Source organism: Seriola dumerili, unplaced genomic scaffold, assembly GCF_002260705.1.
Source record: "Seriola dumerili isolate Sdu_G_001 unplaced genomic scaffold, Sdu_1.0 BDQW01000219.1, whole genome shotgun sequence".
NCBI classification, from domain to species: Eukaryota; Metazoa; Chordata; class Actinopteri; order Carangiformes; family Carangidae; genus Seriola; species Seriola dumerili.
Window position 1 is genome coordinate 3876867 of NW_019174474.1, and position 70360 is coordinate 3947226.

General features: G+C 40.7%; 6 protein-coding genes across 11 annotated transcripts; 2 read left to right on the forward strand and 4 right to left on the reverse strand.

Moving 5' to 3' along the window:
- Positions 1-12206: 12206 nt before the first annotated feature.
- On the forward strand, positions 12207-14202 carry LOC111228524 (leptin-like). 2 transcript variants are annotated; one of them, XM_022754462.1, is made up of 3 exons: positions 12207-12292; positions 12917-13106; positions 13203-14202. In XM_022754462.1, exons 1-3 carry the CDS (start codon positions 12252-12254, stop codon positions 13536-13538), a joined length of 567 nt encoding a protein of 188 aa, XP_022610183.1. In that variant the 5' UTR covers positions 12207-12251; the 3' UTR covers positions 13539-14202. The 2 variants fall into 2 exon arrangements, with proteins under 2 accessions (XP_022610183.1, XP_022610184.1); XM_022754463.1 differs by lacking the exon at positions 12207-12292 and adding an exon at positions 12793-12818.
- A 247-nt stretch (positions 14203-14449) lies between these two features.
- Positions 14450-22163, reverse strand: rbm28 (RNA binding motif protein 28). 2 transcript variants are annotated; one of them, XM_022754460.1, is made up of 20 exons: positions 21840-22163; positions 21442-21588; positions 21245-21348; positions 21037-21112; positions 20815-20907; positions 20611-20682; positions 20347-20449; positions 19985-20247; positions 19810-19876; positions 19580-19689; positions 19423-19496; positions 19142-19277; positions 18767-18831; positions 18502-18660; positions 18171-18320; positions 17965-18039; positions 17734-17860; positions 17210-17348; positions 16387-16501; positions 14450-14997 (listed from the first exon to the last, which is right to left on the reverse strand). In XM_022754460.1, exons 1-20 carry the CDS (start codon positions 21955-21957, stop codon positions 14857-14859), a joined length of 2334 nt encoding a protein of 777 aa, XP_022610181.1. In that variant the 5' UTR covers positions 21958-22163; the 3' UTR covers positions 14450-14856. The 2 variants fall into 2 exon arrangements, with proteins under 2 accessions (XP_022610181.1, XP_022610180.1); XM_022754459.1 differs by having other exon boundaries at positions 17734-17863.
- A 1042-nt stretch (positions 22164-23205) lies between these two features.
- Positions 23206-26622, reverse strand: LOC111228581. 3 transcript variants are annotated; one of them, XM_022754557.1, is made up of 4 exons: positions 26534-26622; positions 26160-26412; positions 24980-25226; positions 23206-24824 (listed from the first exon to the last, which is right to left on the reverse strand). In XM_022754557.1, the coding sequence occupies exons 2-4, from the start codon at positions 26394-26396 to the stop codon at positions 24463-24465; spliced, it is 846 nt and encodes a 281-aa protein (XP_022610278.1). In that variant the 5' UTR covers positions 26397-26412; positions 26534-26622; the 3' UTR covers positions 23206-24462. The 3 variants fall into 3 exon arrangements, with proteins under 3 accessions (XP_022610278.1, XP_022610277.1, XP_022610279.1); XM_022754556.1 differs by having other exon boundaries at positions 26160-26440; positions 26534-26620; XM_022754558.1 differs by having other exon boundaries at positions 26564-26573.
- A 5612-nt stretch (positions 26623-32234) lies between these two features.
- Positions 32235-34277, forward strand: LOC111228638 (proline-rich transmembrane protein 4-like). Its single transcript, XM_022754632.1, has one exon. It carries the CDS (start codon positions 32235-32237, stop codon positions 34275-34277), a length of 2043 nt encoding a protein of 680 aa, XP_022610353.1.
- A 964-nt stretch (positions 34278-35241) lies between these two features.
- Positions 35242-43289, reverse strand: LOC111228586 (inosine-5'-monophosphate dehydrogenase 1b-like). 2 transcript variants are annotated; one of them, XM_022754564.1, is made up of 16 exons: positions 42223-43289; positions 41455-41553; positions 40785-40833; positions 39950-40051; positions 39698-39772; positions 39378-39584; positions 39187-39274; positions 38870-39069; positions 38604-38694; positions 38397-38492; positions 38162-38305; positions 37723-37864; positions 37461-37604; positions 37282-37365; positions 36982-36998; positions 35242-36854 (listed from the first exon to the last, which is right to left on the reverse strand). In XM_022754564.1, the coding sequence occupies exons 1-16, from the start codon at positions 42456-42458 to the stop codon at positions 36751-36753; spliced, it is 1878 nt and encodes a 625-aa protein (XP_022610285.1). In that variant the 5' UTR covers positions 42459-43289; the 3' UTR covers positions 35242-36750. The 2 variants fall into 2 exon arrangements, with proteins under 2 accessions (XP_022610285.1, XP_022610286.1); XM_022754565.1 differs by lacking the exon at positions 36982-36998 and having other exon boundaries at positions 36742-36854.
- A 486-nt stretch (positions 43290-43775) lies between these two features.
- LOC111228668 (receptor-interacting serine/threonine-protein kinase 3-like) lies at positions 43776-48863 on the reverse strand. The gene is made up of 12 exons (XM_022754668.1): positions 48772-48863; positions 48312-48490; positions 47839-48181; positions 47593-47744; positions 47443-47492; positions 47098-47256; positions 46865-46938; positions 46637-46697; positions 46471-46526; positions 44652-44697; positions 44239-44481; positions 43776-44150 (listed from the first exon to the last, which is right to left on the reverse strand). The coding sequence occupies exons 2-12, from the start codon at positions 48461-48463 to the stop codon at positions 44143-44145; spliced, it is 1344 nt and encodes a 447-aa protein (XP_022610389.1). The 5' UTR covers positions 48464-48490; positions 48772-48863; the 3' UTR covers positions 43776-44142.
- Between the last annotated feature and the right edge of the window lie 21497 nt (positions 48864-70360).

The following is a 70360-nucleotide window of genomic DNA, read 5'->3' on the forward strand; positions in this document are numbered from 1 at the left end:
GCCGATGGTAGCCTTTTTGATGGCTGTTAACTAGGTTTAGGGTCTTGCCTCTCCTCCCACACCCCACTGCTGGCTGGGCTGGATGACCGCTCTTTAGCTATTTTTATCCCCGTGGTGCTGTTTCTGTTTCTCAGCCAGCCAGCAGAGAGGAGAGCAGAGGTGCGGGCGTCTCTCATCACACCCACCTCTCTCTCTTTCTCCCTCTCTCTCTCTCTCTCTGTCTCTCTCTCTCTCTCTCTCTGTCTCTCTCTCTCTCTCTCTCTCTCTCTCTCTCTTTCCAAAAATAGCCGTGAGTCGTGATCAGCTCGTCCTTGAGAGAGAGAGAGAGAGAGAGACACAGAGTGAGGTAGAGAGAGAGAGAGAGAAAGAGAGAGAGAGGGCTGTAGTATTGCTTAGAATCAGAGGAGGGGTTATGGATTGATACAAATAGTCACCCCCGCCAAGCCAACCCCAGCGCAGGCTGAATTAATGTGTTGCTATTTTTGGGAGCCCCGTGTTTCCAGGGGAGACCTAATGACGCAATGACGTCAATGCGGGTCAATCGCAGACTGGAGGAATTGAGTGGCTTCCATTTGGGGCTTTTGCAGTATTTCCTACAGAAAGGATGGAAACGAGTACAAAATGGAAGTATATTTCCTCAAAAATGCATCGAAAACAGAGGTGAATCAAAATGCAGAAGTGAAAATTATCACAGTGGCATCACGTCGCCCCAACCCTTCGAGCATCAGCGATAGTAAGGGAGGTGTGTATATATGGATGCTTTTTTTCCTCCTCATCCACAGCGCATCTGTGGGATAATACCTGCCAGTGACTGTAGCTTTGTGGAATAACATTTTCGAGAACATTTGCGTGTTTTTGATTTGATTTGATGTGCACAGCCTCGGCTGTTTGTTCTTCGTGTGATCTTTGTGTGTACGTAGTGTGTTGTTTTCCCTGCGTAATGCTTTGTGCTGTCTATCTCTCTGCCATTAGCTACATGTGATTATACTCTTGTTTTATTTGCATTTTCTGTCTCTTTCTTTTCTCTCCCAAGGGCTTTACACAATCCCGACCTATTCGCATCTAGACGCACAGAGGTAACGAGCACCTTCTCCCTCATCTCACCATCTCATGAAATAATGCAGCTACTGACCATTTAATTCTTGTGTTTTACATGACTGCATTCGTGTGCCAGATTCTTGTCTTTCAATTGTTGATCGGGATTTGAACGGTAGTCAGAGGAATATCAGTTATTGTAGCTGAAGATTGTGCGCGTCATGGTTGCTCGCAGCGCGGCGACCTGCCGACGCGCACAGCCAAACGGCGGTGATGCGTGGAGATTTCTGTCTTTTCCAAAACTTTAAATTCGCCTGTGGATCACCTCTTTACGGTGGAAGCTCAAAGTGTTTGTCAAGTGTTCGTGGTGTCATATCCGTGTGTTTGTCTCCCACTGATTGCGAGCGCATCCATGATTAGAGGAGGGTTATTTTTCAGTGGGTAGTAAGTAGGCTAGTGCCAGGTGACGTGGGTATAGGCAGGATGAATTGACAGTGCAACCCCTTGCTACAAGAAAAACCCCAAGAGAGACGCATGTTGCATATAACAAGAAGATGAGATGCTGTTCTCGCTTAAACACACATAGGCCACTACACACATTGTCGGACACATTCATTACAGACAGACGCGCACACACACGACCAACACACACACAGACACACACACACACACACACACACACACACACACACACATGCACAGTGTCGTGAGAGGAGGTGGGGGTGGTGGTGGTGGTGGTGGTTGGGGTGGGAGTAGGGGGTGGGGTGGGTTTAGGGCGTTTACCGGCAAGGCTGGTTTCAGAACCATGGACAGCTCACATGAAGCTCATCCAGTGTGGTCTACTCTCTGCTGTCCGCACTGGCCGCAGCATCATTGTTTGGCTGTAGCACTTCATAAACCAGGCCGAGANCCCCACCCCCACCCTCACCCCAGAACAGATATCTTACCTTCTTTTAAATTATAGGCTCCACACATGATATATTTTACCTTTTCCTGCAGCCACCAAGTTTTTGCTACATGGCACCTGTGTGAAATGACGTCAACGGCCTACTATCTGGGTGATAGGTGTGTTATAAAGAATATAAAGATGCTGCTGATTTGTATGATGTTCAGTTAGATAAATAACACCTCTCAATATTTGTGTCCGTGCAGCATGCCACCTTTAACGCCAAATTGTGCTCTACAAGCAGGTGTGTGTCCACATTTAACCTTACATCACCTGAAATCCAGATTTTCCCCTCGCTGGACTCGTTCCTAACTATAGCTTCACACACAATATACTGATATTCTCATCTTTCTGACTTTTTTTTTTTTTTATCTCCATTTCTGATTCACAAGCAGTATTCATTCTTACCTTCTATTAGAAAAGTCATGAAGGGCTCCAGCATGCTCTGGGACATTTCAGTGTCATTCACAAGAGCCCCAGTTTCATTGAATTATCTTTGCTTGTATGAAAGCAAAATATGTCAATCTCAAGTGCGTTTTTGCTTTATATTGTGCCAATTGACGTTACACCCCAACGTCAGTTACTGGCTTTCTGAGGTGTAAGGTGTCATGAGGGTAAATCACAAAACAAGGAATTTAGGGAAGGGTGTAGAAACTAGTATTTCACAAATCTATAGCTATAATTTCTTGCTTAAGTTATGGCTTGTGGTTGTGTATTGGATTAGGTGTACAGGACATTTCCCCACATGGTCTTTTGATTCATTTTTGATTCTTTTTTTTTTCCCGTACTTATGGTCAATCAGTGATCATCAGTTCTGACAGGGTGAGCATACAATGATCAGTGACTGATTCAGTGCATGTTACCATCAGTCTATGATTATACATGTCTGATGTGTTCTCTCTTTGAAGTCAGAATCAGCCCATAACAAAATCATGCTGAAATGAGAGACAATTACATTTATGCACATAATTGTAAAGTAATAATCTGCTCAGTCCTTCTGTTGTAGCGCGTTAAAATGTTTTTTTTAAACAAAAGCAATTATGTCTAAGAGGGAAAAATGGCATAATGAACAGCAATTGCACAAACATTTCGATGACGTCAGAAAGGACAGCCTGGTGCTGACCTGCTGACAAGAACCTCTGAGTTAGAAAAACAGTGATTTGTATCCAAGTGGAGTGTAAAAGAAATACCTAAATACCACTGCATGCTTTCATATTCCCCTTTTTCCCTTTCTTTTTAGTTGTATGTAGTAAAATGAGTAAGAAATGGCACATACACTTTCAAGTTTAAGGAATTGAGATCAACTTCATCACTGTTCTTCTCGATGTTTGGGTGCAGGGTTTATATCCTATCTGAGGCCTTTTCAATAGAAGGGGAAGAAGAATAAAACTGTTATTATTATATATAACCCATTTTGTTCCTAATTTACATTCAGTCTCATGGATCCCTAACTGTGTGTTTCAGATGCCGTGGTTCACATCAACTGAGTGCGATGGTGGCCGTGATTTCAGCTGAGTAGTTTTGTTCTTTTCAGGTCTTTTTGCGGTCTGGGCTTGCTGTCAAATGACTATCCAGGAAGCCCTTACCCCAAAAAGCATCTGCAATGGACCCTTACATCAATGAAGATGTGCATCCAATTCGAAATTCAAATTCAAATTTTTGAGCTCAACTTATGTGTTGTGAAAATGTTGTTTTCTCAATTTGCCCATCAATTAAGTTTAAATGTATATAACTTTGAAATAGTGTGACCTATCCAACACAAAAAGTGAGTGTGTGGTTGAAATAGGAAATTTGGCAATAAACGTATAATGATGCAACACATAATATAGAACATGTCAAACCTGTTCGTCATTAACCTTGCTGCCTTTCCTGTGTGTGTTAAGTAAGTGGTTTAAAAAACAAGATGTAAATCATTCTCTGGCTTAGTTGGTTTGACTGAAAACTAGCAGCTTTCTCTTTCCTGAGGAGCAGCACTGAGACCCATTACTCCTGTTCTGAATGCATGTGAAGTGTCACTTAATTTTTCCAGAAGGTGGCAGCATTGCTCAAATTTTTTTATTTTTTTTTTTGACTAAGGAAATTACACTTAAATTCATGGACACAGTTATGATGATGACAAGGAGTTTGATGAAGGTGTCTTTGTGTACGGCATATATAGCATTATAAAATAGAAATTGACTGTACCTATTCATGGTTGTAATTGTAACATTTTTAAAAATTTATACATGTGCTTGGTTTTATGATAAATGTCTAATACATTTAAACAATCTGAAGGTATGAGTTCGTCCATAAAGTGAATGGGAAGCTGTGGTCTCTGTCAGAACGTGCTCCTGTGAACAAGTCCCAATTAAATAAACAACTTCTGCAGAAATTTGTCATTATTACTCATTTCCTGAGCTTCTGTGGTATCGTGCAAATCTGGATAAAACACACTATAAAACAGGTGCAAATCAAAAGTTTTACCACGTTTGCATAGCGATGATGCAATTTTCTTTCCAGTAAAACACACACACAAACACATGATTAAACAATTCTTCATCCACTGACTTCAGAAATATTCCACTAAGCTTGTAGCAAGAAATCAAGCTCTCTGTTTTCTGGTTTAGAATAACTTGTGCTCCAGCAATTAAACTTTCACTTTTACATTTATATTTAACAAGTTATTTGTTTAACAAGTTATTTAGCAAGGAAGTAGTACTTTTTGAAGATACACTTTGTCTTTCAAGTATTTTTGTATATTATGTCTTAAAACATGCTGGGAAAATATAAAGGAAGATGAACATATGTACCTTTAAAAGCGAGCTGTCAAGAGCATCAGCAAAATTATTCATTATCACGTTAACAATGAGAAGAACACTGGCTAAGTCCTTCAATTTTTCAGTGACAAAATCATAAATCATAAATCCTAAATGACTTTTTGTTATACATTTATTTTTCAAGTCCTTTTTTTTTTTAACTCTGTTGATCTTCTCAACACCTGCAGTTTGTGAAAACGTGTTTTGTGGTTGCTCTCATCATGTGTTGTGGTTTATTATTCACACAAAGTGCTTTCACTATTCCAGTTGAGGCTCGGCAGCTGCCACTTCAAAAACTTCACTTACATGCGAAGAACCTATTTTCTAAAGGAGTATTTTCCCCTGAGTCAGCTTTGACGTCCTGCTCGGTCTTGAGTAATTCAAAGAGATAACGTGAGGAAATGCTCTCTTAAACCTGCTGTGGGGTGACCATGTCATCTGTAGTTACCTGAAGATGAGCGATGCCCTGGTGATAAATGCTTGAGCACTTATGCGACATGGATGTTCATGTGTAGAACTGGCAGACATATGACTGGATTTTGCTTGTTTGTTTTTTTTATTCTCTCTACCAGGAGGCTGCACTCGCATCCCTGTTACAATGTTAATGGAACTGGAACAAAAAAATTAGCCTGCTTTTTGTTTTTTCCATTTTCTTTTTCCAATAGTAGACAAAAGCTATTTGTTAGAAGGCCACTGAAAAATCCTGTGGCTTTTGTGATATAATTTAGTTGCTCTTAAAGTGAGAGATGTGACCTGCATGTCTGTAATTTCAGGTGCTGATTCAAACAACGGACCAATACCTGATTTCGATTACCAACTGATAATACTTTCAATATATTTCATGTAGAAAAGAGAAGATTTTTGCTTTATGACAGCGTTGATATATGAAGACAAAGCAGGACTAGTTTGCCATAGTATGAAACCTTGATCCCTGATTATCTTCCCATAAATGTTAAAGGATAGGTTCACATGTTATCAAGTCTATCTTAAGACAATACTGACATATGTACAGTGAAAGGTTTATTGGTCGCTGTAATTGTTCCTCCCATTCATACTGGCCACAGAGAGATCCGAGCTTAAAGCGACTTCAGTGTAAGCAATGGGAGACAAAATACAGCCCAGCAACCAGTAACACCTTCAACGTTCTTGTGAATGGTGCTTTAAGATGGTCCTGAAAAAAATGTAAACCTATCCATTAATGGACCCTTATTGCATTTTTAGCTTCTCCCGACTTCCCTTTCATGACTTTTTCATAGATTAAAATTTTGAATGAATTTTATTACTGATGTACTGTTCGTCTGTATGATCTGGTCTTAAAGGTCATCCTTACACTCTACATTTAACTTGCACAGTAGTGGACCTTCTGATCTTATTACTCTAAATTTAAATACAAATGTACTACATGGTCTGGTGATTTTAGCTCATTATTTTCACATGAAGTACTTCATAAACTAATCATATTTCCGCTGAAATTAACATCTGTCTCATTAAAATCACAACATACTCCTTCCTTGTTTCATTTTTTATGAGACACTATAAAACCGGTGGTGTGACATAAAATGAGTCTTGAGATATGGTGCGCTCTGACTACATATAGAGGAGTTGGTATCTACTGCAGTACATACTGTATCGTGCAGTCTCCCTCTCTCTGGATGGAATTGTAAACAAATCTCAAAATATCTAGGAAGTTATACACCTGCATATTTCCTGCCATGCCACTTGCCATCATTTCACACCATTTCTCTTTATGCAAATGTTTAATTGGCTATGGATGATATTTTCTGTACTTTACTTGAGTATCATTTCTTTTTAGAATTGTATTACTTTTACTACACTTGAAAGCTCATTAGTCAGCAGAAAGAATTTTATTTTATCTTGAAAATGTGATTGGTCTTCCTCACAGGAGAAAAACCAATCACAGTCAACTCCTACACTGTCAGTCATGTTGTGCATGCTGCATTTTTTAACTGCTCTGTATGAACTGTAAGGATGGCTACGTTAGATAAAGATGAGTCAGTGGATTCTTCACCAGAACACCATGACCTTATCTGACGTCCATGTTTGAAATGTTAGAAATAAAGAAAGGTTCCTTTGCTTTTAAATGTTTGCTGTGTTTACCATGACCAAACTTCATCACTGCCTTAAAGAAAAAAAAGAAATACGAAATAGCGGTCCTTTAGTTGATTCAATTGTGTTTTTATGGTAATTTCTATAGGCTTTGATATATTATTTAATTATTACTAATTATTATTCAGCAAGCTTTTATTCTACAGGTTCTACAAGTAAGTCATTTAATTCAGTAGGTTGTTTCAGAGTCTTTAGCCTCTGTAAATGCATTGTTGTTGTATTGTTCCTCTGTGGAACAATACAACAAGTTGACATAAAAAATAATTTTTGAATACTTAAGTATTTTAGTATCTTAATTATTTAAAAGCATTTTTACTTGTATTGGAGTAATATTTGACCAGGAGTATCTCTACTTTCACTCAAGTGATGTGTACTTTGTCCGCCTCTGTCTATAGGGCCATACACATATATTCTTTCAGGAATCTCAGTACACATTTACAAATATCAGATAATACATTTTAAATATTAAATAAATCCCTTTGAAAAGAGCTGGGTGGACGGAACATGGTGCACATAAACTAATAACTACACACTTATCCCATTGATATTTTCTGTAACCGTGTACATAGACACATCCCTGGCAAAGAAAAGACTTTCTGGTTGTTTTGAAGTAAAATAAATTTACACAGTTCTAGACATGGTGTTCAAATGAATACGCATTGTGTCTATGTGATGGTTTATTTTCAGACCTTTACTTTCATTCTTAAAATTTCTTAAAATGTCATGTTTCAAGATACTCAGCATTCTCTATATGAAGGAATATTTGGGAATGAATTTATAGCAACGTGCACACAACATCCCGTAGCACAAAAAGAGTCGACAAAATAATACAAAATGTAGAGTTTTCCTTTAAAGTAAATTCATGTAAACTATCACATGAAGTCAATTTATCTTCAGTGGTGGTCTTTTCTCGGTGTGGTGCAGAGAGTTTTCTGTATTAATTGTGTAAAGATAAATCAACTCCTTATAGTAAACCTGATTATTATAAATCAGTTTTGGTAAATCCAATCAAAAACTTTACACTGGAGTCATGTGACTGGCTGGAATGGGGATTACAGTAAACACGTGTCAGATGTATTATTCAACATTCACAGAAATATAAGAAAGAGCATCAGCAGCCAACTTTTCTTTTACAAGTTATAGTCTGCATGAATTCCCTGAGGTGTTTAAAGCCTTTCACTTAATCCTTTGTAATAGGCCACTTTTGCTCTGTACACACAACCCAGCCTTGCTTAACATATTTTGTTAAAGATGCTCTGACTGGACATTTGCTGAGCTCTGGCTCATGAAATGCTGATTCAGGTCTTTTCAGACCAGTTTTACGGCATTAACGTCATTCAAGTGTCTGGGGGTGAAAACAACACTCCATCCTGCAGGGCGGCACGTCCAGGATCACTGAATGTGAATTCTCGTCATTCCTGTGACTCATCCAGGCAATTCCTGCTGAGTGGAATTCCTGGTTTCCATGCTACATCTGGACAAGTAATCCGATGCTACGAGACCTATTAACATGGCTCAACCCTCTGCTGCTAGGGGAACAGGTCGGCAACACGCTGTTAACCTATAGGTCAGCATATTATTCTACGTCATTCACTGCTGAAGTAATCACATCCGTCCTCCTAACATTAGAGGGTTAATGGATACTATACATGCAGTATTACAGTGTGCGCAAGTGTGTATAGTTTGATTCAAGAGGGACACACACTTCTTATGAGCATGTGACTCATATGCTCCCATAAGTCATGTGACATAAAATCTTCATGAATTATTAATGAAGCCTTGCAGTGTCCTTCTGTCACACTCCAGGAGGTGACTTCTTGTCCTGCAGGGATGCAATCTGATCGATTCTCCATGATCAAAGGGGAATCCAAACATAAAACTCTGGAGCCACAGTTTGTTTCAGTAGCAGTTCGTAATAAAGCCACAAAAGTGTGTCTCTGCTGTTTGGAGTTAGTTTGTGCATGCTGAGAACTGTGGGCTAAATGAACACATAAACTCATACTCATAAACTAACAACTCTGTCTGGCTAAGAGGAAATCACTCTGATTCACCCTTTTTATTAGTTTTTTTTTTTCCCGCACCTAGAAGAGGCATGAACATTTAGATTGACTCTTGTAGTCAAATTGATAACACCGCAGATACCACACAGATCCATCTCAAACGTAAAAATAAAGCATGACGCTGTTTATTTGCAAAGGAGATACATTGGAACTGTATTCCCCTGTGTGGCAGCAATAAGTGATAGTCAAAACCTCATCTGACTGACCACTACATTATCTTAAAATGTTTCCTGTATACTGAGACGCCACATACTGGCAGACAAAATTCTGATTTAAAAATATTTTTAGCGACAGGAAGCTTTTATTCATCCCAGATGTCAGTTCTGGTGCTGGCAAGAGAGCTCCCAGAAGCCCCAGCACAACAACTCTTAAGAAACTTTTAACAATATTTGGAAACTGTCCATCCAACTTCATCAGTCACTTCATTCCCTCATGTTTTTCTTTCATGAATAATGCACTATTCCCGTTGAAAATACAAGTGGGACACTGTCCCCCATTTGCTTTTCTTCCCAGAAATATGTCTTTTGCTGTGTCTTTTTCCCAACAATTTTCAGATCCTATCACGTCTGTTTATTTTGCCCAAAGCGTGGCCATGACCATGTGTTAATCATTTTATGAGACCTCCGTATCTGCGTGCGTGTGTGCTGACAGCACATTGGAGCATGTGCATGAGGTTATTAACAGTATGTAGGATTTACTGTAAATTACCTTGAGAGGAAGCTGAAATTGCCTTTGTGGTCCTATTTTGTTCGCTGCAGACCTCCCCTCCAACATACACACACGCTTGGCCTCGTTGACCTCTTTTTGCTTCAGAGAAATATAAATTTGCTCTGCACAGCCACTCCCCTCCTTCTCCACAGAGCAACAACAGAAATCTGCTTCCAAAAATAGCCGCTCTGCTTGAAAAATACATGGATGTCAAAACGGTTTTCCAAAAAGAGCAGTGAATTAGAGCAACATGAAACTTAAATGGGCGAGAAATGCATCCTCATATGTCTATCTAAAAAGACAGGTGGCCTTCATTAGAAACATCTGGCATGTATTGTTTTAACATGACAGTGCTATTGTTTATTGAAAGACTGCATCTCTCATACTCAGTTCACAGGAAAAGTGATGTGTACTAATGTAGAAATTAAGCAAAATTTAATTCCAGCAACTGCTTTAAAATGGAGGCCAGACTGAAGAGAATCCTAGGCAGATTCATATCATATATGTGCAACTACTACTTCTCTGACACAGGAGGAACTGATCATTCGTAGCGTATTGCACAGTACACAATCTCTGAGAACGTATCACAATCACTTTGTGATGTGCCACCCACAAAATAATATATGTTTATATAAAACCATTTTTGCTTACCTCGAGATGCTTATGGAGGAATTGCAACTGCTGCCTGAACAACCTTCAGGACGTGTCACTCCGAAGCTGTCAGACTCATCCATAATGATTTCCTAGGGTTAAATGTGCAAGTGTTCAGACAAACATCAACTGAACCCACACAGAAATGTAATATATGACATACTGTATATGTCAAGAATGATGCTGCCATTAATGTCATACATATCGTTGTCATATATATGCATATACATATACATATATACATCCTCTGGATATAAGAAGGTATAAGTTTATAACATATCATACCATCATAAAATTTGTATATTTAAAATTTCCATGATGAATTTTAACAACATGTTGCAAGCATATATACTAACGATATATATTTAATTTATATGTGCAAGTTTATTAAAACAACATAAATATAAAAATTCTACATGTTTATGTAGGTTTTTTTTATTAATTTCTCATAAATTTTTAACAAGTCTGTCTTTCCATTCTGGGAAAGTGTTCTGAGAGTTTTGGACCCTTCTGTATATAATATCAACATATATTGACAGGCTTTGGGATGGATATATAGTTAGGCAATATGTACAATATAAGCATACGTACACAAACATACATATTTGCATCGGCCAGACATATGAGTCAGTATATGAAATTGTTCCTGATTTTTATTTTATATTTGATCTGTTTTATTTTATATATATATATATATATATATATATATATATATATACATATATATATTACATTTGCATATGGGAAGTCCATTCTGTCTGTGTCTGAGATTCTAAACTGCATGAAAATTTGGCTGATTTTTGTTTTTTTGTTTTTACATGTTCTTATTATTGCAAACACTTTTCAAATGTCACAGTATATGTGTATTATGTTGTGACTCAGATATTGTACGTGTGGCTGGTAGTCACCAACAACAAGATCATACACGTACATACCTAAAAAAAAAAATAAAAAAAAAGAAGATATTTGATATCAATCTGTGTATACAGGAAACTGATTGAAAAAATATGAAAAAAGTAAATGAAATACAATTATAAAGTTGCAGCTCTGTATTCCATGAATAAACATGATACCAGTGAGGATCTTTGTTATACTGGGCTCCTTGTATTTAGACAAACAACAATCAATTATTCTCAAACAATATCTATATCGCTTTCATATCACTGCTGTATTGTCTTGTCTTTTCTTTTTTTTTTAACAAGTGTTTCTTTATTTTTTTATTGTCTTTATATCCTGCTACTGCACACACCACGTGTGCCTGGACACACTCTGTTGTGGTACATGCTAAATAAATACAGGCATTAACTGTTGGACCCTGGTGGCATTATGCAATGTTTAGCAGTGAAGATAAGTGTGTGTCAGAACAGGATAGGACATATAAGGCATGGTGACTGTTTGGCCAGTCAAGCTGCAGTCACATAATTAGATTACAAAGATTGTTGTGTAGTTCATCAGTATTCTGGGTTTTGCATGGATATATGGAGATGTTGTGTAATTCTGGATTTACTATGTCTACATGTAGTGTTTTCCTTAATTTTCAAATACTATTGTTCAAATACTTTTGACCAAAACACTTTACTTCCTACAGCTCCAATGAAGTTGTTTAGTGGCTACTGAGAGACTGAGCCACATGTTTAAGTATTTTCCAGCTATTTCTAAAGGGAAAAATCAGCTTCATCCACAAACACTTCTAATCTTGATAAAATACAGTAAATTTTTTTGCTATGTGACTCAAATATGTCACAGGATAGTTACTAAAAAAATGTTTTGCATATTCAACTTGCCCTCCCGTCCCCTGCAGTGCCACCAGGGGATTCAGGGGTATGAGATGGGGAGAGGTAAGTGAGGAGGAGGGTGAGGGGGGAATCGGGGGGTCGGAGAGAGGTGAGTAAGAGATGAGTCAACAGCCCTCCACTATAAGATATCCTGATGGAGCCTAACAGTGGCATACAACACGGACACCAGCCGAGGTAAGGCCAACTCTCCTCTCCATCTCCATCTCATTCACCACCTCCTTTTCTCAGGCTTCAGCTCTTCCTTCTTTGTTTCACCATCTGTGTTCACAGATCACACATGGTCTTTTCTCCATTAGTCAGTTTGTTCAACTTTTAACTTTTAATAGCTCCTCTGGGAATTTTAAACGCTGCATGTATCTGTAATTAATGTCAGAGAAATTCTTGTTGATTATTGTGTGTGTATCATAGTTGTTTTTTTAGTCAGCTTTTACCCTTCGGTCTGTTCTTTACAGAGCCTGTAGCATAGATGTAGATGCGTGTAGCGTGGAAAACTTGGCGTTGAGAAAGACACCGTTAACTAAAGTCAGTGATCTTTGTACCATTTACAAAGCCAGAAATTCACAGGTGTCTCTATCACAAATATTTGCTGCCATAATCAAACATATTGAGTAAATTACTGGAAGGAAGCATGTTGATAAGTATAAACTGATGACATGCTGATATGAACTCATGTCTGCTGTCTTAGTGAGATGACACAATGGTGAAACAGCAAATGAATGATGAAGATCTACAAACAACATAAAAAGGTAGAGTGACCTGCTCAATCTCTGATCATGTCCAATTCCATTCTCCTCCTAGGCATACAGTGCTGTTCTCAATTCTGTACAACTCTGGGACTATGGACTACACTCTGGCTCTCCTGTTTTCTCTGCTGCAAGCTTTAAGTTTGTGCACAGCTGCTCCTCTGCCAACGGAAGTCGTGAAGATGAAATCAAAAGTGAAATGGATGGCTGAACAGCTGGTTGTCAGGCTGGACAAAGACTTGCAGGTAATATTTGTAGTTCTGTTTGTGGTGACAGACTGTGAAATGTTTACAGGGGTTGAAGTGTTTTTGGACTGAATGGTGTTGTCTCTCTCGCTGCAGGTCCCTGCTGGCCTCACACTCAGTCAGCCTGCTGATGATCTGGATGGACCCGCCTCCATAGTGACAGTCTTGGAGGGTTACAACAGCCTGATCTCTGACACCCTTAACGGGGTCTCCCAGGTCAAGTTGGACATCTCTTCGTTGACGGGTTACCTCAATCAGTGGAGGCAGGGGCACTGCAGTGAGCAGCGGCCAAAGCCTCCAGTGTCGGGGCCTCTGCAAAAACTACAGAGTCGAAAAGAGTTCATCCACACGGTGAGCATCGAAGCTCTCATGAGAGTGAAAGAGTTCCTCAATCTGCTGCTGAAAAATCTGGATCATCTTGAGACTTGCTGAAAAATGGACATTAGGACCAATATTTATAAGTTGTTGGCCTGATTCTCTGGATAAGTTTGCATCAGTGATGTCTGACTTAGCATTCCCCCTGGCCATGTTGAACTTTTGCAATGTGTTTTGAAGGAAATTTATTCTTAAACATGCACTTATTTATATACATATTTATTTATCTACTTTATCTATAAAATATGTATTTTGTAACATTGTCTCTTCATTGGTATGTCTGCAGCAAAAGTGTTGTTTCCATAAGAATGTTTGTATGCAAACTGATCTACAGCATACTTTGCACATGAAGGTAAATCAGCTTCTTATAGTTTGTATTATGACTCCGATGTCGTGTCAAAAAAAGAAAAAGAAAAAAGAATTTAACATTAATTCAGTCCTGAAGCTGAATCAGCAACATAAGGAAGCATCACAATGAACAGTGATGTCATGTCTGGAAATTCCTAAAAACCAGGAGGAAACTTGCCAAGAGTGACAGATGTGTTTGCATGAGAACTAGGACAGAACAGGAAGGGTAAAGGGCAACTTTCAGTGCAATATCATCAGCTCTTCCAAAATAACTATTTATAGCATTAGACATTTTGTATATTTTTTTTTTACAGTTGATGGTATTTTTTATAACTAATGGGTTTAAACTATGAATAAATATTTAACAAAATGATCTTTTTGTCTGAGCAAGTTTGTCAGTGTTGTGAAATGAGTGAAAGAGTGAAAGTGAAAACGCCTACACAGACCTGGTTAATATTAAATGCCATTTGTGGCTGTCCATCTCTTACTCCACTTGTATATTCAGGCTGGTGGGAGGTGTTTATCCAGAGCTATCGGCTTATGATTAACTTCTGCTGAAACTAACATTAAAAAAAGTCGATGAAATGGCAACTATCATCAGGAATTGACACATCTTTGAATCCTGAAACAAATGAGGATTTAATACAAAAATGTAAAGATTAACAATAAAACACTAATTCAAGTGTTTTTGTATATTTTCTTAAAAAGACATACACAGAAAAACTCTATCCTTACATAATTCAGCTTGTTTTCGTGGTAATAAACAAACATGGATTGTAAAATAGTTTGCTCCGTGTTTCCATGAGCATGGATTACGAAAATGCAGGAACAGGATGATGGAATTTAAGTAACCGTACAGTAGATGGGTATCACATACTGTATAATCTGAAAAAAAAAGAACTATTGTATTGTATTTATTGTAAAACCTCAGGATGTTAAATATGGAGCCTTAAAGACTTAAGATTCCAGCACATTTTCTCTTTCACACACACAAAAATACAAATATACAGTACACACACGCACAGTATTAACTATTAAACCACTTGTTTCTTTTGATAATGGTGTTCCTGTCATTGTTACCCATCAGTTTCTTCTTGTACTGCTCCACCAGGTTGTCAAAAGGGTCTCCGTCCCTTCTCTTGAAATGTTTCTTTTCTGCTTTAACCTTCTGGAAAAAACAAAACCAAATAAAGACAGTTAAGAGGTGTAACAGGACACCTCTGATAAAGTATCACCAAACTGACAGGCTACCGTTTTAAAAACAAAACTGAGAATGAAATAGCACTGCTGGCAGAGATTAGTGCTCAAAGTAAGATGTGTGATCGTGATGGTTAACGCTTTAGATCATAGCCTGCAACATACAGAGTATTCCTTCCAAATTTACAGTGCGATTGTTCTGTACTGACAGTGGATGGTGTGCAGTGTCAGTACAAAAGCCCCTTTACTCCTGACTTCACATCTTCTTCCCTTGTACCTAATGTATGTATCAGTATTACGGTACTGGAACACTGTTAGTACAAAGAAATTACACAGTAAATTGGGAAGAGTTACACTGTACTTTGCGGGCCTTTACCAGCGTTATCTTTCAAAATGTCATGACATCAAATCAAAGATGGTTACACTCAAACATGTTTTGTTTCATTCAGTTCCAGCGATTTGAAATTATCAGTGCATTTTAAAACTAAAATCAGCCACATTTAAAAGATATGTGAGAAATTGCTCTTTGAAAAGGGGCAGATCATGCAATAATGCATTTACAAAGTAAAAAGACAAAAAAAAAAAAAAAAATCCTTTCCTCCTGTGGCACAGAGCAGCCGATGTGCCTTCCTCTCCCGTAAAGCACTTTCTCAGCGCTTTTTTTAGTTTCAGCTTTTCTGTGTTGGCTTGTTAGCCTAACATTAGCTCGCATTGTAGTGTTATAGCCATTAGCTAACACTCTATAAAAATTTTAAAAAATGATCACTTCACCACCAGTACTCTAAACAAGGTTCTAATCAAGTATGACTGAAAGATCAGGGTGTTAGCCACAGTAACACAAGTGTGATGGAGAAATTGTTTCTAAACTCACTTCAAAATTATCCTCGTTGTTATTGTTCATGTTCATCTCTTAAACTTAAAGTTAGCCCTGTGGTCTTATAGACATAGGGCTGCGCGCACGTCTAATAATGTGTAAAACTGAGAGAATCCATATTTAAGCATGACTTAACACTTCACAGATCATGTGTAGAACACATGGTGAAATACCTGATTACTTTCAACTGACTTCCTAGTTGTTTAATGTAATTTTCTCAAATAAAATCCCTGCTGTTTTTCTGCCAATCTTCTTCTAGACAGTATTGTGGTAATACCACTACAATTTCACTTGGTGGCGCCAAAACAGAAATATTTCATATGGATTAAACTACTAGAAAACATGAATGAGCAGTCTTCAGTAAATCTGCTGCAGCATTTTTTTAATGCTTAAATCCAGTTCATTTTTTTTTTCTAATAAATCAGTGCCTCAGCAGAATATGACCCCAGATTACGAATAAGCAAGTACGACAGAATATGTATAAACCTGGTTTCTGGGCTGTGTGGGCTTCTCCATCTGTTGTCTTTGGTGCTCTCTCCTGTTGGATCCAGGTCTTGCTTTCTTGGGTGGTGGAGCTTGCTGCTTTCCTTTATCACGCATTCTGCAAAAGACAACAGTTCACAGTCTGTAACTTAGTCCTGATGCTCACTGTTGAGTCACAGTCAGTATTTTCATACAGTTTCAGTTCAGGTTCAGGTTCAGTTCAGGTTTTCAGAGGCAATGTTTCTCTACTGTTTTACATGGCAGTCTAAAACTTGTGGTTTGTATCTGACAGCACAAAACGGGTCACATCAGTTAGACAAGCTGGGAAAGACTACTCGACATTTGTGGTAACTGGAGTGATTTTGAGTTATTATTAGCCAGATAATACAAGAAATGATATTCAAAGAAGTTTTAGGATTCAAACTGCTCGGTTCTTATACTTAAGCAAGTGAACTTGGGTTAAGGCAGATTGGCAAACAAATGAGAGCAAAATTCACTGATACAATGTTGACACAAGCAACAAGTGTGGTACCAAGACACTCATGTTAAAAAAAAAAAAAAAAAAAGTGATCAAGCAGTGCTACATCATGTCTGTACCCTGGTACCACAATTACTACTTGTGTTGATATAAGAGAGAAGGAGATTTCTCTAATGCTTTTTTTGCAAATGTGTCTAATTTTTATAAATTGACTGAAAATTGATTCACGCATATCCTACAAATGTCAGTGTTATGAATTTTTTTTCTGTCACTTTCTATTTGCTTAAACACAGAGTGGCAGGGAGAGTATAGCAGACATGAGACTAGTAAAGGTAATAAAAACTGCACCTGATCTTAGGTCCCCGATGAGAAGGCAGATGTAGAACCTTCTTTCGTTTCTTTCCATTCTCCAAGTCTATGTGCTCGACCTCAGGGTTGGTCTGGAAGCCGGAGTAGCCTCTGTCTTTTTTCTGGTTTTGAGGGGGAGCTGATAAACACAGGAAAAAAGTGGACAGAGCAAAAATCAAAAATCAAAAATAAGAAGGATGTAAATGGTAACAGCAAATGTAAAAGGCTTATGTTTGAGTTTAATCCAGTGTTACAGCCAGTTAAAGGAAATATGGTTTCTCCTCAGCACTAGTGTGCTGTACTGTATCTGTCCTGTGACAGTGTGTCATTTTTTTTCCCCATCACTTTTTTTTTTACATGCTTAATAGAACAGGGAACAGCATGTATGTATCACAGCAGGTGTTCTCCATCACCTATCATAAACTGTGACATCACTGATTGGGGTGTGTCCAAAAGAACAGGAACCCATTTGAACCCGTGTGGATTAAAACCTCATGTCCAACTGCCTAATAATATTTTCATACTTCTCTCGTTTCCTGTCAGCTCTGATGAGGACTGTGCTTTTCCTCCACCTTTCCTAGGTCCTGCTCCATCTCCAGCCGGCTGGGACTGAGGTTTTGCTCCTCCTTTCACAGGATGATTTTGGAAAAACTGCTGCCAAAACAACCACACAGGATTAATTTCCATTTAGAAATTGAAAAAAAAAATAATAATTTGAACGGGAATTCTAAGTGGCAACTATGACAAAGAAACACCTTGTTTTTTTGTTGTCGCAATTCCTTTATTTTCAGTTTCCTCGAATCCTCCAGGGAGAACTCAACAATAGGTCTCTGCAGGATGACACAAGATTGGACCAGGAAAGGAAATAAATAGCAAACAAATAAATACATTTAGAACAAAGCTGATTTTAAACACACTGATAATGATTTCAGCACTCAAGCACTCCAATGCAAAAAAGCACCTTGTGTGACCCAAAGATATCAGGGTTGTTGTTGAGGTAACGAAGTGTGCTGAGAGCATGTTCATGGTCCTGGAACTGGACAAAGCCGTAGCCTAATGACTGTCCCATCGTCTGACCCTTCTGTGGCTTCTTGTCATACATCACCCGACACTGAAAGGAAAAACGGGTGTTATACGGGTGACAACGATACCCCCTACTGGGCACAACGACACAATGTTTTTAATTCTATACCTGCCAAATAGCAATGTTTTCCAAAACTGTAGTAAAATAATTATCTATTCAGCACTGCCATTTTCAATGAAATGTCTACCGGCATACCATGATTTCTCACCTCTGTGATGCGGACTCCCTTGCCGCCCTTAATGGCTTGAAGGCAGAGGGCTTTGAGTTTTTTATTGTCCACCGACTTGGGCAGGTTATGGACACACAGACGAGTCTTTGACACAAACACGTTTATGTCCCGAAGCTTGGCCCTCTTTACTTCTTCAAACTAAAGGAAACAGACAAAACCAAATACATGAGGTGAATCAGGGGTAAGAGACATGCTTACAAATCTCTCAAAATCATGCATTAAAGATCGTGTTGATGAAACTCACTCTGGTTCTTTTGATCATGTCTGCTTCAGGTACACCCTCTGCAGCCTTGGTTCCAGCACGGATCACTGGGCATTGAAAGCAAAAGAGAATGACAAACAGTTTAAGAACTAGAATTGATCTAGAATCAGTTCAGCAATGTAGTGTGACAACTTCTAATACTGTAATAGGGACCTCACAAGTCAGACATGGCATGCATCTCACATGGAGATATCTTGGTTCACAGTTTTCATGTGGAATGCTATGAATGTTACATCAAATCTGCATGAAGCAAAACCCTTCAATCAAATAACTCTGTGTAAGACGAAAGGGTAAAAAGTAAAGCTGAGTGAGAAAACAAAGGAGGAGAAAACAGGAGTATGAAATGGGTTTACTCACATCCCTCTCTGGCCAGGTACAGGTTCCTGGTGCCCGTCTCCACTTTCGCCTTATTGACCTTCAGCTTGGCAGCATCTTCTCTGCTCACTGCTGCCACAATAAACAGCTTTCTGCCATCTACACGGATGCCGCCATTCTGCATCAAACAACACAGCGTAACAACAAGGCATCAACCCATTGCACAAAACACAGAAACAGATATCATACTATAAAAAGGCAGATACAGGGAATATATATGGTTTATTATTCAGAATTCATGCAGATTACAGATTGCAGATTACCTCTGCCTCGTCCTGTGCTGCAGCCATGCATTTGTCTGCAGCCTCTTTAGTCTTAAACTGAGCAAATGCACAACCTGGCGAAACAACAAACCCAAAATGAGTCAATCAGCCCGTTTTCTAAAACACGAGAGAGAGGACTGTTTCACTGATGACTGACCCTTTGAATGTTCTGTGTCTGGGTGGAGAACAATCTTTATGTAGTTAAGCTCTCCGTACTTTAGGAGAACTTCCTCAAGACCCTCTTCCTCAGTGTCAAAGGACAGGTTCCTAATTCAGATAGATAGTGATAACATAACAAGGATTTTTTTTTTTTTTAAATTGAGAAACGAGATAGAGTGAAATAAACGAAAGCAGGTTTAAGATTGAGTTGGGAGAAGAATTGCCAACCTGATGAAAACTGTTCTTCCCTCTTTCACATCTGAAGGAAGAAGTTTCTTCGAGGCTTTCTTCTGAGCTGGAGTAAAAAGCAGCAGACACACCAGGTCAAAACAACATTTCAACATTTCTTTCATGAAAGAAAGTATTTACAATACGTGCATAAATATCTACTGAGAATGTATACCTGATCCCCTTTCTTCGTCGTCCTCATCCTCCTCATCTTCATCCTGACTGTCATCTTGATCCTCATTTGAATCAAGGCTACTCTCATCATCATCGTCTTCTCCCTCCTGGGACGCATCATCATCATCATCATCGTCGTCGTTGTCGTCCTCCTCCTCCTCGTCATCCTCACTGTCTTGTTCCATACTATCATCTTCATCATCATCATCATCATCATCATCATCATCATCATCCACTTGTTGGACAGCTGGTTTCGAATTGACTCTGTAGAAAGGTGTGAGACAAAATTAACCAGGAAAGTTAACCAGATTTTAACACCTCATCGCATATCAACAGAACCATATAAATATTCAGGGTTCACACTTTTTCTTCGCAGGTGCCGCTTGTTTGTTTCTTTTATCATCGTCTTCAGTGTCACTTTCTGAGTCTGACTGTTTTCCAGCTGCCTCTACTGTAGTCGTATTTCCTGTGGAGGTAAACAAAACATTGTTAATCATTACCCTCTTTGCTTTGATGAGTGACATACCGTCTGATGACTACGAGGACACAAAAAGTGTTCTCTCTTCATTTTCAATGAGTTGTAGATATTAAAAAGAGACGTAATTGACGACTCTTGCAGAAAATTACCTGCAATTGGGGATGGCTGTGTGGCAGTGAATTTGTCCTTTGGGATAGCCCAGTCAACTGCTACCTGCCGACCTGTGAGTAACGCAATAATGTTTAAATATGCAAGTCACACTATCCAAACTAGATAAAGGTTTGTTACTCAAAGTAGGATGACAACAACAAACCATGTTCTTCACAACAGTAACTAAAGTCTCGGTCACTAACCTTTGATCTCCTTCAGGTTCATAGCATTAAGCGCTTTTGCTGCCTCAGGCACATTTTTGAGCATGACGAATGCGAATCCTCGCATCTTCCCATCTATGCAAACAAGAAAACATCAACAACAAAAAAAAAAAACAGACAGATTAAATACGTGATGGACGTGACCCCACAGTCACACGACAATTCAAATGTTGCTCAGCATGGTTGTAATTCAAAAATTTTCACCAGGTTTCAGGGGAATTTTGGCCTCAAGAACTGTTCCAAACTTGGCAAATTCCTCCTTCAGGTCATCTTCTGAACACTGTAACACAAAACAGCCCACAGGTCAATCAGCAAGTGTCCTCAGTGTTCTCGGCAAATAACTATGAATTTCAGGGAATGGATAAGTGTGCTTGCCAACTCTTGACTTTGTTAATTTTGAAGCTCACTGCACCTTAAAACTGAGGTTCCTTATGATAAGTCTTGATTTCTGTTTATTCCTGAAGCCCTTGGGTTTTTGCTCCTTCTCCTTTGGTGCTGCATTTGGCTCTTCAGGTCCTGAATGAAGAGATGAGCAAGGTTATCAAGTAGACATAGTGCTAGAGCGCTTCCAAACAACTGCTTGTTTATGGGTCATGTCTTCATACGCACCTGTTTTCTTTTTGTCTCTTATTTTTTTCTTCGCTACTGACAGAAAAACTCTCTGTCCGTCGTATTCTTTTACTTCTTTCAAAGCTCGCTTTGCATCTTCCTCCATGGAATATGTGACATAGCCAAACCCCCGACATGTTTCTGTGCCTGGTTTACAGATGCAAATAAATTATTTATGTTGTCACTTATGTTGTTGTGACTATTTAGTAAAGAGTTTTCAACAGTTACAGGACCAAGTGTCAGTCTATCTGATCTATCTCCACTTGGCTTCAGTTGGTAAAATGAGGGACAACACTAAAGCCGTAGTGTAAGCACCAGCTACTACATCTATTCAATAAGTGCAAGGAGATCAAGTATAGTGCACCTAAAGTCCCCGAATAAATGAGTGTCAACATTACCTTTCTCTCTGACCACGAAGCACTGCTTTATTGGACCAATTTCAGAAAATATTTCCTCAAGACGCTGATTTGAAGCTGCAGCTGGTAAAGAACGAACGAATATAGTCTGAGCTGGCATGGCTCCGCGCTGTCAAGCTAACGTTAGCACGATAATGTTAGCCTGTGTGGCTCGGTGATAATTCAGAATCTATTGTCTAATTTGTTGACAATCCAGCATTAGACGTCAATATTAAACTATTCGATGTCAAACGAGCTAGCGGGATGAAAACATATCACAGTTTAACTTGCACGCCATTAGCAGTCGGATTTAATCGCATGTTTACATATGTGGGCAGACATCTTAGAAAGTTACCGGAAGTTGTCACTTCTCGCGTTTACCAGTAAAAATCTGTTCAGTGGCGCCGCCTGCGGCCCCGGAGGTGTCAGCTTGTCAGGTAAGTTAGACATTTGCAGCCGCTTCCTCACATAAATCACAAAATAAATAGAGAAATGTATTAAATCCAGTGGGCGACAAACAAGTACAATTTAACAAAAATAATTAAGAATAGAGATTAAAGAAATACCCTTAACTCGTTTCTTTAAATAATGTCATCATCACAGGTCCAAAACATCACATTTTCAGATACTTTTAAATATTGTGTACCCTTTAACATTATCTCTAAATACACTTCTAGTAATATGTTGCAATATAGAATGTGCATTTAATGCGAGTCAAATAGATTTTAGCTAAAAGTTTTACACAAACGTGCAGAATTGTGCTTGAAAAATAAAGAATAAAAAACTAAATAAACTGTACATTGGATCTGTGTGTGATATATGAATAATTTACACTATGTATATACAGATGTCTACCGTGAGGGTCAGAGGTGTGAAAGAAAAACACAGGATTGGAAGAATTAACAAGAGATGTAATATAAAATGTAAATGATGTGATAAAAAAAATGCAATAAATGAATGCATAGGGCCAGGTGAGCAGTCTGGCCTATGAGGAAGGGAAGTAAGGCTCCCGTTCCAACACAGAGGAAGCTTGTTGAATGGTGACATGGTAGGAATGAAGTCCTGTATCGTTCTTTGTCACAGCTGGGCTTAAGTTAAGTAGCTTACTAGACTAGTGTAACAGCTATTCCAGTTTCTCTTCAGTCTATTTTTTCCAAGCGGAAACAGTCTGTTCTACATTACTACAGTCACCATGAATTACTTTTGTGTGTACATCTTCTCTTAGTACCTTCAAGATGGAAATGAATGGTGCGCATTCGCAATAATGTCACTTTAGCACAGACCTGATAATAACTCTCCATTTAAATACATTTTTGACTTTTCTATAAATGAATCTGAAAAAAACATCATACCTCAAAAAAGTTGCTCCCATATTTATTTCCAAACCACACAAAAGGCACGATAAAATGTTGACAAAAACTTGTTTGGAATATAATTGCACATAAAGTATTCAAGTTCAAGTTATGAAAGACAAAGCTTTAGTGTTCAACAACCACCTTCAAGACATTTTGGAGGTTATCTGGTATAGTGTAACAGACGCAGACGGGGCTCATTAAAATTGAAGACAGGTAAACCTTTGTAAAGTCTGACAGTTTTGGAAAACACCCGTATAACTGATGGATATCACAGGTTATCAGTGTAATGTAACATGTTTGGTAAAGAAAGTATAAAAAATAACCTCTTGAGACACCTCTGTCTGAAGGAGCCATGTGAACTGGAGGGTGTTAGGGTGTTATCAAATGGTTATTGTTCAGCAGGGTCAACAAACACCTACAAGGTGGAATTCGTTGTGGAAGAAGAGATATTCTTCATGGCACGGGTCAAAACAATCAGTGATCCCTGAAGATTGTTTGCATATATATGAAAGGTTGTGTGTTCTTGCGTAGAGAAAGTAGAAAAACAAAGCATGCACAATGGCTCATTTTCTGTTTCACAAAATAACCTTTGTATTGCACTATAAATCTCCTTTCTGGCTATATACATTATTGACTGGAAACTGTAATGTGAAGAGGTTTCTCAACATCGTGACATTCGGTGAAGACACTGGACAGGTTTCATTTCCCTGTGTTTGCCGTCACTGTGCCAATGTGAGAAATTTAACTCTACACCTTTACTATGCAACTTATTCAAAGCAGCAATTTGCTTCCTGAGATGAGAGTACAACCAACGTGTAAACAGAATCAAGGGTACAGAATTCAGACAATGTCAGACAAGTTTAAAAAAACAGATGCTTTGTTAAGGAGTTTGTCCTGAGTGTCCTAATATCTTTGTCCATAACCAGTGATTGCTGTGGTATTGGAACACACTTTTTCTTTGAGACTCTATTAATCAGGTCAATGAATCATAAGTTTCAAAAAGTCTTTGAGCTATATTCACACTAAGACGCAAAACTGCAGTACTTCCTGCAGAAACTTTGCAAAGTGCTACCCCCCAACCTCTTATTTTCAAGCACAACTTTACCCCACACACAGTCCCAATTTGGAATCATCAAGCTTGAATTAAAATGAACAGAACTGATAGCTGACGATGAATCTATATAGCAACACACCATAAGCTAACACACATTTTAAGTTTTAAGTTTAAGAAAAGTCAAGCTAATATGGCATTAGGTTGTAATGAAACCATCTTACATTTTGGCCTTCAACGGAGTGATTTGGAGTGAAGAGAGGAACGAGTCGAGGGTGGTCAGATACTCTTGTGGGTGCCTCTTTAGGTGACCTGCATGTGTTGAATCCTCCCACTTCTTTGCTGTGATGTTTATCCCACACTTCCGCCAGTAATCAATCAGATCCTCCATAGATCGTGCGTCGCTTAACGGATCGTTCTCGCAAAAGAAGAAGAGTGCAGGAGCAGGGATAGGAGTGTTCCAAAACACATCGATGCTTGTGTTAAAATAGTCCACCGTTTGGTGTTTGAACATGCCAAAGTACAGCATGCTTATCTTTTTGACCAGAGTCTCAAAACGAGGAAACACAGTCTTCCCTAGACCTGGACAGAAAGGAGAAAACCACACTTAATTAATTTGCACTGAAACAACATTCATTCCTTTTCATACATGTATCATCTTTATGAGTGATTGTGCATAATGATGGATACTAATGACATGATATGAATGAATTAAATTATGTTAACACTGAACTAACCTATGGCCATCGTCTCCAGAGAGCCCACCACCAAGCTATCGAAGACTTGGCCTTTGATCCTCTTAGTGAGCGACTGATATTTCTGTGTGTCCCGGGAGACGTGCACCAGCAGTTGACCAAATGTGTAGCCACCGATAGAGAAGGCATGGACAAGAAGTGGGCGGGATGCGAAGCGCTCGCTCTGGAGCAACTCCAGCAAACTCTTTCCATGATCCAGACCCCAGCGAGGCCAAAGGAACTCTTGCACCTTGTGAGTGAAACAAACAGAAAGTGGAATCACTTGAGTCTTTGGGGATGTGTAAACACTTTCCATTAGGACGACCAATCACAATGAAATCACAATGATGATTATTTGCCAAACAGTGTCTTATGTGTCTTTTATATTGCGATTACTACAGTAGTACACCTGCATTGTTTACATATGGGTTTACCATCTTACACTCTTCTTCTTCCCTGCCTTTCATGGTGCATTGCTATGTATGTTGGTACTTCACTGCACCTTTAGGTCAGTTTAATGCTGACCAAACTGGATGACCACAGTGTAACACCAGACTGTACTGACTCCCTCATTGCAACCACACAACTCACAGAATTGCCTGCAATAGCTGCTCTTCCAGCTACAACTTTTCACAGGCTTGCCCTCAACTGCCATACAACCCGCACAACAACTTATCTATGAGATTAACCTTCGCACCACTCCCTGACAGTGGCATATGTCTTGTTTGTTGTTGTAAATGTGTGTATGTGGGTTGTTTTCAAGCCAGAGGTGTGTTCACAGTGATGTGGGATGTGGATCATTCCTAAACACAAGTGTGAACAGTCACAACAAAAAGATCAGATCTGAGCAAAAAGAAAAAAATATCTGTAGTGAATATTAAGGCATGTAATGTGAATTTTGCCAATAGAGTTCAAGGGATTAATAATTAACTCTTATCTTGTTTGAACACAGTTGACTTACAAAACCAGTCCCCGATAGCTATAGAGGCATAGCTAGTGCTAATAGCTAACTAAGTGCAGGAGAAACCACATCTATGCTGTTAAAACTTCAGCATAAATCATAATAATTCAGCTGAGTCAGTCATCATGATGTCGATGACAATTATTTGTGGTTGTGACAGAACTGACCATGTACAATAGCATCCTTCGTGTTTTGTCGGTCACTGATTTATATTGTCCTTACCTCACTCTCCACTACAAGCACATCGAAGCCGGTGCGGAAGTAGATTTCGCAGTACTTGGCAACAGCTTGGGGACGCGAACCCAACCACGGCAGCATCAGCATGAGAGGTTTAAGGTCTTGAGAGGCTTTGGTCTTACATCCCGAGGCTGGAGATGCTATTTCGTTCACGTAGAAAGTGACATTTTTACTGAGGCGGTGGGCTGTAATTCCTCTGCTCAGGGCTGTTCGAGACAACATAGCTGCTGCTGCCAGGCTGCCCGGTGGAGTAAGGGCGGGGGGGGCTGCAGAAAAAAAGGAAACAAGGAACAAGAATAAATGAATGAAAAAATGAATGAAGTGTTCGTAACTATAAAATTATATCTGAAGCCCCTTACTTTATTTTGTCTACCGGCCAAGTTACTAACCAGGTGTCGGTTTAATGCCAGTGATGCTAACACATCGTTGAACATAAGTCCTCTGTCAACAGTCGTTATGAAACTTATTTACGTAGACCTGTCTTCTCAGCGCTTGCAATTCTTCTTCATGGGTGTTTTGACCTTATTTGCATCTCAGGCGAACTGCTGCCCCCCTTCGGAAACAGACTGCCCGTGAACTAACTATCTATCTATCTATCTATCTATCTATCTATCTATCTATCTATCTATGGTGACATTGGTGACTCGACATTAGGGATTCATATAGTCTGATGTGTTTATAGGGGCTTTATCATAGGCCCAATTGTTTGTGGTGTCATGATTTTAGATTGTCCATAGATATTACAGTAACATCTCTTTTTAATATAATGGTGTTGTATTGGTATGGCATTGTAGTATATTGTATACAGACCAACATTTACAGTGTCATTAATTATTTGTTACAAAGTCGATACTATAGTATCTGCCATCAAGTCCCTAAAATGCCAAAAGAACAATTATATGAAGTTTTCCCTCCACATAATATCCAAAGACATATAAGTGTATTTCTAATGGTGGAGGAACAAACAGATTAAGAAAATGTGCAAATTTGAGGATAGAATCAAAGATTTGTTTCTAAATGTGGAACATTGTCATCATGTTGACAAATCAGCCAGACTTGGGTTACATTATTATGATAATGTTAACCATGGATAACCTTAACATTTACCCTGATCACTATGACCTCCTTTGTTGGACTTTTTATTATCATACTTGTATGGACATGCTTAGTAGGAGCTCAACATACAAAAATTATATATTTTTAAAACTTTATCTCATCTACATCCATTATCCTAACCAGGGTCATTGCTTGCTTTTATCCTCCTCTTTGCTTGTGCAGCTTTGTTTCTGTGTCTTGTCCTGATTGTCCACATTCCCAGCTGGACCCCAGTCCCTGCTGACTTTGTCTTGTTGGAGGATGACTTGTCTAAACAGAAACCAGTTGCCCAATGAGTTAGGATAGCAAGTGTGAGGCGGCAATAATTTGGCCATGTCCCTCACTGAGCTCATATGTTTGGCCTGTCATTGTCCGTTTCCAGTCCCTTTAGTTACGGCTGGGTTGGTGCTTTCCTGTATCCTCATCAGACAGCGGGTTATTCACACCCCTCGGGAAGTTGCTATCTTCACCACTGACTGACTGTCTAATGAAATAGCCTTCACTGTCTTATGTGAAATCTGAATCTCATTGTTTTAAGCAAGGTTTTTTTGTTGTTGTTTTTTTTTTTATCCTGCAAGCAGCAGCCTGTGCAGAGGCAAGGTAGAATTCAGGAGACAGTTGGTAAACTGCTTTCTTCATTATTGGCTGTGGTATTTGCTGTCACAGCCAACATTATTCTTGGCATACAGATTCAGCGTGTATGTCTTCATCTCTTTGTGTTTTGAGCTAAATATATGTTTGGCAGATTTGTTTGGAAAGCAGTTTGATCCCTATTTATCTCATTTTTTTGTTGGACAGAAGAAAAATCAATGTGCATTTGGCAGAATGCCCACACAACAATAAACCTGGCTTAAAAAGTCCTGTGCCCTGCTAATTCAACAGTGGTAGTCAATGGAGAGTTTAAAACAGAACTTTTCAGATCCTTACATCAGCCAGCCAGAGAAAGAATACAATGTGTGGCTGTGCTTTAAACTCTCTGGCTCTAAATGCATCCAAAGGTATGTGGATCAGTGTCTATTTTAGAACCATCCTTGGGAATTGAATTAGGCCATGAGGCTACTAGATTTCCCCCATTGGGTAAAAACAGAACATAGGAACATGTCTGATAACATTGGAAGGAGGAAAATAAAGAAAGCTATAGTAACAGGGCATCATCAGAGAGAGATTACACATGGCTCTTGCCTCAATAATTGGCATGGCAACAAGGTCACAGTTTAACAATGCTTTGCTAAAAAGTGCATGAGCTAGGTTCATAGGAGGTGCTGTATGTACATACACACACAAGTAACCACTATCATGCATTATGCATGTATGCTATACAAAGAGGAATTCTGCTTCGTCCATTGCTGTGACATGTTTCAAACAGAGCTGCTGATGTGATGGCTATTAAGAGGAAGGGCACAGCATCAGTTGTAAATTACACTCAGTGGCATGTATTGATCTGTAGCATTGGTTAGTTTAGTGCAGGGTAATGTCTGCCTGTTGGTTGATGAGCTTTTCTATGTCCCTACAACATATTCTTCTCTTCTCTTCTCTTCTCTTCTCTTCTCTTCTCTTCTCTTCTCTTCTCTTCTCTTCTCTTCTCTTATGCATACTGTACATCATAAACACCAGAGGGATGTGTGTGATTACATGTGTGGAAGAGAGACAGTAGAAGGGGTTCCTATGCAACGACAAAAGCGATGATACTCAGTGTGGGGTGGATGATGCCTCCGATTTAGGAGAATGGGATTGTGCAAACAGCCAAACACACTGTCAGATCAGCGCAGCGGCAAAGTGTGGGACAGCGGGGGTTGTCAAGAGGAGGTGGGGTCTGTCCCATGTGTCGAATGTCTGATGAAGAGAAGAGGGGCACAGCACAGTGAGTATGAAAGGACACAGAGTGCTACGCAGAGAGAGACTGCAGGCATGCAGCAACACAGAGCGGCATATATGTTTAAAGAGGCTGCAGCAGAGTGGGCTGTTGATGAGGTAAGAATGCTGAAACGAGACTGGCTACGGGAAAAAGAGCAATTAATGTCTCTTCATGCGCTGTCATTATGTAGCTCTATCACTGACACTAATGTTTGTACTGTGTGTATGTCACAGGACTTTTTAGGGTAAAGGTGTAGGCTGTTAGAGTGTTTACATGTACCTCACTGGAATGCTTTTCATATACAGTATTTGCTCTTTAGTACTCCACATGCAGAGACCAATGCTATTTATTGCAGATATCCTAACAATACACAGTATTTGATGAGTGTTTACACTGATTGTGTCTTGTAAGTGACTCCTCTCTCCTTCATCTCCCAGGCGTATTAAGCATAACATACTTGGAGACCTGACTTTAGAGACCTGTCAAACATGTGATTGGACAAAAACACCACAAACCTACAGCATGTGACTTTGCGGTGGAGTTTACGGACCCTCACCATGCTCTATCTGTGGAATCTTTATCTTCTCCTCCCCCTCTCATTGCCTCTCTCACTTCATGTCACAGCCTTAACTGGAGAAAATGTCAAGGAAACACAACAGCTAGACACAGACACGGCCGTGCAGCATCTCACACAGCCGTCACAGAGAGTGCATGGATCTGGTTTAGCCCCGGTGAATCCCCTGTTTGGACCCGAGAATGTTGACTTCCTGGGTCTACCTGTGAGTTGGCCCTTATTGTCATCTGAGGAATCAGATAGACAAGGTGTGATCGGGGAGTACACTGATTTACAAGAGAGCACAGAGGCATCTCTTGTGAATCCCAATGAGAAGGGACTTTTCCTATCCAGACCCACAGATAGTGCTACAGAAGATGCTACCTCTAAGGAAAGTAAACAACCAATAAGGTCTTCATCAGGAGCAGTACCGCCTCAACCTACCCAGGAACAAACAGTCAAGTATCAGCCAGCTGAGACCAGCACTGGCTCTATATTGAATTCTACACAGACTGGAAAGAATCAGCTAACTTTCCCGGCCTCGCAACACAAGACAACTGATAGCCACTTACCTTTTCTTCTGTCTGGCTCACTTCCATCAGACGGACCAGACCAGGACTCAACTTCACCGCTGTCTGTTGGACCTGGGCCCAGCCCTGAGCACACCACTCAGCCCATTGCCACTAGCAGCTGGGCATGGACCATGGACCCTTCTGTTACCACACAGGGAAAGACACAGGAGGGGACTGTCCCAGTGAAAGAGACTGGAGATGGATTGGTTGATATTACTGACCGTGTTGTACACAGAGGAGCTGTTAGCATGGAGGCAGAAAAAGGTAAGAGTCCCTCCTAAAGCCATCATTCCATCATTCTTTATTTTTCTGAACCTGACACCAATCACAGTGAACACTCGTCATATATGGCCTGTTGTGTTGTGAATGGTAGGATTTATAGTGTCGTCCTCAAAAATATCCAAAATAAAAGACTCCAAGTGAATGTGTGACTGCAGTGTTTGTGATATGCATTCCACTGGCAGAGGCACTTGTTTTACATTCACAGGATGGTTTGCATCACCTCACTCCCTCAAGCTTTCACTCCTCAAAAATATTTCCCTCCTTCTTCCCCGACCCTCTCTCCCTCATTTTGTGCTCTCAGTCCTTTTATCATAGATTCTCCAACTCAGTCCTCCACTCTCTTGTTAATGTAGAAACTCTTCATTCCCATTGCCACCAGTGTCCATTACCCACATTCAATGATTCAATGTGGTGCACACCTGAACATGCAGTATTTACTACACACACAGACACACACACACACGCACGCACACACGCACGCATGCACACACACACACACACACACACACACACACACACGATAACACTCACTTGTCAAAGTAAATGATGTGTTGTGTCCACAAGCACATAGGGGGAGGAGGGCTTTGACAGAAATATGTGACAAATGACCCTTCCTCAATCAGCCTTTGAATTTCATACTAGGCACAATTTTCAGTCTAACAGCCAATTTGTTAAGTAACTACCAAATGGTACTTGTGTCACATCAAGATGATTTTTTTTTTGTAGATTTTGAAGTGACTACAGAGACAATCTCCCGTTTGTTTCATTGCTTGTTTGCTGCTTCTGCATCAACACAATCACTCAATGACTAATGGAGGACCACAAATAGGATGCATTCCATTTATAACCAGTGGGTTCCCACCGCTTCACAGCTTACTCTAGTGGTTATTTCACTTAGAGAATGAGATGCTTACATTATTTATTGAGTGACACAATCACACGGTCACATATAAATGGTCATCATCTGCAGATTCTTGCTGAAAGGATGCAACATTAAAGATAGAATAACACCTTTTCATCATGCTTTGTAATAGCCACACAAAATGAAAGCAGCAATGAGGTCAATACTGGCTAATCAACACACATCTCTCTCTCTCTTACAGGAACACCCACACACACACACACACACACACACACACACACACACACACACACACACACACACACACACACACACACACACACACACACCACGTGCTCATGCTCCCACTCTCTGTGACCTAGTTAGAGATTCCCAGTTACGAGCCTGCTCTGTTTTATTATGGATTAACTTCACACACACAACAGATTCCACCATGCTCTCTTTTTGGACAATAAAGACTGTGAATATAATTCATTTTGGCCTGTATTCATTGTTAAGATCATTATGTTGTTACATTTATACCATCATTATTAAAATTGCTAGGAAATTCCTATTAAAATTGCAAAACTATAATAGCAAGAGCCACACTGGTAATAAAGTAAGGCTGTATTTTGCTGATGTTCTGCAGGTAAAGTTTAGCATATTCAGCATGTTATTTTAGTGTGCTAGCTCTGTCAGTTAAAAACTTTCAACTATATAATATTTCTCCCTTTTGGTTACCTGTTGACACAACAAATACATTGGTAACATGTTATTTTACTTTACTTGTTTTACAGATGACTCCAGGCACAATGGCCTGCCTGTCTCAAAGACCAGTAGCACACTCTTGATTGATGGTAACATGGACACATCTGCAACACCCTGCAAAACAACAAACCAGTCCTGGACTCCCACCTACCCAGACGATTTTACTCCCGACGAGTCCCTGCGCCCCTCTCTGGCTCTCAGCCCTGGTCTTTACGTCCCTCTGTATTCGGACTGGAACTCTGCCCTTGCCACATGGGGATTTGCATGGGAAGCTCACATCTATGGCCTAGGGTCTGTCTTCACTGTGTTCAGCCTAATCTCTGTGGTCTGTCTGTTAGGCCTTCCCTTGCGGTGTCCACCAGGAATCCCCTACTTCACCCTCTTGCACTTGTTCCTCCTAGCATTTGCAGGGATCCAAGCTTTCTGTTTGCTCTATGATGCTTATAGTCACCAAGACCGTCTCCCCCCTCTGGGCTCTCTGATGCTCTCTGAGTTACCCTTTCCCTGTTTGATCTCAGCCTTCTCCCTGGCCTTCCTCCTTCTTTCATTGCGCTCACGCATGCGTCTTTCACTCCCACTTGCTATTTCCACCTCATTTTCAGCCTTGCCCAAACCTCGCCTGTTACTGTGTGTGTCCCTGTTGCATTTTGGAGTCTCTTTAGGGTGTGTTGGCCTGCTCCAGCTCTTCCACAGCCTCCCCACCATGATCCTGATCTCTCCTCATGGTCTGTTTGTGTGTCTAACCATCTTTCTCTCATGCTCCTACCTCATCTTCTATTGCTTGATAAGAGTCGACACAAAACACATCTACAGGCTGAATGACAATGGAGAGACTGGAGGATCTCCTGAAGTGATGCGACCTGCAAATTGCCCCTTTGCCAAAGTGGAAGACTGGCACAGGGCAGCAGGAGCTGGAGTAGGAGCTTCGTTGTGTTTGTTAGGGTGTGGGGGTCTACAGCTTTATGGGATCCTGCATGCCCTTGGTTTAGGTGGTGTTGATGGATATGGGTTCCAGCCCTGGTCCTGGTGGGGCTACCAAGTAGGCTGCAGACTCTGCGAGATTGGGGTGTGTCTAGGTTTGTCTCTCATCGGCACACACCCTCTATTCTGTCACAACAACTCCTCGATCAAGACCATAACTCACCCTCGGCCAGGATCTTGGTCCCGCCTGTCCTGCAGCTCCCCTTCACGAGGGCTAACCCTTCCCTCTCATGGAGGCGCAAACTCTCCTGTTCTCTCTACACTTGATTCCTGGTCCCAAGGTAAGCAGGAAAAGCTGGTGGTCTGTGATGTCATCAGTAAGGGACAGTCAGAGGCTCTTCCTCTTTGTTCAATTGTGGATCCTCCTGGAAATGGGCTAGATTGTCTCCCAAAATCCAGCCAAACACGGACTACTATACTACCTCTACCTACACCCCCAAGCCCACCTCATAAGCCTAAAAATGCAGTTGAGTCTGAGCTATCGTCACTGGATAGCTTAGGTCTAGAGACTGACTCTACTGTGGACCTGCGGCCCCCATCTCCCATAGACTTGTCTCGCAGTATTGACCAGGCTCTGTTCAGTGAGTCCCTGTTCTCGCACAGTATTTTTGGTTTGCCAAGGCTGTTCCATGCTTCTTCAAGCCATTCCTTGAGTTCTCCTAGCCAAGGTACATCAAAGCAAGGTCCCAGTTCTGTGGAAAATGCTTTATTCCGAACATCTTCCTGTGGAGACATGGATCAAGAGAAAGCCCTGCCTAGTTCTAGATCTTCCCAGCCACAGCCAGGCTCTTTGACATCTCACAGCAAGACACCAGAGCAATGGGACTGGAAAGATAGTGTTTCTGGATCAACCCAGGGTCTGTGCAGCAATCCTAAGGTGACAGGAAAGCTGCGCTCACATTCCTGGGCAAACAGAGGGCAAAGCTTTGCTCAGCACAGTCTTCCACGAGCAATTCCCCACCTGTCTTACCACAGGCGTTACCGAACCCTGAGCTTGGCCTCCCAGGACATCCAGGGTTCTGGCCGACTGGCAGGGACTAAACACCTGAGTGAAAGCAAACAGCTGGAATGGGATCTGGCTGTACAGGCAGAGTTTGTCAACGTGTGCAGACAAATTGATGCTCTGAGTGTTTGCAGTGACACCATTGAATTGTAGGAAGTCCAGCTGTGAGTGGAATGCAACCAACATTGTAGCAGGAAATAGCAGAATCTGATTGTGATTTAAATTGTACATCATAAAAGTCATACAGGTGAAATAATTACCTAACTAATGAAAGGACAATGGACATTATTGATACAATATGTAGACCCAACTTATTCTCTGCTGACTTTGTCACACTGTTTTCAGCAACTTATGCCCTTAAAATATTGTTGTAAAATTTCAAATCTAAATCTGTGCTCATTCCACTTCAGGAGGTGTAATATTTGTATAACTGACATGTTGAGCTTTTTGACATTGAAGCTCTCCTGCAAAAAGAAACTCCAAGAGTCTGTGAAAGGAATATGAAGAAAAATGTTCTTCATATCCCTTTGGACAAACAATATGAATTCAAAAAAAGTTTCATTTAACACTGCTGATGTACTGCTGTGTTTTCCGCAAAAGAAAAAGTAAAACATGCTCATTAACATATAATGTGATAATTCCATTTGACCTCTTCCCATTTGTGATAGTATCACCTCAGACACAATTTCATGTACATTGGTAAACAATATGAAGAAATATTAAAAATCTCATTGTGAGAGGGAGCTAGAAACTACAGTCTGTTTGTGACAGTGAAGCATAATATTTTGCCATCACATGATCAGTACCTTGATGTCCATTAAGTGAACAGAGTTGGTAAACTTATACTCCATCATAGGAAAACACATTTAGGTATTTAGTAGTTTTCACACAGGATAATATGTTTTCTTAGTGTGGTGCAATGAACATGGAAATTTGAGGAAAAATCATATTTACACAGGATGAGTTTGTGTTGCTTGCTTAGCCAACCATTTGAGTGGTATCGTTTTTTAATTTTTACTAAATTATATTTACTATATTTTTACAATATTGACCTCAAGTGGTATTAACACAATTTTCTGGAGATAGGACAAAAAATGTTAAACCAAAATCAAAATGCCCTTGTCAAAATTATCTTTATTCATGTCATACTATTTACAGTAAATATCATTCTGAAGCCTTAGTGTGGATGATAGACGAATAGTACAATAGCTCATTTATTTGGTTGGAAGTTATTGCGTAATTCAGATTCAGTGTTTATCATAGAGCAATATATAATACCAAAGATGAGAACCTTCTAGAAAAAGAAGAAATCATATTTTAAAACTGGAATAATCTTTTTGTCTATCATTCTACAAAGAAATAAATCTAGCCCTATGCCAGTGACTCACCATTTAATTTATTTAATACTGAGCCTGAAAAAAGACGCATAACTATCTGTATTATATATTATGTACAGTTGATAGCCATATAATTAACAATGTAGTTTTGCAAAATTAAATTATGGAAGGTCATAACATGTCAAGACTCATTTGTATTATGAATATGGGGATAATGTATGTAATTATAATCAGATACTAGTAAACGGATTATAATCAGATAAATGTAAAGTAAAGCATGGATACTGTCCTGTCTCGTCACTCAAACCGTTTGCTGTCCAGTGTTTCCTCCTCCAAATAACATGAACAGAGGGTAATCCTGAGTGAGAATACATGTGGTTGCTCCTGTAAGGCGCTCCTTCCTACAAACTTGTGTGAGTTAAGGCTGATGCCAAGCCTCCCTTCTGCAACAGTGCAGCACATTACATGCAGGTTGATCAGAGTAGAGCATCCATCATTGTAACAACCACTTTTTTACTATCAAGTGCAGTAAGAAGACAATGAAACCATAACTGTCCTGTGTGTACAACATGTTTACTCTTGACTCAGTAAGCTTTATGCAAGGTCGCAGGCTATAAAATATGACCATGGCTACATAAAATTTAAGATTATTTTACACTTGTGCAGCCTGCTTTTAACATCAGCAAAGAACTATCTTAAATGTGTTAAACATTTGTGTTTCTTTCCTCTTTTAATAAAATAAAATGTAAAATATTCAAAACATATGTCAAAGATATGGTGCTTTTTGTTGTCTTTTTTTATGTAACTAAAATATAGACTGCCTGATTTCCTGCAAGAAAATTAAGTATCTTATGTGGCATATGAAATGAGCTTGGAAATAAAAGACTGCAACTCTGCAAGCTTTACACTGTATATACAAGTGTATACTCTTCTCTATCAGGGTCCAATTCAGAGGCCAATGGGGAAATGGGCCTCTCATTAGGTCAGCTTATCCCAAAGTAGTCACTGCATTTGCTTGTTGAAAGGGATCAGCAGAGTAGTTAATTACATTAGCCTCACTACACCTTGGCCACAGCAGGAGAAAGACAGCCAAAGAGTTCATGTGCAGTTGCGTAACTCTTTGGCTCTCCTTTGGACGTCCTGCTTGGATTAAAGTTTGTTGTTTTGTCTATCCTGAAAGGGATCAGAGATGAGAACAAACAGGAGAACGAGAAGAGGACACAAACAAGAGGTGTCAGATTTTAGAGTGGATGTTTTACGGCAACAATAGCTTTGTGTTTGTAGTTTGGTCACATGCGCCCGGTACATCTGCTCATAGCTGCTGGGGTCGGGACGTTGGGTCCTGATCGAGCATTTCCTCTTCCTCCTGCCTCAGTAAAGCCGCTTCTCATAACTGCATTTGGAATAGAAAAAACGTAAAGTATTAGCATTTTCTGTGTTTTGATGTCTGTCTGTGTCTTGAATGGAGATGAATCAACCAAAGAAGGATGGCGGTGTGACGACCGCTTGGTTGTACTTACATGGCACAAAAGAATATCTAATATGATAGCATGGGTAAGAAAAGAGGAAGAAAGAAGACAATTTGATGCTGCTAAACACAGGTCAATTATTTGACAAAAAAAGGTTTCTGACAAAGGGACTGAATACAAGTGAAGCTTAGACAACAAGAGGAAACAGATGATGACAGACGTCCTCAAACCATCACTCCCGCTATAATATTTAGACAGGAGAAATAAGGATCACAAAAAAGAGACACATGGAGTACGAAGGAGTTGTAAAGGTGGGGGAAAGGTCACCGCAGCGTCAGAAGTCAGACTTACGAGTGGAGGCCATGAACTCCTCCCTCCATTTGAGCAGACATGGTTCTCTTCTCAAACTTCAGCTCTCCGGAGTACATCATCGACCTGGGACAAAGACACACAGCTCACACTAGCCAAAAGCCCTTACACAAGATAAACTTACAGTAAACACAAAAAAACACACACAATTTCCCACTTACCGTAAAATAGACAAACTCTTGGCTCCTATGTCCTGACAGCCGTGTTGGATACCAGCGATGAGGTAAGGAACAAACTTGTGGATGGAGCCTTTATCTTGTACTGAGCCTGAGACGCCTTGAGCCACCTTTACCTTATCTCCCTCACTGGACACACAGAAACACAGAACCATTCACACAGAGTAAGAGATAGGCCTACATGTGTCACAGTGACATCCTCTGACTGTAGATTTTTCCAGAATAAGTGTTTATACAGCAACACCACCTGAAGTAGCGTTTCTGACTATTATTTTTCTCCATGGCATCCAAGGAACCCATTCCTCTGTACTTCTTCAGACGCACACCATCTGAAAAGAAATATTCTCCTGGAGCTTCGGTGGTTGCCGCGAGCAACGACCCCATCATAACTGAAGGCAGAAATACAGACAAAAAAAGTGGGAGGAAGTGATGCTGGTTGCAAAGGAAAACAAGCGAGGGCAAAAAGACTACAACTAGATTTTACAAAACACTGATTTCATTTTGAAAAATTTGCCTATTTGTTAAAAGAAACATAGTTAAATGACCAGAACTGCCAATCATCAAGTCATGCATCCTTCAGACCCGTGCCTCATATGTAATTTCACGAAAGTGTCTAGTGACTGTTTCAAATGTATGTCATGAAAATGTTCTTCTTGAGGAAAATGGGTTATACTGCATTTTTCTACCTGTAGATGCTCCCAGGGCCAGAGCCTTCACCACATGGCCAACAGTCTGAATGCCTCCATCAGCGATTACTGGCACTCCAAAACGTCGTGCATACTCTGCAACCTTGTACACTGATGTTCCTTGGGGCCGTCCACATGCCATCACTGAGGAACAGGAGTAAAATAAGTATTAGTCACACAAAAAAATGTAATCTAAAGACAGTAGATGTTCACAGTACTGCACTCTTTATCATACCTTCCTGGGTGATACAGATAGAGCCACACCCCATGCCCACCCTCAGGGCATCCACGCCTGCATCTATGAGGTTTTTGGCCTGAGCAGCTGTCACCACTAGAGAGAGACAGAGACACAGAAAAAAGCTGAATGAGGAGGAGATAGTAAAGAGGTAGTTTTGACTCCACAAATGCAGAAGAAAGCCCAGAAGAACAAAGATGAGCTCACCGTTTCCTCCAACAACCTGTAGCTCAGGGTATTTCTGTTTGATGTAGTTTATCATGTTGATTTGATACACTGAGTTTCCCTGGGAGGAGTCCTGTCGATAAAATAGTTGAAATACTTACAATGAAAGATGAAGCACCAATAAAATGCATTACAGATTTTAAGTTGAGTCAAAACAATAAATAGGAACATCGTGTGCTATTACATCCAGAATGCAATCATAGATTAAAAAAAAAAAAAAACTAGATCAGTCCTCAGTTAAAACCTACCAGGACAACCACATCCACCCCAGCCTGCATTAGGAGGTCCAGTCTATATTTGTCATCCTCTCTCGTACCGATGGCAGCCCCACACAGCAGCTGCTTGCGGGAGTCCTTGGAAGCCAAGGGATAATCTCTATTCTTCTTCAAGTCTGTCCTGGCAATGATGGCAACCAGCTCATCACTGTCATTTACAATAGGGAGCTTACCTAAAAGAGTCAGAGTGTAAAATGAGTGCACAAAGGAGCAAAAAAATCAGTCTGTATCTAAGTTCAATTGTTGATTACTTTGCCTCTACAGTAGTGTGACTTCTCTGACAGATTTACCTTTTTTGCTACGTTGCAGTATGTCGTTAGCCTCCTTTAGTGTGACTCCAGCTGGTGCAACAACTAAATCTTCCCTTTTTGTCATTGCCTGAATGAAAAAGAGGTTCAAATGATTGGACTTATTTGACATCATGTAACTGCTGCATGTTCTCCTACACATGCACATATAAACACATCAGTTATGTGCCCACCTCTTCCAGGGGTCTGTCATGATCCTTCTCAGACAGAAAGTCTATGTCTCTGGAGGTGACAATGCCGACCAGCTTGCTACCCATCTTGCCGGTTTCCGTAACAGGGATCCCAGAGAAACCATGGCGTATCTTGGCCTCAAACACATCCCCCACTGTGTGTCGGGGACTCATTACCACCGGGTCTGTAATAAAGCCTTGCTCAAATTTCTGAAAAACACAAATGTTGAGTGGTTAGGAGGTTTCAGTGTAGAGTGTTTTCAAAGTGACATTCAGTGTCACAGATAACTTACTCATGTCTTTGTTGACTTGGTCAGTCTTACCTTGACTTTGCGCACCTCATTGGCCTGGAACTCAGCTGTACAGTTATGGTGAATTATTCCAATCCCTCCCATTAGCTGAAACCAGCCAATCAGAGATAGAGGGGCAAAAAAAAAAAGAGAAGAAAACCCCATATTAAATAATATTCAAAGGTAGAAGGTTTTGCTGTTCTTGCCACAGACTGTGGAGCATGTTGTTGCTAAGTTGAGTGAACATTTATGTATGGTGTGTGTAGGGTAGTGCTGTGTACTCACTGCCATGGCGATGGCCATGGATGACTCTGTGACTGTATCCATGGGAGATGAAATGAGAGGTGTCTTCAGGGTGATCTTCCTTGTCAGTGCAGAGGTTAGATCCTAAAAGTGTGGTGCATTTGGAAACAGAAACACCATCTTAAACACTGATAAGCATGTAAAGCAAAGTCTAAAATATAATCTTAAATGGTCTGCTGTAACACATTCTAAATTACTCCAAAGGTGTGGGCTTGGATGCTGGGAGATAAATCAGCATGACATTACTTTCCTCACAAACAGCTGCACCACAAAGGCATCACAGTTTAGACACATTAGAGGCCGACTCGCTGATTTCACCTACTGAGTGTTAGATGACGCAGGTGTGCGTCTGTTTTGAACACCTGCTTTTCAGCAATAACCCATGTGACCAAGGCATGAAATTAATTTAATGTCCCAGCAGAGCGAGCAAAGACAAAAACAAAGCAAGTCAAATAAACAACCCTGTGCTCAAGCACCCTTCACTAACGAACATAACAAAGAGTGAAGGATTAATTACAAGGATTACAGCAAACTGTGCTTTCAAATTATTATGAAGAACATGAATATCAACGAACACTAGAGGACAAGAGTATGTCTGTAGCCCAAAGGACTGACATGACTACAACAGTAGAGACACCTTACATGCAGAAAACTTACTGTGACCCCTTTCGTCTATGACAAATGAGACTGCTCACGTTTATCCATAGAAACTATGCTTTGTGCTATCATCTATGAACAAATTAATCCACAATGTACTATGCGCTAGCCTGGGAACAGCATATGTGGACTGTGATAGGCTGGACAGTGTGATACTCACCACCTCATCAGAGGTAAAATCTATGAAACCAGGGAGGATCAAAAAGTCACTGAGAGGGGAGAGAGAGAGGAGACACATGTGGTCAGAGGGTAGAACATGAGAACATCTTACATTAGAAGTGGAAAAGCGTTACATAAATTGAATTAATCATCAGTATTAGTAGTGAAAGTCACTACATAAACGAGCATCATATAGCTTTCATGGTGTATGTGAACAGTAGTTTTTTTTAACATTTAGCTCATAGTGAGCAGACATAATCTGTCAGCCTTTCAACTCACTGAAATGTTCTGTATTTATCCTCTGCACACTGATGAACCCTGCATATAACCTCCATTAAGGAAACTACACTCATCTCCCATTAACACACCACAAGCACACACACACACACACACACACACACACACACACACAGACCCTGCTTTTAATGACTGTGACACCACTCAGAGTCATCCTTGAAAGTCATATTACTCATTATAATCCTCCATATAAAACCTAAGCAGATGTGTCATCACTGATATTGCTGAACATTTAATGGAAGACATTGCATAATTCTGTGTGCTTCTGTATGTGCACATGCATGTTGTACCATTTGTGCACATGCATCTGCGTAAGTGTGTTAGTAATACCGTTAAAATGTATCTGTGTGTGTGTTTTCATGAGCATTTCTCACTTGTATGTTAGTCCATCTCCGATGGCAAAGAGCTGTTGTGCTGTTAACCCGTCTTCAGGAACATAACCTGTGCCTCCACTGATCAAGTAGTCTGCCATGCTGAAATATTAAAACACACGCATGTAAGTGTGTAACAATATAACAATGAATAGATGACACTTGTATTTCTATCATGAACTAACTTCACAGCTTCTAGATTTGAATTGACATTAGTTGTAGTACTTCTTACAGATTTTTAATAATTTAATGAACGTGTCATTGCCTATTTTAACTGAATCTTCAGTCTAATACTTCCTGTGATTGCAAGCAGTGTGCATAAATCATGAGCAAATCTCACTGAAAAACAAACAAACATTGATTTAGCCAGCTATTTATAGCTGGATATATTCATCCCTTGTGTAAAACATGCATGTTGTTTTGCTCTTCTCTCTCTTGACCTCTATTTCACATGCTGTAACCAGATCCTATTACAAATGTTGGAGTCAAGACAGGAAATGCTAACAAAAAGAATCCGTCCTTGTCAATGGAAACTCCTTCTATACACTTATGACGGCAGTACAGTAAGTAAGAGGATTTGGTTGGCTGCCAAGGAAGCTGATAAATGGACTTGAAAAAGCGCACAGCCAAGGCTACTAGGAAAACATCAGAAAACATCTTGGTTTCTCATGAAGATACATTTTCTTATGATTTATAAGGCTAGAGAAGGTCTGGAGTGCTGTAAAAGTCATGACCTTACTGGCTATACAGAGTGGTGAGTGTGAGACTGACCTTTCTGGTTCATATCCAGCTTGGATTCGTGTAGCGCTGTATCGCTGGGCTGCTGTCTCATGCCCATGTCCATGTGGCGTTGGGTGAGCATAGGCCCCATAGGGGTGAGGTTGTTCCCCATCCCTGTTTGAGATGCGTGGCCGAGCTGGTTCCATGTCTCCTACAATCCTCCGGTAATCAATCTGGTAATTGTCCCTCTCCCCATCTCCAAACCGGTCATAACCATGACCCTCCATCTCGAGGAAATCCAGGGCTACAACCTCCACAGGGCCCCACCACCTCACACACGCACACTCACACACACTCTTCAAGCACTTCTGACTTGTATTATACACATTAACAAAATCACACCCTCACACTCCAAGTAAACAGTGGCCCCAGCGGCTCCCAGTAGAGACACACCAGCACACTCAGATTGCTGTTCAATTATAGGCACTCATAGACACCCGATGCTTTGAGTGCATGTTCACACACACACCTTTCAGACACACCTGACATGGGAGGAAGCTGTCCTGCCATCTGTTTTGTTGCCAGTACGGCAGTTAAACCAAAATGACCAAAAATAGAAGATTTCACAAGATCTCACAAGATTTCACGGGATCACCTGCATGAAAAAGATGAAAGATTTCTGGGTTGTTTTTTTTTTTCTTCAAAAATCTTAAAAACACAGAAGCAGCAGCAACAAAAGTCTCTTAAAACAATGTTGTTTGCCCAGGGAAGAGATTGTATTCCAGCTTCTCAGCACTCATCCTTAGAGGCCATCAAGGCCCTCTGGCAGGGTGGCGGAGTATTTAGCTAACCTGCTGATGAAGCCAACTATCTTGACAAACCAAATTTAGAGTTCCCTGTATTTTCCCCAGCTGGAGGCATGAGCAGCCGCTGGGGATGAGAGTCAGGTCTTGCTTAGGCGGCAGAGTTTCTTCCCCCTGGAGGACCAGAATGCAGTGCTGCTTGGTTATCCCTAAGGCTGGGAGCTTCTCTCCACTCCGTTCTCCTGGTGCCTGCTGAGCTTAACTCTGTTTCTGACAGTAGCAGACGTCACTCTCCCACAAAGAGGATTGGGAGCATTAATACAGCATGGGGTGGGGTGAGATGGGTGTGTAGGGTGGAGTGAGGCAGTAGGACTGAGGAAGAGAAGGATGGGTCAAGATGACACTTAAACACACTTTCCCCTCAGAGGATTACCATGGTGTGAAGGTGTGTGTGTGTGTGTGTGTGTGTGTGTGTGTGTGTGTGTGTGTGTGTGTGTGTGTGTGTGTGTGTGTGTGTGTGTGTGTGTGTGTTTTTGCAGAGCTCAAGGAGACGGAGCTGTGAATGAAACAAAGGTCAAGTCCCAGTATGCTGTTACGTGGCAGGTCTTGGTCCTTTGGGACAGACAGAGAGAGAAATACACACAAGTGTCTCTGAGTGTGTGACTAAAGGCAGAACCTTTAAAAGCAACATGTTGGAATTGAGTCTTTAAACTTTAAACTGGATGACAGAGTGGCTTCCCAAAGCTCATTGTGCACATAACAAAATAGGCTTAGTGGAGAATAGTGTTGGTTATATCCAATATAAGATGTATTCAAAAATTTTTGTATTCAACAGTTCATTGTTTGGACCATTATTCAGCATGAGAACAGTGAACAACAAACGTGTACATTAAACTGAGATGGGAGAGTAACTTTGTTGCCTAGGTTGCCCTCGACACCTTCATCTGCAGGTGACTGACTGACTGACTGCTTGTGACAGTTACTGAGGGATTGAACCAGAAAAGCCTCTTACACAGTCTCTCTCTATCTCTCTCCCTCTCTCTCTCTCACCCACTGGAAGAAACAAGCTTCATAATGTCAACAATGGAAAATAAATGACATATTACATATACACAAACATACAATATATAAAAGATGAGCAAGATCCTTGACACGTCCTGCTTTAGAATTATCCATCTGAAAGAAATGAAATACAAATTAAAAATTTGAATAACTTGTATTAGAAGAAACCATGTTTGACTGCTTTAAGAAGAGCAAATTGTACCGAGCTCCTTCACTAGTCCAGGCTGATGTTTCTTGAGGGCATTGTAGAAGGCAGCTGTGACGCTTTCCACATTTGAACGTAATATAGTTCCAACAAGAATTCTCATTTTTTCCTGGGGTTTCGGTGTAACGGCGATATCTGTCTGGAGTTCGCTGTGGATCATGTCGCCAAGTTCCGCTACTATAGCCATTACTTTTGTGACTTTTTCAATTAACGTGAACTTGTTGTCATCAACAAACTTTGCTGTTTGAAAATGAAGAAGAATGAAATAAAAAGCATGATTAAATTATAAATGTGACCTTTCATAAATGCCAAAGTCATAGGCCTACTCATTTGATTTTTTTTTTTACAACACACAGGAAATGTCAACAAAAAAACTTTTCAAGCATCAGTTCAGTGACAAAAATATTCACCTTTATCCTTATCACTCATTGTTTCAGCAGAACCACTGTCCAATTCCTGTTGGCAAAAGTAAAAAGTTACTATACTGTGAACTAATACATGCATTGTATGATAACAGTTTAAGGGAAATATAAAAAAATATGAAAATATAAACTTAAATAGTTGAACATAAATCCTAATCTGACTTGTTTTTCTTTGTTTACTACTCGATCTCAATGATATTACTTTGTTGGGACTCAATCATTCAAGAGACCAAATGTTTCTTTGCTCCACTGGACAAAGGAACTCACACTCCACAGTTCCTCACCGTTCACACCTGGGGACGACCCCTCCCCCCACAGACCTTACTGGCCAGCCAGTGTGGGTCAGCGTGTGACATGTGACCCCCAAGGGTGTCACCAAACAAAACCAGATCTCTGGCCCTCTTCTTGCTCTCTTCTCCTTTGGCTTGCTCTGGAGAGCAGCTCCAGCTCTCTCCTTTCAGTTCTTCAAAGGGCAATAAGGCCCCAGCCCAGATCAGCCCTGCTACCTGAGAAACCAGCTCTCTCGCCGGCCCGCTACCAGCAGCCTGCAAACACTATTCTCCTCAATAGCAGCGACCTGCTTCGGATTAACTGTGAGTGAACCAAGTTCTCTTCAGAATCAGCAGCTACGACACAAGGCCAGCTGGTTTTCCAAGCAACAGGAGTTGTAGCAGAGTTAGCATGGAACAGCTAACTCTGTGAGGAGAACAAAGGAGATAACTGCAAAGTAACACAGCCAGACAGGACTTTACTCCACTAGGAAATTTCCTAACTCACTGGACTTTACACCAACACTGGAAAGGACCTCTTTGCTGGTTTCCAGGACTGGGTAACGTTAACTGACTGGGCCTAACCTTTCCCAGCACAGCATAGCACAGCACAGCATAACTAAGCAGCAGAAGTCTTAACTTTGTTAATGTACTTGTTGATTGATGTCTTGTTGTTGTAATGTTTGCTTAGGTTGTGGTCAGTCATACAGTTAATCAGGTACACGTATGTTCACACACATAGTAGTACGTCTCAGTTCTAGAACCTGCATGAAGCTAACCTCCTCCCTCTAACCTGGTACCTTTAGATTACATGAGCTAGGCTAACAAAGAAACTCACACCTTCCCTCTCACACACCCCAGGTGGTCTCAGCGGCCATTTTGAGTAGTTTCTTTGTTTACCGCCATCTTGTGTAGTCTTCTTTGTTCAGATCATGTGGTCACAGTGACCACTTTGAATCGGCCATCTTGCCTTTGTTTGTGTCCTCACAAACACACACACAAACACACACACACACACACACACACACACATACACACACCTGTATATACTAGATCAGACATTGTGTTTTACTCTGCTCCATGGTAAATAAATGCCTTTAAGTATAACTACTGGTGTGTTTAATGTTGCACAAGCGTGAATATTGCCAACCTCTACTTTGTAGAATTCCAATCCTTCAACTTTAACTTACTGTTGATTTGGTAGTTTGGTTATAGTTAGTAAGATAATTGTTAATCAGAGTTCCAGATTAATGGTAATAATTTGAGACTAAAACCATATTGGCTATTTTGCCTATTAGTTTAGGCTGGTGCCCCGTGAACTTTAATTAATTTTAAAGTTATTATTTAATATTAATATTTTTAATATTAATATTTTCTTAATTTATGATAGCCAATAAATTGATAAACAACCAAAATTCAACACATAGTTGGTGTCCAGCTCATGAGGTAGAGCTCAGACCCAACAACTTTTAAAAATAAAGTTACATAGTTTCTTTTCATGTTCCAGTGAGGCAATGATCAAAGTGCATTTGGCATACCTGTGTTGAAAACCTCTCAGTTATACCATCCATAGTATCATCTGACCCTGACTGTTCTGAAAACAAAAGAGAGAGAATCATCTGCATGATGTTTTATAATGGAAAGTAAGGTTATCATTTATGAGATTGAACTCACCCAACCCACAGACAGTATTTAAGAGTCTACCTGGTGTCTGACGAGGAATACTGGGCGGCACACTTCTGATTAGATCTGGATTCAGTGAAACCTAAAATAAGGAGGGAAAAAATACACACACACACACACACACACACACACACACACACACACACACAGAAACAGAAAGAAATAAACCAATTAGAAGTTTTTCCTATAAAGTATAATTCATGATTAATCAGCACTTTCATTTTCTGACATGAAATTTATGACTTGTACCAAGACTTGATCGACTGCACCACGAACGTTGCCCTTGTGGTTTAAGAAAACCATCTCAGTAACTTCAAGGCAGGCTGAAACATAAACCAAGTCTCATTTTAAATTACAGTGTGCATTAATGAACTGTGGTTTCAGAAATAAGGCAGGTGGAAGCATCAAGTTCATCTTGTAGCAAATGTTTTATTATGGTGACAGTGAGTAGCCTATGTATATTCGCCATAACGAATACATACCCTTAAATGTTGGCCTCTCGGATGGATCGTGGTCCCAGCATGAGTTCATGAGTTTAACCAGATCTTCTAACCCTGCTACCTTCTCCTGTTTAAGTGCATCGCAGGGAGGTCTTTGCCCCTGCTTGCCAACCTTGTTTTCCACAAGATCCCTTTGAGCCCCTGTTGTACATGTGATATAACAAAGAAATGCATCAAAACATGCAAAAACACAAATGCACAATTTGTGTACATACTGTACATGTGAAATGAACATGCTTTGTTTGGTTGTAAAGTGATGAATTATGAGGGAAACAGTGATTATCAAACAAAAAAATGATAAGACAATAAAAATTGAATTATACGCACTTGGATAGGGCTCTTTCCCAGTAAAAAGAGACCAGAGAAAGATGCCATAGCTGATCAAAAGAGACAAACACTTTTTAGTAACGTGTTCAAACTGTTCAAGATTTGAACCATACAGTATTCCTATTTAAAAATATTGATTTGAATGTTTACCTGTATCTGTCAAAAGCACGGCTAGGTATATAAGAAGCATTAAGCAATGCCTCAGGAGGCATGTACTTGTATGAGCCTCCTTCCTCTCCTGTCGTTTCTCTGTTGCTGTTAATAGCACTGTTTGAAACCCTGGACAGACCAAAGTCTGCTAGCTACTGAGAAAAAAAACAGACACAAACAATTAAATAAGCTTCAAATAAGCTTTATTTCATATAAACTCAAGTGCTTAGGTAAATGGCACTCTACCTTGGCATGAAATTCATCAGTCAGCAGTACATTGCTTGTTTTCAGGTCCTGGTGGACAAGCTCCCTTGAATGGAGGAAGTTCATGCCAAGAGCCACTTCATGGGCCAAGCGGAAGGCCAGGGGCCACGGTGGAGGGCCAGACAGTTCCTCTAGCAGGGTCTCAAGTGATCCTCTGTCCATGTATTCCATAACTATTCCTTTTACCATGGAGAATCCATCAATTGGCGGAATTCCCTCAAAAATTCCATAAACCCTCAGCACATACTCACAGGAAGCCTGATCCATGTGATTAACCTCTTTAGACAGTTCTTTCTCCTTGGGCACAAGGGTGCTGGAAGAACACCTTATAAGGGTTGAAGTAGAGAGAAAGCAAAAGAAAAAGTGTTACTTGAACTCCTATTTACCCTGGTTGTGCATGAATTATTAAGTTAAAATAAGTCCTCCAGAATATTTATAGATATTTATAAATTTACCGAACATCATCATTTAGTAGCTTAATGGCCACATCAAACATCAATCCCTTGTGCCTGGCCTTGTAGACACAACCAAATCCCCCACGACCGAGAAACATCCATTTCTTTTCCAAATCATCAGGGACCACAGTCATGTGGCACGGCAGCGCCATCTCCTGCTAAGACTGCAATCCTCAAATCTATATTTTATGTTAAAAAAAAAAGAAATGAAACATAAATGAAAGTGTTAAGCAGCTACTTATACATTTGTTTGTATACACTGCATTGCAATTACTGCTTGTACTGTGTTCTTGTTTATACAGTCAGAGTGAGTAAGAGCAGCAGCTAAGAGGTTCAACCTATGTTCAAGCACATAACACACACATTCCATCAACATCTCTCTGGTGTGTCTTGTTCTCATTATGTTATTAAAAATCTGGCTTGTACAGCCCTTTCATTAAGCAAACTGAAGTGTATTTACCTTATATCCCTTCACGGGTTGTCCACATAAAAATCCAAGAGTTGGGAGTCTGTCACACTCAAGCTGTAAGAGAACAGAGACGTTAAGAGCTGTTACTTCCTGATTTTCTAGAATGATGCAATAGCTGAGGGGTGGGATTAAAACTGAGAAACTTGAGCTGCATGGTCTGCTCAGTCCACAAGTATGAAGTGGGTATTGAGAATAGTGTCGGTCACACTTCCTGTTAGTCTTTTGTTTTTTGGATGAAGAAGAATACTGTGGAAAGAATGAATCAAAATGCTTCCACCAGCAAAGTTTGACTGCAATTCTCTACAAGGAATGTAATAATGATATTTTAAAATAAAAACATAAATAAACATACAACTGCATTAGACTTTTTTCTTTGTAGGAATTAAATACAGCCACATACTGAAATATATTTCTTCTTGTGTCATTATTTTTATGGTGATTATCTGAAGGTGTGGTGTTATAAACTTTCAGTCCAGTTGTTTTTATCTTTCGGTGTCATCTAGGAAGTTTTGCTCACACTGCAGCTTTTATTTGAGTCAGTTCTGAATGAGCCTCAATATAGATAAAGAATAAACATGTGACCTATTATTAAGTTAACAAATCACAACATTTCACTCAAGGTCTTGTGAGTGAAAGGTGAATTATCCTTTCTCCATTATTCTGAGTGCTAAGCTCTGAATAGTGGCTGCCCTTTGTTTTTGTTTTTTTTTTGTTTTTTTGCTAAACACAGGATTTAGTGAGACATTTCACAAATAATAACTCACTCACATTGGATTAAATAGATGTAATGAAACCAGTTACAACTAGTTATTAGCCTGCAAGTTCTTTTAAGAAAAAATTATTAAATATATTTCAAGATGTAAGTACACATACACATTCATTCAAACATCCACAGCAACATACGCATGCATACACATTTGCCCATCATGGAGATAATTACATGTTCACAATATTTAAGCTGAGCTACAGCTACTGCACTGAGCCTTGCTTTTGGTCTTACACCTACATGATTCCTGACCTTCTTCCTAGAATCTCTTTCTCATTACTTCTCTTCATCCCTCTGTCTCTCTGCCCTGCATGCTCCCTCCCTGCACACGCAAGACAAAAGCCACGCTGAGACTGTTGTCTGTCTAAATTATTGATGTCAAACGCTGATCTAGAAAAATCACAGTCTCAGGCATAGGCTCCTGTGGACACATCAGCTATCATGGATCTATACTGTGTGTGCACAGTCTCACATCTACAGCCCTTTCATTAAGCAAACTGAAGTGTATTTACTCATATCCCATGCTGCCTTGCTTTTTCAGCCGGCATCGATAGGCGCGGTCTGTTCTCACTCTCTGCATTTCTATTGCTCTCACCCCTCCCTCTTCTCCACCCACCCTCATTTACGCTCAGCACAGTGTGGACCTCTCTTACCAGTGGCTGCTCTCCACAACATCTCTCCTCCTGGCTTCCTTTACCTCATCCTCTGTCCTTCTGAAACCATTTATTATACTCTCCTTTATTTGCTTCCCTCTCTGCCCTTGTCTCATGCTGATGATATGTGAGGCGGGGAGATTGGTGTAAAGGGGAGCTCTCTGCACTGGATCTCTGAGTGGAGAGGTGAGCGTCTGTCTTTCCCACCAGTGCTTCAAGGCTGGGGAGCATCACTGATGCAGGTTGCATCCTCTGGAGCAGCGACAGGACAGCCTCAGGAGAAAGCAGATAGATCCACGTGCACGCCTGGATGTGCTTTGTGTTGGGAGGCAGAAGGCAGCAACTGAGGGAGGAGAGCATTTAGCGAGAGGCACCCGAGTCACAGGGGTTTGGGGGAGGTGGGCGTGGGGTCTGCAGGGAGTGTTTTAAAAGTGAAAGGAGGAGTGGGGGGGGGGGGGTGTTTGCTCTGCTCTGGGATCAAAAAACTGGAAGACGGAGGATTGCTTTTCACTCTGGAGAGTCTAGGGAGTCACAGACTCTCCAGAGACTGTGGCATTACAATTAGAGACCAGAGGTTGTCTGCAGCACTGACTGAAAAGCAAAGGGAGGTGGTGGTTAAGGACACTGAGTGGGAGGACCAGTCAAGGGACTTCATCTGGACAGAGGTGAGCCTGCTTCCCGACTGAAGACTCAGAGTAAGAAGAAGGAGGAAGAGGATAACGAAGAGAGTCCATCCAGGAAATTGGCGAGGTTTCTTTTTTCGCAAGAATCTATAGGAGGATCCCATCATGGCTGTCCAACTCATCCCTGAATCAGCCGTGTGTTTGCTCATGGTGAGTCTCGGAGGGGTACAGTATTGCCCGCGCTGTCTACTGGTTGTCTTTGTTTCTTTCTTCCTCTGCTGTGCCTTTCTCTCATCACTCTCTCCTCGTGGCAAATGTTCATGCACCCACTAAAGCAGGATGTAAGCTGTCATCTCATTAAAAGGTATCTTGCTTGTTTGCTCCTCCCCTTTACTACCATCTACCAGTTTTCAATCTTCCGATAACTTTCTAGTGAGGATCAGGAGCTGCTTTCTGTAGAAAAGAAACGCGTGTCTTTTTGCATCCAACTCACAAAACTCTAGCTTTTGTCCAGCTCCTCCACTTGTGCAACTACTGCAGTGGTCAAGTGTGGGAGAAATCCCTGACAGACCAGTGCAGCCATGGGGTGCTGAACATGGTATCAGTGTGTGTTGGAGTCATTTAATTCATGTGTGAGCAAAAATTATGTGTGTGTCTGCAGTATGTGCATGTAAATAAGTTGCTAAATGGTTGGTCTGTGTGTGTGTGTGTGTGTGTGTGTGTGTGTGTGTGTGTGTGTGTGTGTGTGTGTGTGTGTGTGTGTGTGTGTCTGTGTGTGTGTGTGTGTGTCTGTGTGTGTGTGTGTGTGTGTGTGTGAGACAGAGATTAGTGTGTGATCATTTCCCATCTTTGAGACTGAACCAATTCAATTACATATTATAGAGAGACCAGTTTTGCTGCAGCCCCTGGCAGAGGATTTGCAGGATCTTGTTAGCGTAACATCCAGTCCTTCATTGACATGACACAGATTGGCTTGGCTTTCCCTGGTTCAGCCTGGTTCAGATCTGGCCATAGAGAGCGATGAAATAGAAACACACAACATGCTTCAATCCACTGAACTCCTCTGTCCAGCCGCACAGTGAAACAATGGCAGTGTGGCTTTGCTGCATGTGCGGAATACAGATAAGGCATGGACCCCTCTTATGATAAGCTTCAATGAATTGAATGTACACCCCGTACACTGGCTGAGTCTGTATAAGAGGGCATGTTCTGCTCATTCTCATTCTATAGTGTTGGCATTCTGCAGTCCCAGGGGGAGTCATGCATCGCCGCACTACCTGCTATCTCCACCTGTCATGGCTGTCTGTTACTATGGCGATAGGCCATGCACCCCACTTGAGGGAGAGGGGGCAGTAAAAGTAGCAGTGCAAGAGAGGACGGACAGGGCAGAGAGAAAAAGATGTAAAAGGAAGTGTGAGGGAAGACGGCAGGAATAAAAGAAGGAATTACAAAATAAAAGCGTCCCTTTATTTCTGCAGAAATTTGCACACTACAACAAATCCTGTCAATACTGTCACTCTTTTTTTTGCCTTGCCTTGCATAGCGTGGAGACATGAATGGGTTTATCTGCTGAGCATCGACTCATATCGCAGACAGTTGGTGTCCCTTGACTCCATTTTGCACTGCCTCTGCATATGTTAGAATTAGCATAGAGGGCGTTCCTTTACAAGTGCTGTTACTGTCATAGCTGACAGCTTTAAAAATGCCTTGCTGTCACCGCACATTTTTTTTTCTGTCACCCCAACTCACATAGAAAAACTACCTTACTGTCACAACTTTTTAATGTCACTGTTCCATCTCTGATTAGAGCCCCACGTCTACAATTTTCTCACCATTCAGAGCCGCTTTACTCTCTGTCAGTTGGCCATGAGCAAGACATTTCAATCTGGACATCATTGGCTCTTTTGGTGTTTTCTTTGGCAGAGATTTATTTACGCCTGTTACTGTAAGCTCACCAGGGATAAGGAATAACATGACTTAAATCTGTTCTGTGGTGAATTTTCCTTCACATGCCGAACAGCAGTGACATCTGATCACTCATTTCAGAGCTCAGTGATTTGTTCACAAAATCCCTGGCATTTGTATTCATGCTGACGTGTTCAGAGCTTGAACCTATCTTAATTATTAATGTGAGTTTATGCAGTAAATGTGTGTTATGTTGTGTTTTGTGTGCGCGCGCATGTGTTTGTGTGTGAGCCAAGATTAATATTGATCATGCCTCCTGCCTCTGTGTATATTAATATTTCAGGTGTTTAAGTGATTATCTCCTGCAGTAATTACAGGAGCTGCTTTAAATAATTTGCACTGACAGCACAACAAATAACCTGCATCACGCACATCCAAGATAGATAGATAGATAAAGCTGAGGAAAAATTACGTTGTCTTCTTTTCTTTTCTGTCATGCTCCCATTGTGGCTGATACAAATATACAAATGCAGTAGATTGTGTTTTAGCTCTCCTTGGGGCACTGTTGTGTAATGTGATTGGCCGAGACTTACAGTAGCTCAGCGATAAAATTCAACAGTCTCATGTCTTTAATAGAAACTGGGCCAAGTGTGGGAGCTTATTGTGAGAGAATCATGGCCAGTGTCCTAATAATTTTATGAATGGGATCAATAAAATAGTATGACTAGCATGAGAATCAGGTGAATGAGTCTTAGGGGAATTATAGTAATTTTTTTTAACACACTTCATTTTCATGGATTAATTAAATATGGGCACATTTTATATATGTAGGAGGGTTTCAACTCAAGTGTATCTACATGGACCGAACAGGATCTATCTCTGTCTGCCTGGCCTGATGGAGAAGGATGCAGAGATCAATAACAAGATGTCTCCAGCCAAGACACACAGAGACATGATGTCATGTGATGTTAGAACAGATCACAAACTAGATACTATCATTTGACCTCAATGGACCATGCTATAGCTTTACTGCTGAGCTCTCTATCACAGGGATATGATATGTCTCCAAGCGTTTTTATCCTTTTCCTAAAGTGGAATGAGTGACTACTACTGCGCAAGAGTGGCATTTATTTTCATCCTGGACTTGTGCGATTACATATAAGTCTTTCCTTTTGTGGTTCAAACTAATGTGTGTGCTCTTGATTGCAGTTTCTTTACTGCCTCAAATCAGAACTGGAGCAGCTATAGTCTTTGCCCCCACACTCATCACTGAGCTGATTAGCTCTGCTCTTGAGGGCTCTGAGAAGAGCAGCTCTTAGCTACCTTCAAGAAGCATATACCCTGGGGGGTACCCCGAAATACAGAATTAAATACCAACAAAGGTAAACTAAATATGGGTTTTAAAAAGAGCTGCTTTAAATCTGTACCTTTTAATGAGTACAGGAGATAAATAACAGCATTGATTACTGTCTAAATTCAACAAGATTTCACAGACTTCAGTCAGAGGGTTCAGTTTCTTTTTGATGCAGCTAATCCAGGATTTATCACCAATTCAACACATGCTGATTACATGCCACATGGAATTATAATTAGAAAAGGCTGTCAAATTGGGAGCACAGTTCTCAATTTACTTCTCTGGCTCATCTTTCTTTTTTTTGAAATCTCTTGTTTTGTCAGAGTATTTGTCCTTTTTTCCATGTGCAGGGGCAGTTGATCAATATGCTTTTTGTTTCCTGTTACACTGGTCTCTGCACCTACAGCCTTGGCTGTATTTACAGCCAAGGGAAAGCAAGTTGGTGTCTTGACACAGACACACATAAGATAAGTGGATTATCTTCATGTTGCTGGAGGGTTCTTCTCTGCATGCAGTGAGAGAACAGCAGCTTACAACTTTGTGTTCCTCAGTGCAGTGTGCGTGTTAAAGGTCATCTGTGTGTTTTCTGCACGAAGTAGCTCCTGTCTGGTGGATGACATCATCACACACCTGCCAAAGCAATTATCACGTCTATAAAGCGGTAAGTGTGTGGCTTGCACATTGCCGTGTGTGAAGTGATGTTGATAACCTCATAATGGAAGTGTTATTTATACTCGGGCAAGCATCCCAGTACAAACCTATAACTACACAGAAACTCCAAAACAAAGACCTCATGTTGCCCCTCATGTCGGCACCCATGTCTCTTCATTACTGTCCCTCATTCAATTATCCTGTCACTGAGGATGGAGACCAGATGACTCAGTGTGATCAAGTCAGAGGATTCATTCAACGCTAATCAAATTGCTGCTCTATGACGTGATGTACTGAATGCTGGCTACATACATCTGACTTAATTGCAATGTGCACTAGCTTCTGCTTATTCCCGTACAACTAGTCCAGACAATAAATCATGGGTTCATTATCAGTGTTTGTATTTTCCATTCCTGATCTGTAGATACAGCAGCCAGTGTACAAAATGAGGAGGGCTGAACAGCATGGGGGAGGGTTAGCAGAATGACATCATACTGAGATAATTGATTAATGCCCTGTAACAATGGCAGGAGAGGGAGGGAGAGAGGCAGATAACAATTGCGTGTGTGTGTGTGTGTGTGTGTGTGTGTGTGTGTGTGTGTGTGTGTGTGTGCGTGTCTGTAGACCTACATATGTCTAGAAAGACTTTTGTAATTTTGGTTCAGCTGGATGGAACATACACAGTAAAAATCCATCAGTATAAGTAATGCAGCAATTCACATATATGAACCTTTCAAGTATGTCCTTTATAAATCAACAAACAATCCACTCCAAGATATGCAGAAACAACAGAACTATACACAATACAAACACACACACAGACACACACACACACACACACACACACACACACACACACACACACACACACACACACACACATACAAACCTTCATATTACTGCAAGAAGTGACTGTAATTTCAAAGAATAAATTTATAGATTTCCACCGCTTATGGGTGATTAGTATGAATGAGAAGAACAAGCACAGATTTTTTTTTTTTTTTTACTGTTGTCTCACAATCTGCTGCTTTACATTATCTTCTTGCACGTGTTCATCCTTTGTACGTCCTTGTTCCTTGCTTATCTGTACAGTTCTAGTTTCCCCCATCATAATAATAAATGATAATAATAATAATAATTTTAGGGTTCATCATTTCCTTAATACTGCAGTCTGACTGCAGAACAGTCATGCTTGAGTGATGTTGGGAGCTGGTTCTGCTGATGTCAGCTAACTAAAGCTCTGGAGTTGCTGCAGGGGGAAAGAAACACTTTTACTTTACAGAAGAAAAAAAATGTCTGTTACACAACTCACCATTCTAGCTATGTTCAGTCTGTTTGGGTTTCTCTAATGACAATGTAATGAACAGTGTCATACATCTGACAGTTGTGTTTGTGTTGTGTAGGTTGCTGTGTTTTAGAGCTATGGAGCTATGGCTGCAAATCAATCCCAGTTTAAGAATATAAAACATAAACTATGTCTTTAATCCACCCATAGCCTAATGTTTTAGTGAATTCATACACATGCTTGTATTATTTTTCCCAATAAGTTATCTTGATTTTAAATGTGTTAATTGTACACATGTACTGCCTCCTCAAAGTGTGCTCCCAACAGAAATGGCAACATTAAATCAGCTTCAGTTCTTCATTTAATTCAACGGAAAAAATTAATTTTAGAAGACAATTTAACAGACACACAGCTGGGCTCCATATCATCTTTTCATATGACCTCATTACTACCTATTACCACGTTTTTACTTTATAACATTACAGCTAACATGTCTGCAAACATCCAGCAGAAATGGAGCAACATTATCATCCCATTGGATACAAGTTTCTGGATACCTGAAGGGTGTAAGTCCAATATTTTCACTCTCCTCTTAGCTCTGGTTTGGTCTCCTCCAGCTACAGAGAGAAACATCTTTAGTTTGCTAGCAGGTAACTTTGCCCTGCCATTTGCTGCTGGCCAGGTGCATAGAGTGGCTTTATTTATTTAATTGTTTCAGTTAAAAACAACTGCTTGCTGGAAATCGGGCTAATGAAAGCAGTGAGACTGAACCATATGTTAGCTACAGTAGAAGTATAACAGTGAGCGTAAATCGGCTAAAAAGCTCCACAGAGCTGCAGAGTTTGTGGGTTCCTCTATACATAGACATTTGATTTAATGCTGCCATAAAATGTTGATTAATGCAGTTCATGTTGTTATTAGGATGTCATTATATAGTTTGTTCCTTCAAGGTTGAATATGCACCTATTCGCTGAGTCCACAAAGTCATGAACACAGCTGAGGTTTGATATTGATCGGAGCTTTGATTCTCGGATATACAGCTTTGAATGTTGGCCATGATCGCAGAATTGATCGGCCTTGTCTTAGATCAAAGGAACATCGTCAAGAAATTCCTGCTTTAGGCTGGATTTGGTTGTAACCTTTGTGAAATGTTATGTTATGATGTTAAACTTTTTTTTGTTTTGTTTTGTTTTGTTTCTTCTGTCAGAGTGAGAGGATGAGAAAATGTAAAAGCGAGCAAGAGCAACCCACAGGAAACGCAAGCAAAAGAAATGGGTGTAGTCTCTTACCACATGCATGAACATATAAGGGTGTGTGTGTGTGAGAGGGGGGGGGGGACCACAGAATACCATTAAATCTTTTGAGCTGTTTACACTGCAGCCTGTTTAAGGACTATTGATGAGCTGCAGAGGTGAAGGCGCCTCAATTCTAATTGACTTCACCAGAGTATCTGCTCGCTCAGCTGTGGTCATTTGAGTGTTTGTGCGTAGCCAGGGGAAGGTCTCAGGTGTGAATATGTGAAGTGTTTGCAGTGTGCGTGTGTGTGTGTGTGTGTGTGTGTGTGTGTGTGTGTGTGTGCACAGTGCATGCCCCCCTGCATGTTAATGCATGCGGCAGGCTCGCAATGGAGTGTGACAGCATTCCTTGTGTGTCTAATGGCTGACCGACTGTGAGCCAGGTTATCAGACGAGGTTAGCTTGTGTTGGAGGTATGAGGAAGGGGTTAATGAAACAGTCTTTCACAAGCAGAACGTGACCCAGCGTGTGTACTCTGGTAGATTCTCATCAAAGTCCGTCAGTACTTCGCTGTGCTCTGTCTCTCTGCCTCCACCCTGATGTTTATTAGAGCGCTCCAGGTCTGCTCTGTCTACCTCTGCGGATGTATTGAAATGCATTGAAATTGCTCAGATGAAACCTGGCTTGCTAATTATGCGATTCTGGGGCCGATGCTGTGTATGAGTCTGTGCATAAACACGGGCAAAGATGTATATTTGCATTCACTGTAAGATTACTGGCCATTTCATTGATTGAACAGCAGCAGGAGAAAGAACTGCATCTTTCCTTTCTTATCGCCCACACACACACTCCTATATTTACACAAAACTCATCCACTCACACATAGCCTGCTATATGGTGCAGTCAGTCAGTGCTTTCAGAACAAACTAAAAATGTTTAGATGAAATTCCTGCAGCAGCTTTAAGAGATTCCCATCTTATTTCAGTTGGCTTGCAGGACATTGCCTACAGCAAAACCCTCATACGACATTTATCTGACGGCTGTCCCCTTTAGAAGGTCAAGCTGCCGTGGAAATAAACCTCTCAGGGTAGATAAATGAGGGTTTTCTGCTCGGTGTTCCAGCATCAAAACACAATAAGCTCAGTGTATTCCAGTTTAATCAATCATGGCAGAATCTGAAGCAAGCCTCTGGGTATGGTGGATGCGATGCGTTCACTAGCAGAGGAGGGGGTCAATAAGTGTTCTCTGTCTACTGCTTTTTGTTATTGGTTTTGGGTCTCATCTCTTGCCTTTGATCTATATGACCTGTCTGGAAATAAATTTGCTGTGATTTTCGACAGTGAAGAAAAGGTAGAGCAGACTGGGGCTGAGTTCGCATTTGGTTATCTGCTGCATGCTAGTGCTAATGTAATGAATACATAAATTATTTTCAGGGGCAGCAGTAGTGTCACATTTGCAAGGTGCCACCTGTCATATGTGCCAGGATGCAGGTTTAGGGGAGGGGCAGCAGGGTGGCATGGGAGTAACAGAGGCACCAGGCGGTCTGATTGGCTCACCATCTGTCTCTGGGACCGAACAGATGTCTGAGTAGAAAGACCAGTCTCCATTTTCTTCCAAGTTCATTTTCTCTCCCTTTGTGTGTATGTTTGTTGCTGTGAATCTCATTGCATGTGTATATGTATTTTTGAGTGTGCACTGCAGTGTGCGTGCTTCTGACGTTTCACACGCTGACACAGGTCCCAGTGGGGCTGATTGTTTTCCATATGGAGTGACTTAACAGAGAACAGGTCCTCATCATAATGAAGAGCTGTCTTGTTAGTAGCACTTACAGGATAAACAGGGAGAGCCAATGTGAAGGGCGAATCACTTTGCACATGTACCATATTAGGCAAGGTTTATTAATGAACTTTTTCTTGAGATTCAGAGTTTGAACTTTCATCTGTTTTCAAGGGTGAAATGAGAAATACAGAGAATGACTTTGTTTCACTTCACCCACTTGCACCGTGGTTCTACTTTCCATCAGGATTAGCTGAGTGTGCAACACATGCAGAACACACATTGTGGAAATCACAGGGAAAAAACTAAAGAAGTAAGACTCAAAAAGAGGAAGGACAAAAAATTTACAGTATTCAATGGTGTGATAATGATTGTGTCTTCATCTGGGTCGCAGTGTAAACTGTTGCTGGACTTCTTTACAATTGATGACAATTGTTGTATTTCAGCAATTACAACTTCTTTACTCTGTGATGTGATATATGGACAATTGTTTACACTTTTTCGCCATTGAAAAACAACTATCATAGATAATCACACACCAGCTGACTCAAATATTCAGTGGAAACTAGGCACATATTTTGAAATGACTGTATGTTTGGTGTTTGTGTGTTTATGGCAATGTCCATTTTGCCCCTGAGGGGGTGCAAATGTTTGCTTGTGTGACAGCGATTTGCCAGTGTCTCATAATAGTAAATGATGGTAGAGGTGAATGACTTACGCTTTCCATTTTGATTTACTGAGAAAAGGCGTATGCACAAAAAGTGAAACCAGGATGGAGGGCAACAGTATCATCCTGTTTGCAACAGGAAGCAACACTTTTTTTCAGAAAGGTGAGGTAAATTGTGGTTACATATTGAGAAACATGTGCTCTGTCACTACCACTTTCAGTAAGACTGTTTTTGCCTCATCTGTTTCCACTAATCTGAATGGTGTCTTTCTTTTTTTTTTTTTACACCAGTTCACTTTTAACATTTGTTTTATTCAATTCACCTTCATTGTATCTGTAAAGATCATATTAGTCACTAACAGAGATGTCTGATCAGCAGTGAATGTGGTCCAGCTCAGAAACTGACTCTTAAACATCTCTTCTGGAGGGTGACAAAAGTGTGTCCTTGGTTGTCCTAGTAACAGCTGCCTTACTGCAAATCACTTTGAAAAGGCGACATTTTTTCCTCCTTTTCCTTTTAATGCTCAGCACAAAGTTAATAAATTAATTATTGTATGATTACATCCAAGGTACCCCTAAATATACCTACAGCAAGACATCCTTTCTCATCAAAATCTGTAGTTAAGAGGAAAAAACGTATATGCTTTATATCTAATGATGTATTGATTTGAAGTTTTGTGGCCACCTTATCATAAATCTAACAATACAAGTGTATTCGCCGTTTCCAGTTATGAAAAAAACACAGTGGAAATGTAGCAGGAGTAAGGTGTAAAGACATAGAATATTTAAAGTGTATGGGTGCAGTAAGAATCTGTAAGCAATAAACCTTTTAAATATGGAAGTGGTGTTTCCTCTTTGAAACATGAAAGCAGAGCTGTGTCTGGATTTAGAAAAGTAGATGATTCACCACAGAGCAATGATGGAAGGAAGATGATGAAAGAGCAGGACATGGGCAAAGAGAGAGAGGAGGAGGAACACAACAAATGCTGTGAACTGTTCCTCGTAGCTTCTCTTGTCTGCCTCTAGAGGGAGATAAAGACCATTAAATCAGATCCAAATAAAAGCCATAGGGATAGAGTGAATTATTTGTTTGTGCTTTTAATGATGTTCTGAGGATTTTGCAATGCTTATTGGATTCCTGGAGGGTGGAGGTTGGAGTGCAGTGTGTCTGTGTAGTCTGTCTTGGCATTTATTGAGGTGAAGTGAGCACAGTTGCTTAGTTAAAATGTGAAACCCCTGGAGTTAAGAGCAGGCCAGGGAGCAGGAAGGTCAACAGTGATGCTCCTTCTCAGCATGTTACTGCAAATGGCATCTCCCCATGAGTCTGTTCACAATTTTTTAATCACACAGGGTAAAGGCAGTTCTTGATTGTAACTGTTAAACGTTTGTTTTGGGCTTTTTCTTTTTGTCCCAGTTCACGCAGCTGTGTGTTGCTAACAGGCTGATATGATTGATATCAGAGCTGCTCATTTTAAGCATTACAAGACCACAGCCACACTAATCCCCTCTGTAATGCATAATATATTACCCAGCAGACACACCCCAGGCAGCAGCCTGTAATGCCTCATAACCACATCACATCTGAGCATACGCACCATTTGTTTTTTTACTAGCCCTTATTTCATAATTATTCAAGTAAAATGCAAATGAAGTCAATCTGTGTTAACAGATCACCTATAGCTCTAAATCTCACCAGTAACCCACATAAATCCAAGCATTCATGTTAGATTTCGCTCCCTTCACTTTTCTTTGGCTTTTCTTCTGAGGGATTGAATGTGGATGCTCTTTCAAGTTACCTGTCACATGGATAATATGTCCAGCTGAAAATCATAGAGCGTTGACCACTGAGCAGGTTTATTTGAAGCCATCAGGGGTGATGTTGACACGTATAGAGTGATCGCAGTAGCAGCTGATGAGGAAGGAGAGAACATTTTTATCCTCCAGCTTATCATCCTTTTATCAGCCCAGGCCAGGCTTGAAACCTCCAAACATCTGCTTTTCCAACCTCTAAGCAGCTGCTGGTGAAATTTAAAAACTTGAAAAAAAAAAACTTTACTGTTTTACCACCGACACTAGTCGTTTGTCCATATGTGATATCATATGAACTATAAAGGGGGAAAGACAAACTCATATTGAGCCGAATTTCTCAAATCCCTTATTACCTGTGCTGTTTCATCTCAAAACAATTGTATCATGATGGGTACTATGGCATCAACATTCTTACCTACAAAGTAGTAGTTTGAATTTAAAGTTTTGTCTTTGCTGTAGACAGAAAATGTACATATTATTCAAGGTCTTGAAGTTGTCTGTTTCTTTATGCTCCTGCTGTTTGATATCTATATGTTTCCATCTCATATTGTATTGTCATTTATTTCCACCATCTCTTCTGCTACTCTTCAACTAAAATAAATAAATCAACAGCAACAATATCTAACGCATAACTCTGATGTTAACAGACATTTAGATGATTTCATTGCACATGTATTTTAATGTTGGATCACTGTTTATCCACACAGTTTTAAAATATTCCTGCATCACAGTTGGTAATTCAGATTCCTTCCGATGTTCTGCTGTTTGACTATCAGTGAAAACCAGTTAATACTGTTTACCTTCAATGCAATTCTATTTCCAGCTTTGAATTGTGTCACTTTCTTTTTATTTATCACATCCAGAAACAGAAGAGCAATTTCACTCCAAGAAATCCTATTAGTATCTTCATGGCATATTAATGGATAGATGGATGTTATGGATGTTAGTGCTACGGACTCTTGGACAAGAATTCAATTATAGTCAGATCAAAAACAACAAAGACATGAATTTGATAAATCAAAAATGTGTTTTTCTGTATTAATATTCCAGTAAGTGATGGGAATCCAGATCTTATCAATATGGAGATAGAAGACTGAGGACAGTGTTTCCATTATCTATTTTATAATTGTATCTGCCTTGCATGCATTTTTACATTATTCATGATGAAGATGAAGATCAACTTTTGGTAAACAATATGCTAATTGATTTTTCATCAACTATATTGCATTTATAATGTCAAATCCTCATCCACTTTGTCAGACTTTATTTGAGCTGAGAGGAAATACTGTGGATGCATGTTTTGTTTGAGGATTAGCAGTAGAGGGCAGTGTGTGAATGTGGGTGGGCGATATGTAACAGGACTAGTCCATGCAATAGCCAGTGCTTTGCCATGCTTTGGGCATGTGTGTGAGTGTGCAGCATGTGTCGGAAATATAGAAATAGGTCAGATATCTGTGGTTGTTTGTGCTTGCAAACAAAATCAGTATGCTAAACATGCACAGCCGGAGCTCTGTGAATGGAAATAGGCTTTTCGGAGAACCATTACATTGTATGAGAAGGGACACATGATGGTAGATGATGAATGTGGATTAGGGATGCAAAGATTGTTGTTACCGCCATAAAGACACAGAAAACAGTAATTTAGCCACGGCCAACCCTCAACCACGCTGTCACTCTCTATGTGCCTCTCTCTCTCTCTGTCTCTCTCTGCAAGGCTCACTGTGCTGTCTGCAGAGAATGCTGGTTGCCCCTGACAACAGTTGCTAGGAGACCTTTCTGGAGTGACTTCATAGCATTGTGCACGCTTATGCCATGGCTCACAATGAATAAAACCAATCCACATTTCCTTCTCGGAAAAATGTGCATTTAAATAAGGGTGAAATACTTTAGAGCCCAGATAATCAATACATCAATGCACACGTACAGTATAGGTAGTGGGTAGAAAGCATCAGTGCTGATTTGTGCATGCTGTTATATCTAAGAGAGGCTTCTAAGCTGAGATGAGGTGTGTTCTTGTGGAAGAAGTGTGAATGCATGTCAGACTGATGATTATGTTTTTGTTGAATCTGGCTAAAACAATTCATTTCTAATCAGTGGGACCACAAAGGTTGTTTCTTTGGCGCATGAAAGTTATGGAAATGAGATTGATTAAATACTCTCTCTCTCTCTCTCTCTCTCTCTCTCTCTCTCGATCCCTCATGTCCTTCTACTACAAAACCCTGCTCACATTACCCTCTCCCATCCATCTTTCTCCCTCTCTAATTCTCTGTCTCTCTGCAGTAGTGAGATAAGATGTTCCACCCTCTGAGCTGTGGTGAGGTGTGAGAGAAGAGGGGCTTTCCCTCTCTCCCTGTAACTACCTCCAGGACTGCAGGCCAATGAGGGCAGCCACACATAGCAAATGTATGTCTCTGTGCATATTGGTGAAGGACATTTTCTGTGTGTGTGTGTGTGTGTGTGCGTGCGTGCGTGCGTGCGTGCGTATCATTGTGCATGTGCAGCATGTTTCCCAGGATTGCTGTTTAATGAACTTTAGATTGGATGTCAGACAAATTCCCTCTGGCAACAATCAGCCTGGCTCTCTCAAACATGGCCGGGACCCTTGGCTCTGGGAATGGGCTAAAGTAGTTTCATACTAACAATTTATCATAGTAAATCTCACCCTTGGCTGTGAGTCTGACACCAAACAGCAGTAACCAATTGCACTAAAAAATCTTGTTGAAAGCTCTTAGAGCAAGCACAAACCTCTCTCAGTCTCCAGTATGTACTGAAGTACAGTATGGGTGTGAGTTGCTAAGATAACATTCTGTTACTGCTTGAGTAATTCCTGGATTAACCCATCTACTGTATGGCAGCTTACCTCAAGTCTCCACAAGGAATGAGGATTTTAAATATTTAATGATGATAATGTGGTTAATTGATTTGGACAGTAATTAACACTCTTCTTGGCTTACTACTTCAATCCCACAGATTCATACCATGCAGCTCTGTCAATATTAATGTAGCAGATTTCTCTTTTGCCTCTCTAAATGGCTTAATCTGGATGTAGTAAAAAAAAAAGTGGTAGATTATGGGTTAATACTGACACTGTGAAACAAAACCAACCAATGCATTATTTTTCTATTCCAGACAGTGAAACATGGACGCCTCCAACTGAAATTTCCACCCAAACATGTAAAACCTGCAACAGCAGGTTCCAGTCTATCTGTTTTTCCATCAGACCACCCTCAGTATCGACAGGGATTGTTAACAGGCACACATCTTGTATCTCCAACTCCCTCCTGAGTCGATGCTATTGGTCTGTGTAGAGAAGAAGTCCCAGTCCGGTGTATGAGAGTCAGCCGCAGTTCCCTCTCTTGTGGCATTGATTTAGCTGTAATGCTGTGACAGGGTCACACACTGACTTATGGGTCTCTCTGTTCACAGCCAAACACCTGGACACACATAGTGAATAACGATGAATATGACTTCTCTGTTTTTCTTTTTGTTCCTCTCTCTCTGTTATTTTGACTAGGCTGTCAACCTGCTCTTCAATTTGGTCACCTGGTTGCTGGACCAGGTAGGTTCTGACACAATCTTGTTTTAAGCCACACACATGTGAGTGGGCATTCTCTGGATGAAATTCCACTATTAAATATCAAAAGCGAACTATATAAACTAACTTGAAAAATGGTGTGTGGCTAAATAAACAGAAAAGAATTGGAACAGCCATAGAGGCAGATGGGACAACTGATTAAAAGACAAAAAGACATCCGGTTGAAGCATGGACTTGGAGCAGCTCTAGAAGAAAACAGAACCTCTTATGTTCATTTTCTTGTTGTGATGTGGTTTAATTGATAATCATTGCAATTAATTCCTTTGTTTCCCCCATGAAGTTACAGTCTGTCTAGCAGCAGCTAATTACCTCAGCCCATTGGACGTCTGCTTTTTGCAGTGTAATTGCAGCTCTCAATAGAAACACAAACAGCCAGAGAAAATTACACACCACTTTAACATTTGTCCATTTTCTTATATATATGTGCTCAGTGCAAACTCTGTTTATACAGTAGCATTTTACATTTTCATCTGGCTACATGATCCACAAAGGACTGTGTAGCAAGAAATGAATCCTGCCTAATATAAAAATCAAAAAAGACTATAAATCAAACACACTCTGACCAACGTGTGTCAGTTTACATCTGTGTGATGTAAAAAGTCACAAGGGATTCATTTTGGGGTCCAGCTGAGAGTGAGGAGGAGGTGAGGAAAATGTGAGAAGGGGGATGGGGAGACAGAGGGGGTGGGGATGGGTTTAAGGGCAATGTGCAGTATATTGCAGTGTGCACTGCACTGTGCAGTATTGTCCCGTGATTGTAATGGTTATCACCCCCTCTATCCCATCCACCCATTCTTGCCTTTATGTATGGCTATGTGCAGGTTTAATAGTGACTGGGAAGGGTTGGGGGCAGGGACGAGGTGTGTGTGTGTGTGTGCGTGCGTGCGTGCGTGCGTGCGTGCGTGCGTGCGTGCGTGCGTGCGTGCGTGCGTGTGTGTGTGTGTTCATGTATGTGTATGTGTGGGATTCGCTGACAGGTTAACATTCACTGTCAGCAGTAATGTGTGATGGTGAAATACGGGGCTGTATGTTACTGTGTGTACACATGCACATCCCGCCTAGTGAAAAAAAAGGCACATTTTCAACCTCGCTTCTCCCTGAAATAATATCTTCACTGGCAAATATACAAAATATACAGTTCTGCCTAAAAACATCATCCTTCCCATAAACACAGTGTAGGCCAAGCTCAAGTAGCAATATATATTCAGCCAGCATTAGAAAAAGAGAGAGTAACCAAATACAAAATGGATAATACGTGGCGTTGTTTAACAAAAAATGAGAAAAGACATTCTGGGAGTTGTGAGAGGTAAAAGGTGCTCTAGGTTTATTTATAAAGCGTACATTTAGGAGACTACACTGGGTCTACCACTGCTCCGAGGTCAGAGGTCAGCTGAATAATGAGATTTGAGCTCTTCCCACTGCCTCCCTATAGACACCTCTGCAGCACTTATCCAATTTTTACATCGTCAATAACTGTGTGTGAGAGAATTAGGGGTTGATATAGTGTGTGTCTGTGTGTGTGTTTATTCATCTATGTCTTTTTTGTGTCCTTGATGTTTGTGTGTGTGTGTGAGTGTGAGCATGAGCTGTGATATGATCATATGGTCTGATGGCAGTGTTCTGTGTGAAGACGTAAATTGTCTGATGTGAAGTGGACCATGGAATGTTCTCCTATGGGAAATCTCCTGTTTAAATATGCTTTATAAATGAAATACATGACTATGAACCCTGTTCACGGAGGTTCATTAATTAGATTTTAATTAGCTCCGAGATAATGAGTATTGCATCAAGTTTCACCTTCTAGGCCCCTGAGCAGTGTTTCAGTTTATAGCGTACATTCATGTTTGTCATCATGTGATCCTGTGTGTGTCTGATTAAAATTAAGATGCAAAATCTTCACGTTTGATACAACATCAATGTTTGCACTTAAAAAAAACTCAACTTGACACTAATATTAACACAAACACACATATGTAAGGCCACAGTGGCTGTACCACCTGCAGTCTGAATGTTATTGATCTGGTCCACACATTGTTGTGCTGAGATGTCTGCGTTGTCCAGGCCAGCCTGCGATCAATGCTGTTATGCGACAGCAGGTTCCAGTGTATCTGCTTTTTCATCGGTGCGATAGTGAAGTGACAGTGTAACACCCGCCCTACGTTTTCAGCTTGTCAGCACAAATCAATTGGCAGGCCACTGACCACCAGCTGTGGGGATACAAATGTATGTTAACACACACATGCACACTTTAACAACAGATCATCATCAGACCCATTCATGTTTCTTATGTCAAACAGAACACTGATGTTTTTTCCAATCAACTCGTGGTCTTATTAAGTGTGATGTATGGATTAATTTTATTTATTGCAGCTTGACTGCACAGTGATGGCCCAATGACCAGTGGACCATGCACCTGTCTTACCACTATTATTAACTTGACTGTGGGAAATGTTCTGTTTTTGTTGGTTCGACTTTCAAATGATCTGATTTTGTCATGATATGTATATTTTATTAGTAATTTGTGAATTCACATTTTAGGGTCATTACTGTTGGTAACTGTATGTGTATGATAAACGTATGTAAGGGTCTGTGGTACATGGCATAGTCTGTTGTATTGTGCATAAAAGCTAATGAGGGGTCCTCATTGGTAATGTCCATTGTGGTTAATTTGGTTAATGAAATACTTTTTTTGTCTTATCTGGGTCAATACAAAGAAGCCAGGCTAAAAATAATTGAGAGAAAGCAAGGAAGACAGACAGAAGGAGAGAGAGAGAGAGAGAGAGAGAGAGAGAGAGAGAGCTCTTCACTTGGTATCATGTAGTCTAGGCAGTGAAGCTTGTAGAAGTCATAAGACATGAGCCACTAGTGTCTTTACATCCAACCCCATCCAAATTTTCTTTATTTATTTTAAATTTTTGTAATGGTCTCACTGCTTCTCTGTGCTCCTTTTGTTGCCATGACAACGGCAAGATGCAGCTCGGAGCATAGGTGATGATTTGTCCGTGTTTTCGTCCACTTATAAGGAAGAAAATTAACACACACTTAATACACACAGACACACACACAAAGATGCATATCCACTGGCACTCAGCCATCACCCTTCAGTTCCCAGTTTTTTTTTAAATGTCAGCTCTTTTACACAGAACAAACCAGGAACCTGCCGCAGTCTACAACATGCGAGATAATCTGTCACATGTTATGAATACATACAGTAGGGAACTGTGCAGCTGCAGCCGTGTGAGCGTGGGTATCAGTGTGGAAAGGAGGGACAAGGTTTGCATGAGTGTGTGTTTTTGTGTATTTGTGTGTTTGAGAGGGTGACTCATGCCTTGTCTATTAAGAGAATAGAGGGTGATCAGGTTGCTAGGCGATTAAGAGCCACTATTGTCTGGAGGGACAATAGTGGCCCCGAGAGTGCCCTCTCTTCTCTATCTCTCTCTTTCGCTTTTCTGTCTCTGTCTCTTTCACACACACAAACACGCACACACACACACACACACACACACACACACACACACACACATAAATGTACATTTTGCCTGACCCCCTGGCTTGGGGCATGGGCGGGAACAAGGAACTGACAGTGAGGAGGAGGACTGAAAAAGAAGCATTATGGGAAGCTGAGAGGATGAGAAGGGACAGAAGGAGAGAGAGGAGGAGGAGAGAGAGAGAGGAGAGTGCGAGCAGAGGGAGAGCACTAGCAGGAGAGCCGTACCAAGGAAAAAAAGACCTGCAATCATTTGCCACATTGAAGGGAACAAATGTAGCTGGAGGCAGTGAGGGAGAGTGAAAGGGAAGGGGATAGGCAGAGAGAGAGAGGGGGAGATAGGACGAGAGAAGCCAAGGAGAGAGATATAGAGAAAGAGAGAGAGAGAGAGAGAGAGAGAGAGAGAGAGAGAGAGAGACATAGAGACCTTCCATGGACACTGCACATTAAAACCACAGTGCTTTGTAGAGGAAGATCACACACCAACTGACAGGTCGGCGGAAGGAGAAGAAGCACTGGAAGTTTGGCACTGCCCTCACTCCTCCTGCTTCCTACTGTGTGTGTGTGTGTGTGTGTGCATGTGCTTATTTGCCTGTGTGTGTGTGTCACAGACATACACACACACACACACACACACACACACACACACACAGAGACTCTGTGTGCCTGTCAGTTCGACGGGCTCTCTGGGTGGGTAGGGAGCTGCGTTGTAGAGATGTTCGCTCTGAGGATGAGACAGCGTTTCTAACAGGATCTATTTGCGGACTGGGATAATACACTGACACAGCTGAGGGGACCCAAGCCCACCGGAACCAACCGAATCAGCCATGGAGGGACTGCTGTCTCCAATGAGGACGCGGGTAGGTTACCATGGGGATTGCAGAGCATCCTAACTACAGTGTTCTCCACAGGAATCCAACACCAGAATGGCATATTGGGAGATAAGCATGTCTTGCAAGCTGGTGGACTGTTGAAACGAATCAGTCTGTGCCGCAGTCGCCACGGTGATACTAGAACTCGAGCTGAGAAGTTTCCGAGCTGACGGCGTTGCTAGGGGCGATGGGCAGAATGCTGGGAGAGAGTATGAGACACAGGAGGTCTCAGATAGTGTAGAAAATGTTAAAGCTGTGCAGAAAATGGAAATAGAGTTACAGATTGCATGCAGTGTGTGTGTGCTTGTGTGTATGTGTATCTATATGTATGTGTGTGTGTGTCTTTGCACAGAGGGGTTGCTTTGAAAGAATGACTCAGTGTTTCAGAGTGGTGCCTATCTCCCTTCAGTACAAACCACTGGCCTTTTGATTTAGGATAAAGAAAGAAGAAGCGGAGAAAGAGGTGCAAGGGAGAAACTGGCTTCAGTTTGTGCACTGAATTGGGCGAATGTCTGAAAGTGGCAATTCACTATTGTTCTTGTTACACACAATCTTCTGTTATATACCCATGTCTGTCTAAGATGAGGGCCTTTAGGTTGGTGTCTCAAAGTGCAAAGTGATCTGTGGTCAGCGCCCGTCTAACATTGGTTGTCTATGTCTGTACCACACAGAAAGGCTAATAAAAGAAGACAATTGTATGTTTGTGTGCTTGTGTTAGTGAATGTGTGCTGCTGTCAGAATACTGTAGGTTATATGCCTGTATCCATGGGACTGCATGTGACATCCAGCACAACTGTGTGGACAGTAATGGACTCTGAGAGGTGTCTCCCTCCTGTCTGAGATTGTAGAGGAAAACCTGTTTTATGTTTGAGATTTACCAAAGTCAGAGTTATAGTGTGTAT

Bases quoted from the DNA above. Each gene is read 5' to 3' on its own strand.
- LOC111228524 (XM_022754462.1), top strand. From the start codon at position 12,252: ATGGAGCCTAACAGTGGCATACAACACGGACACCAGCCGAG. The intron at 12,293-12,916 runs GTAAGGCCAACT...TTCTCCTCCTAG, and splicing joins CAACACGGACACCAGCCGAG to GCATACAGTGCTGTTCTCAA. The intron at 13,107-13,202 runs GTAATATTTGTA...CTCTCGCTGCAG, and splicing joins GGCTGGACAAAGACTTGCAG to GTCCCTGCTGGCCTCACACT.
- LOC111228586 (XM_022754564.1), bottom strand. From the start codon at position 42,458: ATGGAGGGTCATGGTTATGACCGGTTTGGAGATGGGGAGAGGGACAAT. The intron at 38,695-38,869 runs GTAGGTTTTAAC...TTTTATCGACAG, and splicing joins GGGTGGATGTGGTTGTCCTG to GACTCCTCCCAGGGAAACTC. The intron at 37,605-37,722 runs GTGGTGTTGCTG...CTGTGTGTCCAG, and splicing joins AGTCAGAAACGCTACTTCAG to TGAGGGAGATAAGGTAAAGG.
- LOC111228638 (XM_022754632.1), top strand. From the start codon at position 32,235: ATGGACACATCTGCAACACCCTGCAAAACAACAAACCAGTCCTGGACT.
- LOC111228668 (XM_022754668.1), bottom strand. From the start codon at position 48,463: ATGGCGCTGCCGTGCCACATGACTGTGGTCCCTGATGATTTGGAAAAG. The intron at 48,182-48,311 runs GTAAATTTATAA...AACCCTTATAAG, and splicing joins CTACTAAATGATGATGTTCG to GTGTTCTTCCAGCACCCTTG. The intron at 46,527-46,636 runs GTAGACTCTTAA...TTTTGTTTTCAG, and splicing joins TATTCCTCGTCAGACACCAG to AACAGTCAGGGTCAGATGAT.
- rbm28 (XM_022754459.1), bottom strand. From the start codon at position 21,957: ATGCCAGCTCAGACTATATTCGTTCGTTCTTTACCAGCTGCAGCTTCA. The intron at 21,589-21,839 runs GTAATGTTGACA...TCTGTAAACCAG, and splicing joins CTTCGTGGTCAGAGAGAAAG to GCACAGAAACATGTCGGGGG. The intron at 19,278-19,422 runs GTAATCTGCAAT...TGTTTGATGCAG, and splicing joins CAGCACAGGACGAGGCAGAG to AATGGCGGCATCCGTGTAGA.
- LOC111228581 (XM_022754557.1), bottom strand. From the start codon at position 26,396: ATGTTGTCTCGAACAGCCCTGAGCAGAGGAATTACAGCCCACCGCCTC. The intron at 25,227-26,159 runs GTAAGGACAATA...TTCACTCACAAG, and splicing joins TGCTTGTAGTGGAGAGTGAG to GTGCAAGAGTTCCTTTGGCC. The intron at 24,825-24,979 runs GTTAGTTCAGTG...CTTTCTGTCCAG, and splicing joins TCTGGAGACGATGGCCATAG to GTCTAGGGAAGACTGTGTTT.